The following is a 72089-nucleotide window of genomic DNA, read 5'->3' on the forward strand; positions in this document are numbered from 1 at the left end:
AGGATGACAAGGTACTGAAAGCAGAAACAACATCTAGACCATTTATAATAATTCAAGATCATCTCTTAACCTTTGTTCCTTTGGCTAACCACCAGTAAAAAGATTATTTGGCCATAGGAGACAATCTGTACAACTCTTTGTCTCAAAATTCAAAAATTCTCAAACCTACAGTCTGCCACACACTCTAAGATCACTAGGGTGAATATGGAAGTCTCTTGTTGACAAACATCTTATTGTTAGGATAAAAGCGAGGGCTTAGCAGACCCTAAGTGAAAGTTTTTTGGAGTGTAGCCATGATTTCAAAACACATTGAAAACATATTTGATTTTGGAAACCTACTTGTTTTCATAAAAACAAAGAGATGTGGCATAATCTCTGACCTGTGCTGCCAAACCTCAGTTTCCGTGACGTGTGCAGTACTCGGTATGGGGTATTTAGAAGGTCAGCAGTCACCTGACTGTCTTAATCTTCAACTAATCACATACTTAAAGAACTGTTGCACTTACGCTGACATTGTGATAGAAGAGTATTGACATCCAAAGCAGAAACAATACAATAAATGACAGGTCTCAGGCAAAACCATAAAAAAGGGATTAATGATAACGGAAAGATTTAATTGGCTAAACAGATCTGGCAGTCCTGATTTTTCTACCTTTTCACACCTTAACAATCTTAGAATGTTTGACAGACTACAGATCACAATCATTACATGGTACTTACCAAGTGACATCATTGTTACAATTCCTACAAATAAATTTTGGCGCCGTCAGAGTCAAATTTAATTATATTCTTTCTCTGCTGTAGCATAGGACTATCAAACTGACCCTAGTTCCCTCTCACAGCTAAGTAAAGTTAGGAGACTTTGTGAGAACATAGCAAGAAGCTAAAATACAGAAGTCCTTCTACAACAAAAAAGTACAATACAGTATTACAAATGTTTCCTCATTACATTTTTAACAATAACATTCAACTGAACCTTGATTTGAACATAGTTACTGAAATTCAATGGGAACTGTATGAGATATTTTAACACTCAGAAAATAGTATGATTTATACCTTAACCTACAAGAAACCTAACAATTTTCTACACATGTCAAGACACTGTAGCATCAGAAATTCCAAAATTTGTACAAAACCTATAAATTCAAGTTAATAAAAGGTGAATTTATAAAATTATTTACATTTACAAAGCCAAAAACATTCAAAAATTTTAAAAATATGACTACTGTATTAAGACTGATGAAACAACTTTGTTCTTAGGCTGAAAAAGAATGTCAAAATCTCACTTTTGGTGACATAAAAAGTGAATTTATCAAATCATTTACACTAACGAAGCCAAAAACATTTGGAAATTTTAAAAACATAACTATGAACACTGACTGGGAAAATTTTGTTGCTAAGCTGAAAAAATACTCTCCCATCAAAATCTCACTTTTGGTATTATTCTAGATGTGCCTTGAGATGACTAATACTTTACACGGCTATTTATATGCTTTATACAGAGTCCTTTGTAGGGTGAATGACCTATTCAAAATCTTCCCTTCACTTTAAATCAATTCCCTATATTTCTTCCCACTTTTTTGTTTTTCTCCAACCTAACCTTACTCTGATTCACACGAAAATCATTCCCCTTAACAAACGAGATACATGTGACTTGCTTGTTTTGAAACATTAAAAATAGTACTTTACTAAATAGTTACTACTCATAATTGCTCAGATGTCTAATAAGAATTGAATTTTCATTTTAAAACTAAAGTCCAGAAAATATTTATTTGATATCCCAGTGAAAAACTTAATAGTTTTCATGATTTGAATCTTTCAAGAAAGTTTACCGTAAATGTAATAATGAGCTGACTATACATTTTTCATAACTGAGAATTTTTTAAATTTATATACCAAAAATATTTAAGAGCACTTTTGTGTTTACATATTCATATACTGAAGATACCATTTTTAAACAATACTTTACTCCCTATAAAACAACGTTTTGAATTTGAGTTTACTTCGACTCCTTCACCTAGGAAATAACTAAGAAAAATAAAATTATCCTAAAGGTGACAAATTCAATGTGAGTACCAGACTGCCCTTAAAGAAGTGCTATGACCTTGAGTTTACTCATTAAATCTTGCTCCTGCATAAAAAAAATTGCCCTTATAAACACTTTCAATTTGAATTTGTTTATGAAATCATTTATCCACAATAAATCTGATATGCATACCAAATTCCCCTTATAAAAACTTTCAATTTGGACCCTTCACATGCAAGCAGTGTCTTGAAATATGCAGGAATATCATGACAATAATGATCTTGATGTGATACAGTAATTACAGTATTGACTTTCAATTAATTTGTTTCATGTTAAGCAAGATGCATTATCCTCATGTCAAAATTTGCATTAAATAAGAGGGTACTGTTTAATCACTTGACAGTTAAGGCCCAATCTCTTGTTAACAAAGTAAAACTAAAAAACTAAAAACTGAATTCTGGAATGCCTCCTATCCTAGAATGTAAACACGTTAAGTACCTCAGGCTGTGATATCTCTTTGTATTAAACAAAGGCTGTATGTAACCACAATCTCAAAGAGTGCCAATGCTTACATAACATTATGGTAACACAGGACTTATAAGCTATTAAAAACTCAGTTCTAAATAGCTGATAATTAATACTATTACAAAGATAAACCCCTATTCATATGGAACAAGCTTACGGGGGCCACTGGCTTGAAATTCAAGCTTTCAGAGAATAATGGTGTTCATTGGAAAGAAGTTACAGATGATAACTGGACACAAAGACAGAAGAGATCAGTTATTAGAAAAGGAAAGAATGATAAATTAATAAATGAATAGTTTAATAGATAAAAATTAAAAAAATTATTACCTATTCTATCAAGGTTAATACCTCACAGGTTTTACTCCACAAAACTATTCCTAACTGACAGCCCCAAAGATATTCCTTTTCTTTGAACTAATGAACCAATTTTAATCATATCTGAGCTCATGGAAATTACCGGAAATAATAAGAATAACCTACTGTAAGTCCTACAAGAACTGAACAGTGACCTACTGGATACTGCCCATCAAGATTAAGAGCTCTAGGTGAATGCATATTCTCAAAAACAATTACCTGACAGGTGATATTAAACTAAGTTATAAAACATTATCCTTACAAACACAGACTTGATACAAAATTGTTAGTGTGTCTGCAACTACCTAATGACTGATATTACAATGATGAAAATTTTTTTAATATTATGGAACCTGCAACATACTGAGCAAAACTATGTACCCTGAAATGTACTACAATGCTTGACAGGTAGCTGATATGAACACTACAGTACTAAGAAATTGAACTAAAAACTATGTATCCTTATTGCTGTATTTAATTAATAAAATATTTAACAAGGTACATATTCTGATTTTTGATAACCAATAAAATATTATAAATCTTATGTAGCAAAGGAACATGTATCCTAAAGTATGCCAAACAGCTATTACTAAATTAATAAGATATTTAATGTGTATCCTGATACACTGAGCTACCTGTAACTGATACCAAACTCTACATTCAAGTACAAGCAAAACTATGCATATGAAACGTTCTGAAATAGTTAACAGTAGATCTTAGACTGTAATGAAAATTTTTATTTCAAAAACCTATGTATCCTGCAACATTTTAAATTAGATAACAGATCTTAAACAGCTGCGATATTTGAAGCAAAGATGCAATGCATTACTACCCTAATGTCATTCTCCTTGCATCCTAATACATTTTTATCTATTTATTAATTTATTTTTCTTTTTAATGTGTGAGATCTTTCTGTATTTCCCTTTACCTTCTCTTACTTCCTAATGAGCACTACATTCTTTGGAAGCTTGAATTTCAAGTCAGTGGCCACTTTGGTGGGCTTGTTCCATATGAACAGATTTCATATTCTTCAAAAAAAACCATCTATCCTGAAACATTCTGAATCAGTTAATGGTAGATTTTAAACTGTTAAGAAATCTATATTTCAAAAACCTATGTATCCTGAAAAATATTGAGCAACCTACTGTATGTACTGAAGTACTTGACATTACACGTGGGTCTTACATAAAAAACTACATAACCTGCAATATACTAAGGCAACCACAGAGCTATTGTTAAACGGACAGAAAATTAAATTAACCAATATTTACTCTGAAACACTGAGCTACTTTATAGCTGAAGATAAATTTGAAAGACTTGGGTGGAAAATATAATATGCTACCTGAAGTACACTGAACTAACAGAGAGTAATTAAGAAAATGACAAGCTACTTATATGTAAGCTGATACTGAACTTACAAAGAAGTCTCAAGTAAACACTGAAGTAATTTTAAAGCTACAGGAGTTTTAAGTAAAAACAAAGCTATGTATCATAAATGATACTGAGTTACTGGATGACTAACATTAAATTCAGGAGAAATGAATGTGAGAAATACACATAACCTGAAATACTGAACCAGAAGCAGGCTTAAGGAACAAACTACATATCTTGAACACCACTGAATCACTTCATATGATAAATTACAAAAACCAGACTGAACTCCCACTTGACATTGGATCAGAAGGCACTGTTATGAATTTGATAACTTAATGCTTCCATAACCCTGTAAACTTTAACCCCGTCCTACGCTTCCATAACCCTGTAAACTTTAACCCCGTCCTACTTTAATAGAGAAAGGAGATAAGATTATTAACGTCCCTATACCAAAATACGACACTTTCAGACTTCTATGTTCATAGGACCATTTTTTTACTTCATCTCTATCATTAGCAATAAATAACACTTAACCGTTACATTCTGGGACATTATATAAAGTAGCTAAATAAAATCTTTAAAAATTCAATGTGATGACATTCTCTTAGAGCATACACTTCTCAACATTCTTCTTGTAGCATATACTTCTGAATGATGTTCTTCTGTAGCGTACACTTTTGAACATTCTTCTTCTGTTAGCATACATTTTTAAAAATGATCTTGTTAGTGTAAACTTTTCAACATTCTTCTGTTAATGTACACTTCTGAACATTCTCCTTCTGTTAGCGTACACTTGAATGTTGTTCTTCTGTTAGCGTAAACTTCTCAACATTCTTCTTCTGTTAGTGTACACTTCTGAATATTCTTCTTCTGTTAGTGTACACTTCTGAATATTCTTCTTCTGTTAGTGTACACTTCTGAATATTCTTCTTCTGTTAGTGTACACTTCTGAATATTCTTCTTCTGTTAGTGTACACTTCTGAACATTCTTTTGGTGTAGTCTTGGTCACCTTGTTGCATTTATGCTAGGGAACTGTGGATGTACACAATTTCCTGAAAAGACAAGGATGATATTAATGATATGTCAAATTGGGATCTTGTGGCTTTACAAGGTATCAGAATAAAGACTATTAGTTATAACCAGGTCCTAAGCATCCTATACCTAGGCCCATTTTACTAAGATGGGTACAGATGGAACAGGGTTTTCATGAGACTCATGTTGAATGTCCTTGCACTTTTTTCCGAGATAACTCTATGAAATTTTATTTAGCCACAGCTACAGTAAATATTACAGCAATTAAAATTGGATTAAAGTGCAAATTCCACTTAAAAAACAAAAGAGGTTTCCTAGGGTAAGTTTCAATCAGCATATTACAATAAATAGCTGTATATAAATTGAATTTTACTATTATTATTATTATTATTACTTGGGCCTTGCTATAACATTACAACATTTCAAGACTCTCATAATCTAGTCAAATTAGGTATTCCCCTCGTTAGACCAATCATTTTCAGAAAATAGCCATTTACAGCTCTCAGTAACTTACAATTTCCCTGTCCGTGTCAAAAACCAAACCATTTTATATGATACACTAAAACTGACCAACAAATTACTGGGGAACTGACAGAGATATTGAAAACTAGTTGTAAAGGTCTTGACAATTTCACAATACCAAGATTTTATACATAAAAATTATGATTACAGTACAACAACACTGTATATCCTTATACCATCTTCCTATTACAAAGACTATTCCTTTACCAAACCCGCTTTCTTTTCAAGAATATAATATTCCTATTGCAATGACTATTCCTTTAACAAATCAGCTTTCTTTTCAAGAATATTATATTCCTACCAAAATGACTATTCCTTTACCAAATCAGTTTTGTTTCCAAGAATATTCTGTTCCTATTGCAATGTCTATTCCTTTACCAAATTAACTTTCTTTTCAAGAATATTCTGTTCCTAATGCAATATGTATGTCTTATGAATTCAGTATATCATACTTGGGTAAAATTTTCCCTCAAAGAAACACTGATTAATGTTTCCAATTCGTATCAGTCAAGCGATCTTCTTAGCTAAATTTCTAAACCTGGATACTAACTCAATCTCTCTCAGCCATCCCCAAGTACCTAGGTCCTAATATTGCAGTTTGCATACCCCGTGCAGACTGAATTGCAAGAAAACCTGTAATTTTCATAAACTGACAAAAGGTTCAACTCTGAGCAATGCAATAAATCAAATCTCTTCAGCAGTTTAAAGAAACTAAAGAGAAACTTTTGATTTACGAGTCCAAACCATCAAGGTTCCTAAAAATATTAATCATACTTAAGATGTGAAGACTTACATCATCATCCTGCAATACAATGTGTTCCAAAACAAATTATCAGGGGACAGTTTTCCAAACCATATACCATGAATCAATCTTGTACACCTCAATATCAATTCCTTCAACTCCAGGCATACAAAAATTAAAAAAAAAATTAATTATAGACTTTTCAACTTAAACTCTTGCTGTAAGGTATAATGGTCACAGTTACTGGCCATCAACCTGCCTTCTTGGAAGAGTTCAAAATTGATAATAATTAAGTCTACCTACTAATCCTTCCATAAGCCTGACACTTAACTCTCCACCCATCTAGACTGGGCATTGGGTAATCCTATGTGCCTATTCTGCCCATGATTATGAATCTAAATCAAAGAACGTTCTCAATCTGTTGTGAACTAAGCTCATGATTTAAAGAGCCAAAATCCAAGTATATTAATTTCCTGTAGGCCTACTGTGAAAGGTTCTATTCAAAGCTTGTTACTAAACTTTAAGAATAAAAAATTGATTAATTACTTATATACTATGGGAGATAATTCATGTATATTTCAGATGTACTGTAGAATAGAATATAATGCAGAATTTAGCCCAAAGGCCAAGCACTGGGACCTATGAAATCATTCAGTGCTGAAATGGAAATTGACAGTAAGGAGGTTTGAAAGGTGTAACAGGAGGAAAACCTCAAAGCAGTTGCACTATGAAACAATTGTTAGGAAGGATGGAAAGTCAGATGGAAGATAATGAATATGAACGGAGATACAGTAAAAGGAATGAAAGTGGTTGCAGGTAAGGGCTGAAGGGATGCTGCAAAGACCCTAAGTATAATGACGGGTGCACTGATGACACTAACCCCCTATGGAGCAGATGTACAGTGACTTACAACATAACTAAAATGTATAACACAGTACTTCTTAAGGCTGCAATGTTAGTAATATGCTACAGAATTTTTCATTTATACAACACAAACCCCTGAATTCAAAATCCCAGAACTCAAAATCATGGTTATTTCTTTGAAACTGTGGACAGGATTCTTCTCTGAGTTTGGAAAAGGAACCATGATCTGTTACCTGTTCTAAATCTGCTACTGAAACCAATCGAGCTTACCTCAGGAGCTAATTGAATTCACTATCTATACTGGGTTTGTCACAATTATATTTGATGCTACACTGGGTACATGAACTGCAGATCATCAGGATAAGACAATATGAGGGAAATGGGGTTTGAAAATGTGAAAAAGTAAGGTAAACAAGCCAATGCAAGTCTGTGATATCCAATTACTTAAGCTGGAACACTTGAAATACATTATAATACCAGCTCGAACCTTAAACTTTTGAAAACTAAGAAATTAAATATTTATAGTTAACCTTAAAGGCAATTTCTAGAAGATTAAAATTAACAAATTAATTTACAATCTTACAAATTGCAATATAACACAAACCTACGAAACAGTCACCAATATTTTCACTGAAAAACCTTTCGGAAATGGAATATGAAATTTAGGCCAAAGGCCGAGTGCTGCGACCTACAAGGTCATTCAGCACTGAAAGGGAATTTGAGAGTACCAGGAGGAAAACCTCACAGTTGCACTATGAAGAAATTGTTAGGAGAGGGAGGAAGGTAAGACGGAGGTAAAGTAAAAGGAAGGAAAGGGGTTGCAGCTAGGGGCCGAAGGGATGCCGCAAAAAACCTCAAGTAGAGTCATACCTCGTGCATTCGTATTTCTGGATTCACAAAATTTTCATTGGAACCTAATTAACTTGCATCCACGATTTTTTCACGTATCTGTGTACAGTACGTACGTTTTCTTTATTTTATTGAATTGTACCTTCATTATTTGACTTCAGTGACATGACAATGACAAAGAAAACGTCAGTCATTAAGTTCACAGTCCCATTCGTTACTTGGTTTTACCTTACTGTGAGTGCAAAAGAAAACGACAGCCAATGAATTAGTATAGGGGTAACATTAGTATACCGTACTGTAAATGCGTCAACCACTTATTTCTTTTTTATGGGTAATTTATTAAGCTAACTTTTAAATAAAATTAAAGTGCTCTGAGAGCATGATTTGGGTCATATTTAGGGTTTAAACTCTAGAAATAAGCATTTATTACTATTTTTAGTGACTCATCCAAACATTTGCAATTCCCCCTGATCCGCGATGGGTTCTGAAACCTAAAATTGCAAATGTTCAAGGTATTACTGTACTGTAATGCCTACAGTGCACCACATGAGGTGCACTAACAGTACTAGCACCCCTACGGGGAAAAACCCTTTGTATATCACAGCAAAAATTACAATTTCTAATAAGACTTACCTTAAGTTTTAGCCCAACAAATTTCACATCAAAGGGGATTTTGAAGACCTTACAACTGCCAATCAGTTTTTAATCTGAAATAAAATGTGGTTCTTCAGTAATGATTACACATGGTTGAAGGTTATCTCCATTATTTTGTCCCCATATTCTTATGATTCAGATGTTATGTTAGCCATAAACTTTTTCATTTTAACTCTCCTAACACATAACTAATAATCTTCATCAATAGTCTTATACCCATACACCTTTGGTTAATCAAATCTTTCATCCAGCTATATCAATCAGTAATGGAGGGAAAAATATTTTATCATTCATAACTGTAATCTATTATGTCGAGTGAAAGGCACCCACAGTTACAATGCCTCACAACACACTTTGAGAAATGTGTATTGAAATAAATCCTCTACATTTCAGAAGCATAATATTTCAAATATATTTGCCCAAACTCTACTTTACTCTCACACTACATTATTGAAACAAAAGTACCCTGAACATCGACAGTAGTTCTGTAATAGTGTATCCAAGACTTAAGCTCTACACATCAATAGTACTCCAGAAATAGTGTAGGCCTGTCTCTTAATTCAGTACAAATACCCTGCACTTCTCATGGAGACTACAAATAGTGTAGTCTTGTCTCTCAAATCTGTAAAATTTCCTTGCACATCGAAGGGAGTCTTATGTTTATGTTAGGTTTGACTCTCTAATTTAGTCAAAATGCCCAGCACATTGTGTCAACGGCAGTCCAGAAATTCACTAGTACCTACATTTGACAAAAACTTTGGCATCTGGCTTTCAGATTAAGTAACAGAGAGCATATATTATAACCAGCACTTGAAAATTTTCTTGATATTTTACAGTTAACAGTAATTCCACCAGTTCCTAATAACCTATACTAACCTGTACATTACACTAACATTTCAATTTAGGATATTTATCCAAAATTATATCACATCTAAAATGGTAGCATAGCAAAAAGTAATCACTATAACACAGCTGATAAGTATAGAAGTCTATTACTTTGAGGTCCATTAACTTGACTTCTGATTCCATATGATAAAGTTTAATATATACTTACCCAGTAATTACATCACTGTAGTTTTCACTGCACAACAGCTTGAATTTTGGTCCGCTGCTGTAACACCACTTCTCGCTAGAGTAGAATAGGTGACTAGACCCTGCCCACATTCTGTGGAAGAGGGACAACTTAGCAAATGGCTTCAATTTGTTTGTGCTGAAATGTCCATGCAAGGGGAGGCAGGAGGGCTCAACTCGTAATTACTGGGTAAGTATATATAAAAATTTATTTTATCATAAAAATGTCAATTTTACATATGTAACTTACCCAGTAATTACATCACTGAATCCCACATTGATAGGAGCTGGGAATTCATGGACATATTCTATTCCAATACATAGTTAGATTAATGCATTGAAAAAAAGAATTATGCTACCATTGATACAATGCTTGTTGTTGCTTACCTGGTGAGAGAGCTACTGCAGGTAGATACTGCCTCTGGTTGGTGCTCATCTCAACCTGTAGTGGCACAGGGGCAAGTAGTTGAGGAGTCCCTCTACTGTTGCAGGACTTTCCAGCGAAGGAGTACTCCGATGGCTGAGAAAGCATGAGAAGGAGCTTTGTGGCGAAGGATATTTCCGATGGCCGACAAAGTCTGAGTATTTGTCCCTGCCCAGGGTGCAGTGCCATAATTAAAAGAATAACCAATACACCTCATCACCTACACCATTAAAACAAGAGACAATCACACAATCGCTAAAAATTGGTGGGGACTCAAGTACACAGTAGACCCCTACTTCCCTGGAACTCAACACCAAAGTCCAAGACAAAGGTAAAGGGGGATGGAAGGGAAGCTCTACATTTCCTCCCCCAATATCGTTCCAGCAATGGATAAAGGTTGCAGGGTACTGCAATTATCATAAGTCGCTTCAACATCAAGCAAACAGTAGATTGCTTGAAGTATAGAGGACAGGGACAAGGTGTGCTTATAAGCTAACAAGGTGGCAACTGCCCTAATCTTTTGCTTTTACATTCAGGGAAGGTAAAGAGTCTTCTCCAACCTGGGAGTGAGCTTCCAGGATGATGTCCCTTAAAAAGAACGAGATGATGTTCTTTGAAAATGGTCTAGTTGGATTCTGGACAGAACACCACAGGTTCCTTGCTGGTCTTCTAATTTTTTCGGTTCTATGGAGATAATATCTGAGAGTCTGAGAGCCCTCATGCGGGGCAAAGAGCTCTCCCATCTTCTTCTGGACCTAGAATATCCATTAAATTCTTTACTTGACAAGGAACAAGGCCAGTTTAGAAGGAGTTTCGTTCTTTGCCATAAATCCCAGGGTTAGAGAGCAAATTATGTCAACCCTTTTTGCAGCTGCTATGGCCATGAAAAATATTGTCTTCCTGGTCAGGTCTCTCAGAGAAGATGAGCAAAGGGGTTCAAACCATGTGCCTGCGATCCACTTGAGGACTACATCCAGACTCCATGCAACTGTCTGTTCTCTTTTAGGTCTGGAAGAATCAAAAGACTTAATGAGGTCTGAAAATGTCTTAATTTGAGGCAATGTCTAAGCCACTATGGCAGAAGATGGAATTAAGCATAGACCTATAACTTCTTATAGTTGAAGAGGATAGGCCCAGGAGGGTTTCAGATAAAGCAGGAAGTCTGCTATCTGGTTTAAAGATGTCTTAGAAGATGAGATATTATTTCTTCTGCACCAAAGCCTAAAACTGGTCCACTTTGCCTGGTATACCTTGCTTGAGGACTGACATCTGCAATTGGTAATTGCTTCTGCCACAGGTCTTGAAAAACCCCTCGCTCGCAGGAGTTTGCTGACAGTCAAAACCCTGTCCAGGCCAGAGTGGATAAGTTTTGATAAAACTTCCTGATGGACTGTCTGAGAAGTGCTGGTATTGTAGGAAGGAGTCTTGGGAAGTCCACAAGAAAGAGTCAGAAGGTCTGCAAACCACTCTTTCTGTGGCCAAAAGGGTGCTATCAAGGTCATTTTGACATTCGAGTGAGCTTGAAGCTTGTCCAGTACCTCCCTCATCATACTGAAAGGAGGGTGTAATATATTATCCCAGGTCCAAATAAACGTTGGGGTATATTTTAAGCGTAGTTTATTCCCAGACAAGGATCCATGGTGATACTAACAATTCAGTTACAGAAACTAGACTCGCTGTTATACAGAAGGCATCAGAAAACGTTAATAGTACAAAACCATAAATATAATAAAAACCTTAACAGCAGTTCTCCATAATAACAATAAACAACCATTAACATTGAGGACATACATAATTATACAACAAACGACTCAAGTATACAACAACTTTTTTTTTTCTTTTTTTTTTAACATTAAACGAAAGTCATCGTACATATACAAAAATAATGATTTACAATACAAAGCGTCATCAGTGTTCTTCCTCAGTCTGTTACTTCTTCTTGGGCCTTCACTTTCGAAGTTCGCTACAGATGTATATGTTTCTCATTAATATCGCCGCCATGATATTTTCGAAGGTATCTACGATTACGCCAACAAAGTTTTCCACTTGATGAAAGCCTGATGAAATAGCATTCGTTTCTCGGTCCGACCTTTACGATTTCACCGATCCTATCCCATTCTTTCGTTGCAGCGTCTTGTATTCGGACTTTATCTCCTACGATAAACACTTTAAGATCTGTTGCCGATGCATTGTAACGTAGTATTAATCCTCTCTTTCTCTCCTCCTCATCTCTGCTGCTTCGATATCCTGACGACTATCAGACATGAGAGCGCTTATGGTGAGATGGAACCAAAGATCTGAGATTATGTCCAAACACCACTTGATTTGGGCTACGTCCATCTGCATTAGGGGTGTTCCTTAATTCCAACAAAGCCTCATGAAATCGCTCATCCATCGCTGCATTTTTCAAGTTTGGTCAACAGATTCTTCATTTTTTACAATAACTTCGGGGCGTGTCCATTGCTACTGGGAAAATGAGGTGAACTTGGACCCATTTTGATTCCTCTTCCTTCAAGAATCTCTGAAATTCCGCAGCGCTGAACTGAGGTCCCCATCTGTACGTATCCGTTGAGGGTAGCCTGTAAGGGACATCATTTTGATCATTGCATTACAAACTTGTTTTGCTGATGGGCTGTCCTTCCATTGTTGGACCATAGGATATCCACTTAGACGATCGGCGAAGTCAAAAATGTTGGCCCTTGAGGTAGAACAAATCTGCAGACACACTTTCAAAGGGACGTTGGCAAAGGGTCTGTTTTCAGAGTTTCTTTCCCCAGGCTTGGCAAATGGCGTTGACAAACTTCACATTTCTCAATCATTTGTGTTATGTCATTGGTGATACTCGGCCAATATACGCACAATCGCTCGCTGCTTTGTTCTGGTTATTCTTGATGGGCTGCATGTAATGTTCCAAAACCTCTTTTCCTCTTTTGTTTCGAATAACTAACCTTTTCCCAAACAGGACAAGATCACCATCTATAGATAATTCATGCCTTATACTTTTATACTGCTTGACACATGGTGGTGAATCCTCATGTTCAACGGTGTCCTCCATTATAGCATGAACCAGCTTTACATAATCTAGATCATTTTCGTGTTGTTTCTGAAGTTCGTCGATAATAAGGTCAACAACTCTTCCGTCATCGTAAAATTCTCTGTCATCACAAACCGATGCAATATAAACAGCCATGACAGTGCGCCATCACATTCCTCTTCAGTTTGATCTGATCATCAACAGGTGCTCGGGTTGAGACAATCAGTTATAGCATGATCATTTCCTTCCTCCACTCCAATGAACTGAAACTGACTCTGCAAATCAGCCTTTTAAATTTGCAGTTTTACGTTTTCAACCTGGTTCAAAGAGTATTTATTAAAAAGTGGTAGAAGTGGGCGGTGATCAGTGATGACTGTAAAATGAGGGAGACCATGCAAGTATAATTTACATTTCAGTATGGCGTATTTGATAGCTAAAGCTTCAAGTTCTATCATGAATATCTTGTTTCCACGTCCGACAAAACCTACTTCCACAGGTGATGAGTTTCCATCCTTCTTCGTGTTTCTGAAGTAAGCTGAATCCAAATCCTTTTCAGTCTACTTGCATCCGTCTCCAAACGTGTCATCCTACTGGGATCGAATCTGCGCTAAGAATCGGGTGTTTCAGTTAACAACCCTTAACTTTCTCAAACGCACAATGTGCTGGTAACCACTGAAACTGATTTTTACTCTAAGAAGATCTTCAGCGGTGCAAGTAGCACCAATGTGCGAGCAAAATGAGCCCAGTTGATTAACCATCCCATAAAACTGCAGTTCAGTGATGTTTGTGTAGGAGCAAACCTGTAATGGCTCACTTTATCTGGGTCTGCTTTCCCCTTCTGCGGACAAAAGAAATCCAGCAAAAACGAACGGATGATCGAGCAAATTTGAATTTAGCTTAGGTTCAAAGTTATACCATGCTCTACGCAACGATCAAGAAAAAGCACTTAACATCCAGTATGTGTTCCTCAAGTGTGCGACTAGCAATAAGAATGTCATCCACAACTTTTATGTGTTCGCTTCCAAACCGTCTATAGCAAGATCCCCTTGAAGTTGTAGCTATCACCAGTGCTGATAAAACCCATTGGTGCTCTCTTTGTATCTAAACCTACCCCATGGCCAGAAATGTTGTCAGATTCTAGGAATCTTCATGCAGTTCCAACTGCCAGTATCCTTTAACAGCATCCAAAACTGTAAAGTACTTTTGCATCCAATACAACTTCATTTATGACATCATGTGGATTTTAGCATTATGTACAATTCTGTGGACTTGGGAGTTTAGCTTCAGTAAGGTCAACTGTCATTCTAATTCCACCTGCAGGCTTTGGAACAACAACAATAGATGACACCATTCAGTTGGCCGATCTCCAACTCGTTCAATCAATACCCTGTTTCATCATGTCTTCCAGTTCTTCACTGCTTCACGTAGTGGGTAACTCACTGGCCTTGCAGCATATATTGCAAAAGGTTTGCATCTTCCTTGAGTTGGATTTTCATTGGTGGTGTGCTTTTAGTTTGCAATTGCCCTTTGGTATTGAAAACTTCTTTGTAAGTGTGCACATCTGCTTTTCCATAACTTCAATGTCTCGGTCAGTGGACTTTATACAATGACCTAGAGCAGTAACAGATTTATCAATAGCTTCAACCAACTTTTGCAGGTAAAGGGAAGTCTTCATGAACAATACCAAGGTTCCTGCATGCACGAAGGGATAGATACATATCATCAAACTTCACATCTCTGCAAAATATTATATTTTCCATGCAATGCATATCACCAATCTTTCAGCAACAAGTCAATTCCGCCTAATAATTCTCAGTCTCTTCCCATTAACACTACAAGGTGTTCCTCGTAATTCTGCAGATCCTTCCTCCGTAGTCTAAGAGAATGCAACATCCCCATGCCAGCAACAGTCATCTGGGCACCTGTATCAGCAATCACATTCATCTTAGCAAGATAACCTGTCTTCGGTGATGAAATTAATGGGGAGTACTGGCTGCCTGACCACGAAACGAAATTTCTGCCATGTGTTTTACCTTTCCAAATTTTGGTGACAGTGCAGCTTCTTTTCCTTCTTTTTGTTTTTCGTGAAACTTTACTAAAATGTCCAGAGAATCCACAATAGTGGCAGGTTTTCCCTACTGCAGGACACAATCTGCCAGTCTGGTGAGGTGGAAAACCGCACTCCGACATTTCAGTCGCCCTCTTTAGGTGATCCACGGTGAATCGGTTAGTACTCCTGCTTCTACCACGCTGCTTGAATCTGGCTGCATTAATGGCACTTTCTGTACTGGAGACGCTTGTCTTCTCTCTCTGCCAACTCTCGTTACGGCAAAGAGAAATAGTGTCAGCAAGGCTAAGAGTGGGGTTTTACTTAAAAGCTCTTGTCTCGGCGTCTCGTACACCAGATACAATGAGGGTAGTGATCCACTCATCAGAAGTCATATCTGCAAGGTTGGCGTCCTCTGCTCGCTCACGAAGATCAACTAAAAAGTCATCAAAAGACTCACCAGCATCTTGCTTTCTTCTGACTAATTTGTATCTGTCCACTGTAACATTCCGCTGGTCCTTGAGATGCTTTTAATTTGCTCAATACCTCATTCAGCGAACAAGCCGTGTCTAAAGGAATCTCAACCGCATAGCGAACCCGTTGTAGGAAGTGAGCTTGCAAAGCGACCAAAAGGTGGCTATTTGATCCTCCCCTAGGTTTCTCCTCAGCTTGCAGCAGGCATAGTTCTTCCAACTGGCTTCCACCTTTTAAATGATTTTAGGTAACACCATCCTCAAGCAACTCTGGAGGCCGTGTAGAAATTTCGCGCAGGAATAATGTTTCGGCGGGGTCTAGTCACTCTTCCTGTCGGGAGATGGGTCTGCCGGTGCCGTCAGATCTCAATCGGCGTTCCTGTTCCGCGATCCAGCGTTCTGTTCCACGATCGTTCCTGCTTTCGCGCCGTCGATCCTCCTGAAGTTTCATCTGCTGTTGCAGCATTTGCACCATGATCATGTTCCATCACTTGAACCTGTATTTGCGTCTGCGTGTTTCATGCTTCCTCATCCGTTTCAGTCCTTTTAGCATTTCTAATAGCACCTTGGAGGAGGCTGTTCAGTCTCACTGTACTGTCCTTGGGGCTGAAAGGCACATTCAAAACACGGAGATAATTCACAATCTCGTCACGAGTAAGCTGCTGAATGTCCTCTTTCGTTAAAAGGAGTGCCTCTTCACCGAGTTCCAATGCAGTAGCCATTGCAAGTCTTCACTTTTCCAACGGTGTATTTATGCGTAGACCTCAGGGCTCTGCGCCCATGTAATATATTATCCCAGGTCAAATAAACGTTGGGGTATATTTTAAGCGTAGTTTATTCCCAGACAAAGGATCCCATGGTGATACTAACAATTCAGTTACAGAAACTAGACTACAGCTGTTATACAGAAGAGCATCGAGAAAAGCGATTAACAGTACAAACCATAAATATATAATAAAACCCAACTTGCTTGATTCTCCATAATAACAATAAACAACCATTAACATTGAGGACATACATAATTATACAACAAACGACTCAAGTATACAACAGAGGGAAGACGTATAGATCTAGATTGAACCAATCCTGCAGAAGGGCGTCTGTTACCCATGCATGAGGGTCCGAAAATGGAGAGCAATAAAGAGGAAGACAGTGGTTCCTGGAAGTCGCAAAGAGATCCAGGAATGGTTTCCACCCAAAGTTTCCACAGGTCGTTGCAGACCCGATGGTCCAAGGTCCATTCCGTTGGGGAAATTTGGCTCAACTTGTCCGTCAAGACATTCATGTTGCCTTGGAGAAACAAGTGATCCAGCTTCATCCTGTTTTGGTCTGCCCAAATCAGGAGTGACCTCGCTGTCTCGAAAAGGGAGGTGTGAGTTCCCCCATCGATTGATGTATGCTAGGGCCATGGCGCTGTCTGAGTGTACTGTCACAACTCTGACGCAGACTTCTTCCTCGAAGTGTAAAAGTCCCAAATGAATTGCTCTCAGTTCCTTGTTGTTGATGTGAACAAGTCTCTCACTCTAGAGATCAGGGCTAGAAATTTCTTTGTCTCATGATGGGCTCCCCAACCCATGTCCGACAGGTCAGGAAAAGAAATCTAGGTCTGGGCTCAATGTGAGAAGAGACTTCCCTTCTGCATACCTGTCTGTGGACGACTGCCACCACCACAGATCTTTTTTGATCTCTTCCGGTACTGGAAAGACATACGTGTCTGGGTAAATTTTTTGGTCCAAGTTGATCTTGAGAAAAATTGTAGGGCTCTCATGTGTAATCTCCATAACCTGATGAACTGTTCTATCGACGAGAGTGCCCAGCAGACTCATCCACTCTTTGGTTGAACAGGTCTGGATTGAAAGGAAGTGGCTGACTGTTTTCAAGCAGGATTCTATTCTCCTGCTGGATGGATAATCCCAAAAACTCTGAGAGTCTATCTGAATCCCCAAATACAGAATCCTCTGAGAAGGAATCAGCTGGGATTTCTGGTAGGTTTATCAGTAAGCCTAGTTCTTGAGTTAAAAGAAGGGTCCTCCAAAGGCCCTCCGTGCATTGTTCTTTTGTAGGTGAATGAATTAGCCAATCGTCCCGATAAAGAAGAATGTTTACTTCTATTAGATGAAGCCAGTTGGGCAGCGTGGCGATAACTCGGGTGAAGACTTGTGGGGCTGTTGAAAGACCGAATGAACCTCAGATACTTTCTCGATGAAGGGTGAATGGGGATGTGAAAGTATGCATCTTGCATGTCTAGGGAGATCATCCAATCTCCCTGACAAATGGATGAAAGAACAGAGCGATCCATTTCCATTTTGAACCTTGTCTTTTCGACGAAGAGATTCAGCACACTTACGTTGAGGACCCGTCTCCATCCCCTGTTGACTTGGGGACTACAAACAACTGATTGTAGAAGCCCATTGACCTGACATCCTCAACTGTTTCTATCGCCCCTTTTTTGAGAAGCGATGAAACTTCCTCTGAGAGGGCCGAAAACTTCTCTGAACCGACAGAGTAAGCTGTCAATGCGACCGGTGTGTTAACTAATGGTGGCCTCTCTTTGAAGGGGATGAGTATCCCTCCTTCAAGACTTCTACAATCCAGGGTTCTGCCCCTCGTGCACTCCATCTCTCCCAAAAGAGAAGGAGTCTGGCCCACGGGTGCATGGAGGACTGTCCCCTCACTTCCGAGCTGCAGGTTTTGAAGAGGACTTCTTAACTGCTCAGGAGGCAAGGCGAACAGTGGCCTGAGGTCTAGAAACTGACTGCTGTCTACCTCCTCGAAAGGGCTGTCTCTGGGGAGGTGAGGCTAATCTGGCACTGGAGGAAGACCAATCCCTGGGGGGTCTCATGGATTGTGCCAAAAAGGTCCTGTGTTGATTTCTTCTGTAACTCTGAAGTAATCTTGTTGAACACAGATTTCAGGAAAAGATGGTCACCATCGAGAGGTGAGAAGAGAAGCGCCGACCTATGCGACGCTGTAACACTGTTGGAGGTGAACATGCACCAGAGCTCCCTCTTCTTCAGTATCCCCATGATGAAAAGCAAAGGCCTAATTCATGGGAATGTCTCTTATAGCCTTGTCAAGTACAGAAGATAACTCTCAGCCAATCCGATGTGCAGTCTTCAGATAAGAGGGAGAAATCCTGATTCTTCTTTGCTAAGGCTCCCACAGACCAATCAAGGAAGCTTAGCACCTCAAAAATCTTAAAAAGGTTTTAAGAATGTGGTCCAATTCAGTACAGGAAAACATAATTTTTGCTGAGGTGAAGGCTGACTTGCATGCTGAGTCTATAAGAAGTCCCCCTGGGAGGAGGGAGCCACCCCCCAGGGATGGAACTTTTTCAATGGTGTTAGACTGGTATCTCATTCGAGAGAGGCAAAAAGGCGGAATACAAAAGGTGGCCTACCCTTGATACCATCTTTTCCAAAAGCCAAAGCTTTTCTCAAGGATGAAGACAGGACCAACTTCGGGAGATTGGAGGAATCAAAGGGTTTGCTCATCAAAAACGTTGATTGCGGAGCCGCAGGAGTCGCTGGAAAAAGAATTGGGAAGGCAGCAGTAAATATCTCAAATGATCAGCACAGGCTGAGGGAGTCAACTGCTGGCCTAAATCCTCCTCTTCTGAGGACATCTGTGATGCTGAAGGGTCCGGGGCAGTCTTCACTGATGACAGAGGCTTCTTGAGGAGATCCAAAATACTATTCAACTGACGCTGAATGGGAGCTAGAGAAGGATCTAGCTCTTCCTCAATGAGAGGATCAGTCTTAGGCGTGCAAGAAGATCAGAGGGCTGGAATTGGCGCTAGGTGCCTGGAGGAGGTCTGGAATTGGCGCTGGGTGCCTGGAGGAGGTCTGGAATTGGCGCTGAGTGCCTGGAGGAGGTCTGGAATTGGCGCTGGGTGCCTGGAGGAGGTCTGGAATTGGGCTGGGTGCCTGAGGTGGTCTGGAAATGGCGCTGGGTGCCTGGAGTAATGAGCCTAACAGTCAGGGTCTGGCACTGAGCAGGCACCTGGGTGCTTGGAAGAAGGGCGCCACTAAGTGTCTAGGGGTAACTGGAAGTTCGGGTGCTGCTGGGCGCTCTGCAGAAGAATACTGCCGCATCCTAGAAGGCGGATGCTTAGAAGATGATGAAGAGTGCCTGTGAGAAGCAGGAGAATGCTTGGGAGCCAATGTCTGAAAAGCACTCCAGGCTGTCCCAAAAACTGCAAGATGGCCTGGGCCTCGGGAAGGTTCTCTAGGCCTCTTGATGGGGAACGAAGACATCTGATCCAATATGGCGAGCTCCTCTTCAACAGACGAGACTCCTTAGAGAAAAGCCACTGGCACCTCTTGTCTGGACTGGGCATTCCGGGACTAGAGGATAGGCGATGAACATCCGAGACGCCTTTCCAACGGCTCTCCATCGTCGCCTGGGATGCCACAGGCAAGACCGAGGGAGCGACTACCCATGAGCAGACCCCACCAACCTCCCTTGGGCTTCCAGTATACCTCCTCCCAGGATTAGGGGAGTTTGGCAGTGACCTTTGCCTACGAGAGTCAGCAGGACAGGTAGCCATCTCCTGCACTATCACTTCACTGATACTTTTTTATTCATCTTTTCCAACAGAAAATGCAATGATTATCCTAACTGGGACAGTGCGTTCACCATACGACTAAACTTTTGGTCAATCCTGGTCTTGAGCTTGGCGATGCGATTGGGTTCAGAAGCGCGGGAGCCAGGAGAGGGTGGTACATGAGGACTGGACACAAGTGATACATTGGATACAGGTGATGAAATAACAGGTAAATCAACACTTACCGACTTAGGAGTCGTATCCTGACTAACCAAGGATTTACTCTTGGCTCTACAAGCTGCTTTACACTTCCTATATTGTTCTAGTTTTTTCATCCCAACCTACGCATTCATCATAAGTGAGATTAATTTTGCGTACCTGTCCTCTACACGAAGAGCAAATAGAGTGAGAGTCATACGAAGCTTTTGCTAACCTAGTATTGCAGCCTCTGGTGCAATACTGAAAACAGACAAGCTAGAGTCAGACATTGTCAAAAATCAGTGAAGTTACAAATGCTCAGAGAAAATACAAGTCTAAGAAAAACAACAGTCGGTAATTCTCGTTAGAGAACAACCAAATAACACAAACATCTAATGATTGGCAATTCCTGTTGGAGAAAAAAGCCGGTCCACTCAAAGTCTCACTCTTTCACTTTAAGTCTAGAAAAAGTCAAATCTAAGCTCTGAATCGTAAGGTAAATGAATAATCCTAAATAATAAACTTGCCAAAGGCAACCATAAGCAAAATACTTCAAAAAGGGAAGGACGGCAGAAACAAATTGAAGCCATTTGCTAAGTTGTTCCTCTTCTTCCCCGGAAAGTGGTCAGGGTCTAGTCACCTATTCTACTCTAGTGAGAAGAAGCATTACAGTGAAATTTGAGATTCAAGCTGCTGTGTGAGTAGAAATTACAGAATGTAATTACTGGGTAAGTTACATATACAGTATAAAAAATCTATTTCATGTAAATGATATTTCAGTGATCATGGAGGCTTCTCTTGTACTTCTGAAAATGCCTTTTAAATTAGGATCAACTCAGAAATAATGTAGTACAGACTCTTGATCTGAAAAATGCAGCACTCATCAAAAAACATTCAGGTTCCCCTTACTTCTAAGAGGCCTAACTGACTTTATAATGTTTGGCCTATTGTTCAACACAGTTAAAGCAATCACTAGCTGGAGTTTGTAGACAAAAAAGGTGTTTGAAGCTGTACCAGGTCAACTATACAAATATTCAAAGGCAATCTCTGAGTTCATACATTTAACATTTCTAAATTTGTCCAAGCCTTACCTTTAAATGTTGTAAATTCAGGTGATGACCAGGTCTTGGCTCACTCAATTATAAGACATACAGGACTCTCCCTCTTCAAGTCCTCATCATGACTGTCCTCTCCCAGGTGCTCAGCCTAAAAGGAACACATTTAATCAGAAAGTGTTCACGTTATTTCAGGTCACTGCCTTCTCAAAGGTACAAAAATCCCTTAATACTTTACAATTTATATCTACAGCTCTTGAACAAAGGCTTTCAAATTGAGTTCCAATTAAAGTTTATAGAAATCTGAATTTTAAATTCTGCTTTCTAGTTTATTGCATACGAGTGCTGTTAGCAAATAAATTACTTATATTATTTTGTATTATTAATTTTTACATTATGTTTTATATATATACATGAATCTTATCATTGATTATGTCTGGATATGTGATACACACACTTCCTTACCTTTCAGAAGTAATGGATCCCATTATGTTAACTGTTGCTGAAGCCCTGCTACTCCAAGCTATTTTGCACCGGAACTGACATCTCTTATCATTTTATAATGACCACAGACCTAAAAACCAACTGATTCTTAGTACAATCATAGCTGAATCTAACCCTATTCCCAACACAGTGAATAATATATGAAACCTACTGAGTACTTTGATCAGCTATGTGTGTAATTGTAATAACCACAATGCCCTCTGAACTTCTTGATTTCTTCCCACTTTTTTGGATATGCTCGTCACTGCAAAGCCTTCAATCCAAATGGAAGAATATGAAGAAATTCTGATGTCCGTAGCAGGATTTAAACCCACATCTGGAGTATCATGTCACCCACCTGGATGTAGGTTCGAATCCTGCTACTGACATCAGAATTTTGTTATATTCTTCCATTCATCATGAAAAGCGCATTCAAAGTGTAAAGAAATAAAGATGTTAAGAGGGCATTGTGGTTATCACAATTACAGTCATTAATGTTAGACTTAGAATACTTAAAACTAATCCTAGCTCACAGATGATTATACCCATAACAATATTTGGAGCCTAATAATCTTGACAAATAGTACTTCAAGTTTATGGAAATCTGAAAAACAAGGCTCTTTTATTTCGGTACCATCTAGAGCACCTATACCCTTAATACTGGATCTGGCTAAAACTAGCTCTGAACCTATTCACATCTCAGTCGTTTTAGGTCTAAGGCACTCAAAGCAGGCTTTACCTGCTACCTAAAGTGGATGCAGCAAATGTATTGGAGGTAGAGTGAGTGTGTAAGACAAAGATAAGCACAGAATTCAGTAGCAGAGAAGGATAAACTCAGGCAGAGTCACCGAAATGTGTAACGAGAGAACTGCTGATGTGCTTAAAGAGTGAAAGGCTGTGGGTTGTAGCATGTTAAGAGACCCCCTGAACCTCACGGTGCCTTACAACAATCAAGAATCTCCTAAAAACTTTAGCAAAAACAGCCAAAATCTGTTGCCATAAACATACATTTATTGAGTGCTTAAGTATTTCAGTTGCTAGGGACAAACCTTACCAGATGACTCTGGGCGAAATCAGTTCAATGTTTTCCAGGTCTGGCAAGTTTATATCAGGTATATTAAACTCTGGATGTTTCCAAAATGAGTAATGATAAGATAACCAGAGATTTCTGTCTTCAGCCAGGACACCTCAGGATGGACGAGACTTCGAGAGGCCTATTGTCCTCGAAGTCTTGTCCATCCTGAGGTCCCCTGGCTGAAGACAGAAATCTTTGGTTATCTTAACATTACAGTACTCATTTTGGAAACATCCAAAGTTTAATATACCTGATACTGTATACATATGCCAGACCTGTGAAACACTGAATATATATAAACAAATATGTAGGAATAACAAATGACAATTTCTGAGTTTAAAAGTTAGCATTCTATCTTGATATACAGGAGACCTCCATCGCTGTTACCAGCTGAAGAGATACACCACACAGGTCAGTGAACAATCATATATTGTATTTTTCAAATATATGTACATTTGTGGACGTGTGCTTTTATATGAACCAATACATTTTCATTGTATGGGAACTCGTGTCATTTTAAATTTTACTTTAAGTTTTTTGTTTGATTTTCACAAATGTTAACTCCTCACTGAAAGTCTGATTAAAATAGCAGATGTCCTTATAAAACCAAATAAATTAAACATGACAAATGAACTTGGCTACCTTCAATGGACTCAACCATTATATAATAGTACTATTCACAAATATAAATGTCAGCACCTGTTTTCTTCACGTACCTCATCAGGATGTGGCTACAAGAGACTGCAGGGGAGGCCTTAGGAACATCTCTTATTTTGATGTGCTCCATACTTTGTAAACGATGGTTCAAGGTCCCCTGGCAACAGCAGTTTCTGGTGGCAGGTTCTGCCATCACTACACCGTTCACTGGCTGCAACACAAGAGGTGATCATGACTTCAATGAAACTTCCACGGTTACATATATATAAAAAACATTGAATTTCCCAAATGGCTAATCACTCACAATGCTAGGGTAGTATGCAGAGTAAGGGGATAGGATATTCAATGTTGCTTAGGGAGGTCCTAGGGGTGAAGCCCCCAGGCCAGGCCAGGGCACAGCACCCTAAGTTAGGTTAGGAAAGTAGGGTTTGGTTAGGTCAGGACACGGCATTGTAAGAAAGGTTAGGATTTCTCACGCCTACCCTTGTCTCCCTACTCTACTCCCAATGCTATAAATCAATCAATCTAAACCCTAAACCAAATCAATTCTCTGACAGCCTCATAGGTCCGACCTTTCTCATCAGTTCATTCTCACAAACATTTCTATGTCTGTCACACCTGACAAAGTCAGGACCAAACCTTATCCCAATCCTGCATCTGACGAGGCATTACCTCAACAATCTCAGCATTTGACTATACAAACATGCTGTTATTATCATGCCACACTGGTTCTTCCATTGCTCAAGAGACCAATCAACACACTCTGAACATGGGTTACTTACGCTACAGTCATTAGATCTACACCTGCTACAAGTAGAATGGGGATCTAGACCCAAGACAGGCAGATAATGAGGGCAAGGATTGTTACCAACCCCAAGGCATTTTCTCTGAAGCTTGGGAAGCTTAGAAGATTTGTGGGTTTGCATACTCAAGGTAAAAAAACACACAAATAACACAGTATCACACAGAACACAAGACAAACAAAAAAGAAAGATAAAACCAGAGCGCTAAGGAGTAATAAGGGCAGGAAGGGACAAAAACAACTGGCTTCTTGGCAGAGAGGGCAACAGAACCGACCTGCTATGAAGGCGGTCAAAGAGAAACCGATGCATTGTAGTCGGGCTAGGTTAAGGCAGGTCAGCTGTGGCCCCCTCCTTTCTGCCATCTTGGCTAACTCCCGTTCCCACCGAAATCCTCATACAGTACTTTTTTTTTTAACTGGACTCCAGCAGGCGCTAGAGAATTTTCCCTTATGTTGAGACCAAAGGTTTGTTCTGTATATGAACAAATAAACTTTAGGCCAAAGGAAACAGCAACAGGTTTTAAAGGTGAAACAGGAGGACAACCTCGCAGCTACACTATGAAACAACTGTTGGGAGAAGGTGGAAAGTAAGACTGAAGAAAGAGAATGTGAACGGAGGTACAGTAAAAGAATGAAAGGGGTTGCAGCTGGGAGCCGAAGGGAAGCTGCAAGAACCTTAAACAATGCCTACAGTGCACCATATGAGGTGCACTGATAGCACTAACCCCCTATGGGGTCTAGGAAAATGAGGTACCATACTTGGTCTCCACCCATTGCATATTGTCGCTAAAACAGAAGCACCAATATGCAGTAAATGTGCTTTGCAGTTGAACTACCTCTAAGTTCCAGAGGTCCTTTATTCCTCACACCATCGGACTGTGGAACAGTCTCCCTCAGGGTGTTGTGCAACTGGAATTTGGAAGTTCAAGCAAAGATGCAATGCATTACAATTTTCCTTGCATTTTAATCATCTACTTACATTTTTATCTATATATTTATTAATTTAATTTATTCTCTAATAAGTGATCTCTTCTTTCCGTATTTCCCTGTACCTTCTGTTACGTCTTTCCAATGAACGCCATATTCTTTGGAAGCTTGAATTTCAAGTCAATAGCCCCTGTGAGCTTGTTCCATATGAACAGTATTCATCACTTGAATAATAATAATAATAATAATAATAATTTGGAAAAACAAATCATGGTGATGAGATCTGACAAACATGCAACATGGCTCCAGGAAGTCAGAGGCAGAAGATATGAGGAGAATAAAACAAACACAATCAGACGCCAACTGAAGGTAATTACCAACTGGAAAGCCCCAGGTCAGACACCAACTGAAGAAAATGCCCAAAAGGCCCCAGGTCCCAATGAAGTCCATGGATACTGGACTTAGCAGAACAACTCCAGCATTGTATCACAAACCACCATGCGCCCAAATGGATGACCACTGGGAGAACATCCATAGTACAGAAAGACAAGAACAAGGGAAATATGACAATTTCATGATAAAATAAAGTTTTATATATACCTCCCAAGCAATTACATAGTTACTAGCTTTCTACATGGCAGTCTAACAAAATTCAAATTTTTGCAGTGGCACTACCATTGCTTGTGTAGGTGACAGGGTCCTGCCCACTTTTGGGGCTGATAGGTACAACTCAGCAGAGAGCTTCAGATTCATTTGATGCCCAATGTCCATTGAGGGGAGGAGGGCGGGCTCCAATTATGTAATTGCTTGGCAAGTATATGTAAAACTTTATCATGAAAATGTCATTTTTATATAAGTGATTTACCAAGCAATTACATAGCTGATTCCACACTGAGGTGGGAATTTGGGAATTAACATTAATAAAGATAATGACTGAACTAGGAAGGTTGCAATGCTTTTGTACCTTACCTTTAAGAGAGCTGCTTCAGGCGGGTACTGCCTCTGGTTGGCACTCAGCTTAACCTGTAGAGGACGTGGCAGTATGGCCAAGAGTTGCCTCTACTTCAGTGGGGACTTTGCAGCCATTGGAAGTTCAGCGATGGCTGACAAAGATTAAAAAAGATTGCCCTTGCCCTGGGCAATGAACAGAATAAAAAACAACGCTGTCACCTACTATAGAATAAAAACCGCACCCCAACCATTAAAAAACTGGAGGGTACTCCGGGTACAATGTACCCCCAGGCTTCCCTTGAACTCAATGCCCAACATCAACGCGAGAGGAAAGCAGAGGGACAGAAAGTCCCCTATACTTCCTTTCCCAAAACTTGCCAGCCACGGATAAAGGACCCAAAGTACAGTTATCAAACACAATTTCCATGTCTTTAAGATAGTGTGGAACCAAAACCAACCTACACTTCCAAAATGTTGATCGTAGAATGTTATCGAGACATATGTTATGTTGAAAAGCCAGAGACGCTGCGACAGCCCAAACCTCATGAGCTTTGACCTTATGGGAAGGTAAAACATCTTCTTGACCTTGAGAATGCACTTCTGTAATCAAACTTCTATGGAAGAAAGAAAAAGCATTCTTTGACAGAGAACGTGAAGGGTTCTTCACTGAGCACCAAAGCTTGTCGGAGGGTCCTCTGGTCTTTTCTGTTCTCTGAGGACAGTACTTCAAGGATCTCACCAGACAAAGAAGTCTCTCTTCTTCCTCTGGGCCAAGGATGTCCATTAAACTCTTAATAATGAACGAGCAAGGATACGCCACGAGAAAGAGGGTCTTCTTAGTGAGATTCTTAAAAGAGGTCGAGCTGAGAGGTTCAAAAGTTGAGCTAGTGACCCACTTCAGAACAATGTCCAAATTCCAGGAGACTAATCTAGGCTTTTCTAATTTGGAGGTTTCAAAGGATCTGATGAGGTCGCTGATGTCTTGGTTGGATGACAGATCCAGGCCCCTATACTTAAACACTGAAGAAAGCATAGATCTATACCCCTTGATAGCAGAAGGAGACAACTTCCTGTCGGTCCTCAGGGAAAGAAAAAATCAGTTAACTGGCTTATAGAGGTTTCAGAGGATAAGATGTTATTATGGCAGGACCATCCTCTGAAAACTGACCACTTGGATTGGTAGAGTCTGCTAGAAGATCTTCTGCACCTAGCAATAGCTTCTGCAGCATGCCTCGAAAAGCCTTTCGCTCTGAAAAGGCTCCTGACAGTCTGAAGCCTGTCAGGGCCAGAGCGGACAATCCTTGATGGAACCTGAGGAAGTGGGGCTGTTTGAGCAGCGACTATTTTTGTGGCAGGAGTCTTGGGAAGTCCAGGCCTGTCCAGTCCAACAGCATGGCATCTGTTGCCCATGAGAGAGGGTCCGGGACTGGGGAGCAAAAGAGAGGCAGACTATGATTTCTTGATGTTGCAAATAGGTCCACAGCTGGTTTGCCCCAAAAGTTTCCACAGATCGTCACATATGAGGGAGTCCAGGGTCCACTCCGTCGGCAAAACCCAATTGCAACGACGCAATTTGTCTGCGAGGACATTCAATCTTCCCTGAACGAAGCGAATGATCTTCACCTGGTAATGCTCCACCCAGAGGAGGTGGTCTTTTGCCGTCTCGTAGAGGGCGAAGGAGTGGGTGCCCCCTTGTTTGCGGACATAAGACAGTGTCGTGGTGTTGTCCACGTAAATCGCTACTACTCTGCCGGAAACTGGAGAAGAGAAGGCTTGGAAACCTAGGTGAATGGCCTTTAGTTCCTTCACAATGATGTGGAGAGCTCTCTGATCTACTGACTACATCCCTGAGATCTTCCGACTCCCTAGAAGGGCTCCCCAGCCTAGATCTGAAGCATCGGGATAAAATTCTAGATCGGGGTGCAAAGGTAGAAGAGACTACCCTTCTCAAAGTCTTTCTCCGGACAACCACCATCGAAGGTCCACCTTGATCTCTGAGGAGATGGGGAAAATGGAGTTCGGTTGGATTTTCCTGCTCCAGCATGCTTACAGATAAAACTGAAGAGGCCTCATGTGAAGCCTGCCCCACCTCACAAACAGTTCTACTGAGGCTAACGTCCCCAGTAGACTAATCCATTGAACCGCTGAGCAAGTCCTGAAGTCTAGGAACTCCTGGACAGTCTGGGGATAGGAGGAGTCAATCTGCCTGGGGGATAGAAAATCCAAAAGTCTGAGAGTCTAGAATCATCCCTAAATAGGGAATCTTCTGGGTCAGAACTAATTGTGGCTTCTGCAAGCTGACCAAAATGCTCAACTCCTGCTTCAGGCGAAGAGTCTTGTTTTTAAGTCCTCCAAGCACTTCTTCGAACGAGAGTGGAGCAGCCAATCGTCGAGACAGAGACAAATGTTGACATCGAGAAGATGAAGCCATTTCCCAAGAGGACCAATGATGCAAGTGAACACTTGTGAGGTTGTGGACAGGCCAAAGCACAAGGCTCGACCCTGAACTTTCCCCTGAAAGAAAACTCAAGAACTTTCTTGAATCTGGATGCATTGGGACATGGAAACAGGCGTCCTGCAAGTCAAGAGTGACCATCCAGTTGCCCTGATGGAGAGAGGACATGACAGAGTGGTTGATCTCCATAAGAAATTTGGTTGTCAGCATGAAACAGTTCAGGGCACAGACATCCAGAACTGGTCTCCAAGCCCACAATGACTTGGGGACCATGAAGAGACAGTTTGAAGGATTCCTCCGAGTCGAGATCCAAAACCTTCTCTACTGCCCTTTTGCGAAGGAGAGACTCGACTTCTTGAGAAAGGATGGCAAACTTCTTGGAATGAGTTGAGTATGCAGTCAAGTTGATCGGCAACTTGGATAAGGGAGGCCTTCTCTTGGAAAGGGATGGAATATCCTTCCCTCAACACTTGGACTACCCAGTTCTCATTTCTTAGCAGCTGGTTTAAATGATGGCTTCTAGATCGATCTAGACTTGGGGGGTGCAGATTGGTCTGAGGTCTAGTCTGAGGCCTAGACCTTCCTCCTCAAAAGGGCTGAGGCTGTAGAGGAGAGGACGACTTGGTTGCTGTTGCAGGAGCTTCCTTGGGTCGCTTGAAAGACTGAGCCAGAAGATCATTTGCACTTTTCTTCTGAAGATCAGACAGGATCTCCTTAACAGTACCTTGGGGGAAGAGATGGGATATATGTCTAATGGCGAGAACAAGAGGGCTGACTTCTGTGTTGTAGTGACTCCTTCACTGGTGAAGGAGCAACACAGCTCTCGCTTTTTCAAGATCCCCATTGAAAACAAAGAGGCGAGTTTGGAAGAATCATCCCTGACTGCCTTGTCTGCGCAAGACAATACCCCCAGCCAGTCAGAAGAGAAATCTTTGGCCAGGACTGGACAATCCTCGATTTTTCTTGCTAAAGCCCCAACCGTCTAATTGAGGAAGCTAAAAATTTCTAATACCCTGAACAGGTTCTTGACAAGATGATTCTGTTCGGGTGAAGAGAAAGAAATCTTGGCTGGGGAGAACGCAGAACAACATGTAGCGTTAACCAAGCCAGAGAAGTTCCCCTGGGAGAAGGCAGAGACTCCCAAGGAGGGAGCTTCCCCAGTGGCGTAGAAGCAATACTACTTCTTGAGAAGTTTGGAAGGGGGGAAGGTGAAGGTGGCTTTACCTTGGTCTCTCTTCATAGCTGGCCACTCCTCTACTTCTCAAAGAACTTTCTTCGAGGAGCAGGAAAGCACTAGCATGGGGAGGCAAGCGACGTTAGCAGTTCATTTCCTTGTATCTTGTTCAGGTTCTTCCTCGTCAGAAGAGACAGGTGATAAGGTGGTGTCCTTGCGCTTGGAAACGACAGTCCTCTTCTTTCAAAAGCCCATGAGTTCTTCAAGCTGACAATCGAGGCTAAAGCAGAATCTACCTGAGCTGATGAAGAAGGAAGAGGCGCCGAATGTCCCCTGGTTGGCGCCGAGCGGTCAGGTGGAAGACTGAAACAGTGAAGCAGGTGCCAAGCGAGTCTAAGGAGAGGGGCGCTCCTAGCCGAGAGCGATTAGCAGACTGTGACGGGTGCTTACTCGAAGAATCATGTCACTCTGAGACCAAAATAGGGCATTCGCGACCTCTTGACAGGAGGAGGGGAACTGTCTGCTACATCGGAGTGCCTCTTCAAAGGCCGAGAGAGGGAAGATCAAAGCCGCTGATGCCTTGCGTCCGGCAAAGAATCTTCTGAATCTGACGACAGACGAGAAGCACTGAACGAGACGCCTTTCCAGTGGTGCTCTGTCGCAGCCTGGGACCATACAACATGCTCGACGGAGGGGGAGACTGTCCATGGGCAAACCTCACTATCCTCCCTGGGATCTCCAGTATATCTTCTCCCTGGTGCGGGGGAGCGGGACAGTGACTTTCGTCTAGGAATACCAGTGGGGCTGGCAGCCACCTCCTCAACACTCACAACACTGTCACTAGGTGCAACACTGACACTCAGAACACTGGAGGCCATTTTCAACACAAAATCCCTAAAAGAGGAACCTAACTCCATACCAGGTTCCGGAGTGGACGCGTCATCGTCGTGGGACCTCTCCAGACGGCGGTGGAACGACGGCCGCCTGGATCAAACGTCCACAATACAACCCCACTGCGAAGACAAGGGGAGGAGAAGAGGAGGAGTGGCTCCCCAATGCTCCGCAGGGTACCGTGCCGGGTGGCGCAGCGCAACTGGATCTCAGTTTCTCTCTGAAGGGATATGGTAACCCGGCTACTATATCCCTACAATTAATCCCTAGCCGGTGACATAGAATTAAACCCAGGCCCCTACACGTCCCATCTGCAGCACACGAGTCACAGCTTCGCGCCGGGGTGGATCAGTCCACTGCAACTTGTGTGGTGGGTGGGTACACCTTCGGTGCACCACACTGAGTACACTAAAAGACTACAATGTACATTGAAGTGCATCATATGCCGTAACACACACACACAAACAAACAATAACAATACACAACAAGCACTTCCTATCCAACAAAACACCAACCAACCAACACCACACAGATCACTATCTCCCACATCTACCACACTTTCCTCCAATCCCAGAACACCATCACCCATTCCTACAAATCAAACATCCCCACAAACCCCAACACCCCATAGCACACACTCACCTAACGCCCACAGAAATGCACCACTAAATACACGCACTCACACACTTAGACATAATCGCAAGCAACATAAACATCTTACAATTAAACAATGACGGCATTCGCAACAAACACATTGAACTAAAACATTTCATGCACAAACAAAAGATCCACATAGCCATCATTCAAGAAACAAAACTGAAACACACACATAAAACACCCAACATACCAAATTACACACCCATCAGACAAGACAGACAACATGGTGATGGCGGAGGCCTCATCACATACATACACCATAACATATCCTACATTGAAAAAACGCAGTACATCAGAACACTAACACAAGTAGACAGACACACAGAACTACAAGCATTTAATATCAAAATAGGGCACAATAAACAAATCACAATCATCAACACATACATCCCTCCAGAATATTCACGGGTTTACCAGCAAACTTCACAATTAGACTGCAGGCGTTGAATACCCTCCCAGATATACTTCTGGGAGGAGATTTCAATGACAAACACACAGACTGGTACGCCCATCATGACATCACACAAAGAGGCACAGACATCTCAACACAATTAGATCAGCTATACATACTAAACAACACAGATATGCACACACACATACCACACCAAGCCAACTTTAGTCTCACTTCCCCAGACATAACATTTTGCTCACCCAACATAGCACCATCAATCACATGGAAAACACAAACAGACCTATCATCAGACCACCTTCCTATTCTAATAACTCTCGAACCACATGACACTTTCTCACATACAAGACACACCATCCCTAACTACAAAGCGCTCTGCCTGGGATGAGTACTTGGAAACCACTGAGGCTCATTTCCAGGAGTTAAACCACACACACATAACATCATCACAGACACTAAACAACACAACAATACAATTCAACGACATAATAAACAATGCAGACAAAAGAAACGTTCCTAAAGGCAACAGAAAACACTACAACCCAAACTTCACGCCTGACATAAACAGACTCATGACAGAACGAAACAATTTAAGAAATACACCAACCCCCACACACAAATCACAACAAATCGCATACATGATTTAAACACAGAAATAAACACCAAATTAACTCAAAAACAGACGGAGAACTGGCAAACTTTTCAAGGTACACTAGACTACAGAACCAACCCATCCAAACTACACAAAACTATCAACAGTCTCATCAATTCAAACAGTGGGAACACTCAAAGTCACGCCTCAATCACCACATCTGACAAGATCCTTCACGCAAACAACAAGCCAACATCTTAATAAACCACTACGCAAAAAATCAGCCACCTACGCAAATACAAAGAAGACAGACACATCTACAGACGCAAACAACAGTTCCCATTAGATTACACAGTAATACTAGCCACAACAGAAGACACTGCTAGAATCATTAAACAACTTAAAAACTCTGCAGCCATGGGCATCGATAACATTTCAAACATTCATTTAAAACATCTAGGTCCCCATGGCGCACAAACACTGACAAACATAGCCAATTATTCATACGCACACTGCATTATACCACACATTTGGAAACTGGGGAAAATAATAGCACTTCTAAAACCAAACAAAACACCTACACAAGCAGCTTCATACAGACCTATAACTTTACTCTGCACACCATCAAAAGTAGTAGAACGCCTCATCTTACGCAAAAACCACACCACACATACCACTGTCACCCACTCAACATGGCTACAGACCATATCACTCCACAACAACACTACTCACCAACCTTACACAAAAAATACAAGATGGCATTAACTCCAGACGCCCACCACAAAGAACACTGCTAATCACAATAGACATAAGTAAAGCCTTTGACGCCATCTCTAGACCACTTCTCATCAACAAAGTTTACAACACCACACTACTCAACAACACCAAACGCTGGCTCGCCAATTACTTAACAGACAGACAAGCATTTGTACACTACAATGGCGAGTCATCCAAAATCAGAAACTTCCCGAACGGCGTCCCACAAGGCTCCGTCCTAAGCCCAACACTTTTTAACCTATTCATGCATGACATACCAACACCACCTAACAACATATACATCTCCTCATATGCAGACGATCTAACAATCATATCAATACATGCAGACAAAAACGTATGCTCCACACAAGTACAGACTTACATAACACAACTTGAAAACTGGCTCACACAAAACAGATTACAGGTAGCACCAACAAAATCCACAAGTACACTACTCACAAGTCACAACAAAGAACATCAGTACAGACCCACAGCAACGCTGAACAACACCACAATTCTACACACACACGAAACAAAAATCCTAGGAGTCACACACAACTCTTCAATGTCATTTGCTCCACATGTCAGTAACATCATCAAGAAATGCAGACCTAGACTAAATGCACTAAGATCACTAACAGGCACAACATTTGGACAACAAAAGAAACGCTCATCACAGTATACAAACAATACATCCGCTCCATAATAAACTACGCCAGCCCAGCCTGGCACCCTGCCATATCCAACACACAACTAAACAAACTACAAATAATACAAAACACAGCTCTGAGAATCATCCTTGGCAGTACACAATCCACACCAATAGAACACTTACACGCCGAAACCAAGATTCTCACCATCAGGCAACACTTAGACATGAGAGGCACACAATTCTTGGCATCGGTCATAAACAACACAAACAGCCCATGCTATTACCTTCACGACCACCCTCCAACACACAGGCAAATAGCGAATACACCACACAGACACTATACAGATATCTTGAATTCTATACCACCACCCACAAACAGCACACAAAACAAAAACACATCCATACTCACCTCACCAGACAAGCACTTAATAACCTTCCCAACAACAAAATACTCGGCACCCCCACCCAACATAAGCAGTACAGAAACACAGCTCTCAAGATTGAGAGAGTACACCTGACTCGACCGCTGTGGTCATCACCAATCACTAAACACCTACAAACACCGCATAGACAACACCCAAACAGACATATGTCCACTCTGCCAAGTTAGTCCCCACACAATTACACATCTCTTAGTAGATTTCCCTAACTTGGCAGCCCTTAGACAACAACACAACATCCACACTACCACACAGTTATGGTCAGATCCAGTAAGCGTGGTGTCCTTCTTCTTGTGGTGCAGGCTTCCTGGCATAACAGAGTCTGGGGAACCACAACAACAACAACAACAACTGTATTGGCCAAAAATTTAAATTTCTTATCAAAGTTTGCTTCGAGACTGGCAACAGTGTTGGGATCAGAAGCACGGGAACCTGGTAAAGGAGTCAGGGTAAAGGTGTAGGAAGGCTAAGAATGGGAGACATAGCATGAATCAAAGTAGAAGATACAGAGCTATCTTCTACTACATTAGGTAAAGAAGGAATCTCCTGACAAGCTCTACTTTTGGCTCTAAGGGCTGCGTTCCTTTTTCTATCTCGGCCTAATTTGTCTAGATGAGACTTCAAAGTCTTCCATTTACTTTTAGGCCGTCCAGATGAGACTTCAAAGCCTTCCATTTACTTTTAGGCCGTCCAGATGAGACTTCAAAGTCTTCCATTTACTATCTTCCCAATCCTGACACTCCGGGCATGTAAGCTCTCTACTACATTCCTGCCCTCTACACTTGACACACTTAGTGTGCAAATCATAAGTCACCTTAGTTAGTCTAGTTTTACACCCCTCAATGCAATAACAAATGACTGACGAGTTGAGTCTGACATACTGACTATCTTTCGGAATAAAGTTAACTAATGCTAACGATACTAATAAGCTTGGAAAAACCACCAAAAAACGTGAGAGAGAACACTTTACCAAAAATCAGGACAAAATCCAAAAAACACGAAGCAGCGATTGCACAAGACTACCAATGTTGACTGGAAGCCGGCAGAAAACGAACTGAAGCTCTCTGCTGAGTTGTACCTATCAGTCCCGAAAGTGGGCAGGACCCTGTCACCTACACAAGCGATGGTAGCACCACCACAAAAACTTGAATTTTGTTAGACTACTGTTTAGAAAGCTAGTAGCTATGTAATTGCTTGGTAAGTCACTTATATAAAAATAGCGAGTAACTACATGTCTATCACCTGCTGACTACCAATAATGTGGAAGAGACTAACAGGTATCATCAATGAAAGGCTACACAACTACCTACAGGATACAAACACCATCCCCCACCAACAGCAAGGCTGCAGAAGGAAATGTAAGGGCACAAAAGACCAGCTCCTGATGAAACAAAATGGTACTGAAGAATAGTAAGAGAAGGAGAACCAACCTAAGCATAGCATGGATTGACTACCAGAAAGCCTTCGACATGATACCGCACATGGCTAAAAGAATGCCTGAAAATACATGGGGCAGAGGAAAACACCATCAGCTTCCTAAAAAATACAAGTCACAACTGGAATACAGCATTTACAAGCTCTAGGACAAGACTAGCAAAGGTTAACATCAGGAAAGGAATCTTTCAAGGCGACTCACTGTCCCCACTGCTCTTTGTATGCCACGATGATTCCATGACAAAAGTACTGAAGAAGATGGATGCTAGTTACCAACTCAAGAAAAGAGGCAACAGAATTAACCATCTGATGTTCACGGATGACATCAAGCTGTAAGGTACGAGCATCAAGGAAACAGATACCCTAATCCAGACTGTAAGGGTTGTATCTGGGAACACCATGATGGAGTTTGGAATGGAAAAATGCATCTTGGTCAACATACAAAAGGGCAAAGTGACAAGGACTGAAGGGATAAAGTTACCAGATGGGAATGGCATCAAACACACAGATGAGACACGACACAAATACCTGGGAATAATAGGAGGAGAGGATATAAAACACCAAGAGATGAAGGATACACTCAAGAAAGAATATATGCAGAGACTTAAGGCGATACTCAAGTCGAAACTCAATGCCGGAAACATGATGAAAGCCATCAACACATGGGCAGTACCAGTAGTCAGATACAGCGTGGGAGTAGTGGAGTGGATGAAGGCTGAACTCCGCAGCATAGACCAGAAAACTAGGAAACACATGACAATACACAAAGCACTACACCCAAGAGCAAATATAGACAGACTATACACAACACAAAAGGCAGGAGGGAGAGGTCTACTAAGCATAGAGGACTGTGTCAACGTCGAGAGCAGAGCACTGGGGCAATACCTGAAAACCAGTGAAGATGAGTGGCTAAGGAATGCATAGGAAGAAGGACTGATAAAAGTAGATGAAGACCCAGAAATATACAGACACAGGAGAATGAAAAACAGAACAGAGGAATGGCACAGCAAACCAATGCACGGACAGTACGAGAAACTAAAGAACTGGCCAGCAACGAAACATGGCAATGGCTACAGAGGGGAGGACTCAAGAAGGAAACAGAAGGAATGCTAACAGCGGCACAAGATCAGACCCTAAGAACCAGATATGCCCAAAGAACAATGGATGGAAATAACATCACACCCACATGCAGAAAATGCAATATGAAAGACGAGACCATAAGCCACAGAGCAAGCAAATGTCCGGCACTTGCACAGACCCAGTACAAAAAGAGGCATGATTCAGTTGCAAAAGCCCCCACTGGAACCTGTGCAAGATACATAAGCTAGTTTGCAGTAATACTTGGTATGAACACCAACCTGAGGGAGTGATAGGAAACTATCAGGCAAAGATCCTCGGGGACTATGGTATCAGAACAGATAGGGTGATACATTCCAACTGACCAGACTTGAGAAAAAGAAAAAGAAAAAATTTATAAGTATCAAGACCTGAAAATAGAAATAAGAAGGATATGGGATATGCCTGTGGAAATTGTACCTATAATCATTGTAATACTACTAAGCATGATCCCAATATCACTGAAAAGGAACCTGGAAAAACTAGGTGCCGAAGTAGCTCCAGGACTCATGCAGAACAGTGTGCCATTAGAAGCAGTGCATAGTGAGAAAAGTGATGGACTCCTAAGGAGGCAGGATGCAACCCAAAACCCCCTCACTATAAATACCACCCAGTCGAATAGGGTGACTGAGACAGAAAAAAAAATAATAATAATGACAGTGTTCAAAAACTAACCATACCTTGCCCATGACTCATCTGTCACAAACAGTGTAACAGTTACCTAACCAGTTGCACAAGATATAAACATTTAACACCACCAAGGCAGTCAATAATTTCAATAAAAAAATATTTTTAAGTTCATATGCTAATACAAAAACCATGATTTAATGACATCATCATGTGCAAGATAAGTGACATTTATAAACCCATCAACATTCAGGTCAAGAGTACAGCACCAGTATTTCAACATTTTAAACAATGGAAAATTTGACTCGCTGCTATTTCCAATTGGTTACCTAGCAACGGGACTTACAGCTTATTGTGGAATCCGAACCACATTATACCGAGAAATGAATTTCTACCACAAGAAAAAATTCCTCTAATTCTTCACTGGCCGGCCGGAGACTCGAACTTGGGCCTAGCAGAGTGCTAGCCGAGAACCCTACCGACTCGTCCAATGAAGAACTACTACTAGCTAACCCAACCAGTCAGCTCAGTAAATACGCATAAGCCATGCAACTGTCACGGTTTTGTGTTCAATATAAAACTAGAGGTAGTTTTAAACAAGCAAATGTAACCTCACATGCAATATAATTAGGCTAGGGTGGAACACACTTAAAATATTTTGTAAAATTAAAAAAATGATTTTTTAAACAGTCCATTAACTAAATAATTTTTTCTATGGGTACAGCATGAGCAAGTATTATTACTATTCACAAGATGAACCCTATTCATATGGAACATGCCCACAGGGGTTACTGACTTAAAATTCAAGCTTCCAAAGAATATGGTGCTCATTAGGAAGTAAGAGGAGGTAAAGGGAAATACAGAAGAGATCTCACTCATTAAAAAGATAAAACAAATTAAAAAATCAATAAACAGATAAAAATATACATATTGAAATGCAAGAATAGCATTAGGCTAGTAATGCATTGCATCTTCACTCGAACTTTTGAGATTCCAAGATGTAAAAGCATTTTTGCATCCATGCAGTTCAATATTATGAACCCCTTCAGAATTCTATGCTGCATCTTTCACCATCATAAGCCCAGCAAAGGTTGACAACTCTACTAGGCATGAGATATAGTGAAAGTTTCGGTTAAGGATCCACAAAAATTGGTTATTTTGTTGTGTTTATGAACAACTCAAAAGCGGACCAAAGACATTTCGACACGGATACATCCTAATCTAACTTTAACATGGGATCCTTGCCCTGGAAACTCCCAACTCTCGCCTGACATTGTATAACGGCACAAAACATTTGGCCTACTTGGACAGGGCTACATAAAATAGCTGTATTACCAAAAATTTTTGGCAATACAAAATAGGCAGCATAATGGATTATACTGTATGTTGGTTAAACCATTATTCAATATTGGAGCTTTTATGCAATGACCTTAAATCTCTAATGTGATTAGTACAAAACTCAAACTCAAATCTATCAACTCTATAGTTATAAAGATATTTACTGTCTTATGCTTAGACTATGGTTTAACACTCATTCCCATGGGGCTGGTACTCAACACAGAACCCATGGGAGTGGCGCTGGTATTAAAAGTAAAAATTTACCATAAAGTGTATAAAAATATTCACAGCAATTCCAATCTTTAATGACTGTGAGGATTTGGGATGGAGGGAAGGGGTGTGCTGAGCTTCCTAGGCTGTAGTACTGATTAGCCCAGAGGACATGATGCCTAAGATGGCTTAAGACCTATAGTTTAGGGTGGCTAAACCAGTGGTACTTGTAAACGGCTAATGTGCATCTCGGGTCATTCCAAAATTACTTTGGTTCTCCACAAAGCAATTCTGTGTCAAATGGGGTAATGTACTGTCGTACACCTTCGGCTCCCTAAACGGGCTCTGGCAAGGGGGCATTCTCTCTCCATACCTGTTCAACATGTACACAGGTGCCCTGAATGTCAAACTGAACTCACTCCCAATCGGATGCACTATCAACGAAACAACAATAAACCTCTGTTATGCTGATGATATGGTTCTGATCTCCCCATCAGTGCAAGGTCTCCAGCGACTCATCGACACCTGCCGCCAATATGCAGAAGAATTTGATATCTATACAACGAAACCAAGAGCCAGTGTATGTCACTGCTACTGAGATCGCTTAAGTATATTGCAGAACCACTAATTTTCCTCAGGAACCATTGTCTGGAATTCGTGCCTGAATTTCCGTATTTGGGACACATTATCACGGACGACCTAAAAGATCCAGCAGACATAGAACAGAGGCGTCGTAAACTATGTGCAACTGGCAGCATGATTGCAAGGAAGTTTGCCTTCTGTCACCAAGAAACGAAACTGCCGCTCTTCCGCTCGTACTGCTAAAGTATATATGGGTGCCTTAAATGCCTTATTCTCTGTATTTGCAATTATGAAGTGTCATCTCCAGAATCTGTCATTATTATTATTATTATTATTATTGTTATTATTATATTTCTATGTTCCTTGCTGTTTTTGGTATTCCTACTTCCTGTTATTACTGCGTTTAATGTCATTGTAGAGTTTTGCAATTTTCAACATTCGTATTTAGCCCGCTGGGCCTGACCTCTGTAACCCCCTAAGGACCCCAGATGGAAATAAATCGCCCACAATCTGTATTTTTTATTGTTATAATTTTTTTTTTTTTTCTATTATTCCCATATAATTACTGTCATTACCATTACTATGAATTCTATTTTTTCTACTTCTTCAGCAACTGTGCGGATACTACCGATAAGTATTTCTGTCTTGTTACCTTGTGTATTTAGATTATGTGTATTTGTATATTCCATGTATACGGCCCTGAGCCGCAATAAAATTTATTACTACTACTTTTGTCCATAAAGACTGATATCAGCCAAAGACCTCAGGTAAGCTTAAGGGGTAAAACTGAAGGCTACTATCGCACCCTTCTAAGCTTGGTAAGCACCAGCTTACATGCAAAATGAGCGCAACGTTTAGTAGCAGCCCCTTGTGGGGGCTGATTGTCAGAGCATAAATAAAAAACAATAAATATCATAAACATACAGGACATAACATAAGAAAAAAACAAATAAAAGGCAATAAATACCCCAGTCGGCAACTGGCAGGAACCAGGCCACGGTAGCAGCTTTCAGTTTTACCAAATTAGGATACCAACACCCTAACAAGGCAATCAATGATAATTAGACAAATTTAGCTTTGAAACAACAAAAATACATTATCAGAAGAGGCCTGCGTTTCCATTAACCAAACCCTGACCCTGAAACTGCTCTGAAACCTTCGATACCCTGACTAAGGGTACTTGGGTTTGGTAGGCAACTAGCTTAGTTGCCTATAACTAAACAACAACCATTCACCGGATTACCTAACAACAACTAGACCTAATTTACGACTACAAATTAACCAAAGCTGGCCTGCGACCATTAATAAAACGAAACAACGACGAAACAACTTCATGATGACGTCATCAGCAATTCCCCGATCTCAGACCGTAAGTCAGAGGCTCCTCTCCAGCCAGTCCGTCATTATGACTTGTTCACTGGGCTAACAGGGTCCATAATTGTGTAATTATCTTAATTATGGGTAATTAGGATGATATTAAATAATTAAATAGGGTGAAATCACCTCTAAATGAACTACGTTTTCCGACACCGGTTACACGCCGGTAAGCAGCCTTACATTATTTACCTACTATAGGCTAAATTAAGCCTTAGAAACGCTTTTACCGTTGTAAAATTACTATATATTTGTGTTAATTACCTTATCTTACCGCCAATTTGCAGTTTAATTACGATAATTCAAGAAAATTCACAGTCATAAGACATTCTACTGACTACTTGACCTATCAGCTGTTCGTTTGTTTACAAGGTAGAGTTGCCAGATTCCATTTCTCGACTCTTATTTTATTCCAATCGCAGGCGCATATGAGCATTAGAGCGCGCACGTGAGCCCGCAATGAATGAAACATAAGCTAATTTATTAATCTGATGTATTTTAATTGTTTTTAAGTGATTTATTTATATACATAAAGGATTTTAAGTTTATTAAATCCCTCCTGGCAACTCCAAAGTAGCCATGGGCGAAGTCCCGTTCAAATAATGGGGTTTTGTAATGTTAAAAGGTAAGTGAATAAATGACAAATAGTAAAAACAAATTAATAAATACCTTAATTTGGCTAGGTTTATTTTCCAAACATGACCTTGAAGATAACTGCATCTTCGAAAGGCACACAAGTGCGGCCACTATGTTAGTTGTGCCATAGGCTAACGTCTGTTTCATCTTTTGCGACCCTCTGCTCCCCTTCCTTATTCTCTCGTTTTCATTTTCTTTCTTCTCACCTTTCCCCAGTGCCGCTAAAGACCCACGGTTAAATATGATCACACTCCTATAAAACGGCATACTTCAGTCTTAGCAGGGAAAGGTATTTTTATGAGTACAACTTCGTAGGGGCCAGCTTTCCATGCTGAAGTTAAACCTTCCTCGTCTTATTTGACGCTACTTCTACATGACTCGGCTTACATTTGCCTACAGAACGCTGCCATAATACTTTCCCACCTTCCACCTCCATGGCAGGAGGACTGCCATCGACGTTCTTCGTGCAATGGAACACTTTCTTCATCCCTGACGTTCTGACAAGTTTTAAACCAGGCGCTCAGAAATCCACACACATACCAGTGGTGATTTCAACGACTGACGCGATTCCATACGTAGAGACTGCCGTCGCGCTGTCGTGGGTTATAACTGCATGCATATTTTGGATTTTTCCTCATTAGTGACCCCAAGGGTATGTATCTACCTTTGCGGCGTGTTTAGTACAAGACCGTTGGGGATGACCGTAAAAACACAAATAGAAGTGTCAATATCGTAAAGCTAATGACCCCCAAGAAATATTAGCCCCAGATAACGAACCCTAAGCTTTGCTGGGGGTCGCTATCTAGGAAAGATACCACATTTTCACGGGATTTTTCCATTGCCTTTTTGACCTATTCAATCTTGTGGTCGTCGATCTCCCTCGCAATTGCATAATATGATTTCTCCCATAATGGCTGCATGTTGAAAGCAGCACAAAATTCCTGTAATTCCAACGGATCCACTATTTGATTGTAACGTTGCTTCCACTAATTTATTGTTGCTCACGTTGCGCTAACTACACTTTGCAACGTAAGACTTAGCCATGCCTTCAAATCTACCTTCCCTCACTATCATTTTATTATTGTACTTGCAACGTGCGATAGAACGAACCCATTTCAGTAAGTTGTCTTTATCAACAAGCCCACACTTTCTCTCACTTTCGGTGTCTTCAATGGCGATGTGAAGGTCCACAATTTCACCAAAATCTAATTTCACTTTAGAATTCCTACTCTCGGGCGGTGCCGGTCGGACTGGCGGTTGAAACACTTGGGTTTCGGTTTCTTTGGCATGGCTCTCTCTTCGCCTTTTGCTGTCATTTCTCCTCATTTCCCACATTTTCTGAAGGTTTTGCTTTCTCGTAAGCCCCACGGTGATAAATTATTACTGTAAAATTGAGAGACAATAGCGTATAAAAAGTAATAATCACGAATGTTAAGAAAAACCGGATGATCATAAACAACCCGGAGACGGTGTAAAGGCAATTCTACTTCGCACTTACAGACAAGAGTAGACACTGACTGTCTGACAGTTGTTTGTTTTGGTTTGTTAGAGGGGGACCGTGGGAGGCTACGTGCAGTTGCCACAAGTCTCTAGACAATTCCCACGAGTCAAACTCCAGCAGACATTCAAATATCGCCGAGAAAAAGCAAAAATAAGCCTTGTTCATAAGGTTAAAAGGGGCTAGACTCGCTTGCGACCCTTTAAATGGGTTACGTACGTAGTCCTTCAATTTTTTTTTATATTTACTAATTGTATTCTTATGAATAAAGTTTTTAACTTTGAATTTGAATTGTAAATCATTTACCCACTACCGTACTTTTGTCAACAGTTGCAAACTACTTTGCAGACTTATTGCTAAATTCAGTATGAATGTTGTCTTTTTTATATAAATATTTCGAAGGGAATTCCGCCTAAAGATGCCTCATTCAGGAAAGGAGTATGTGGACATTAGCCATACCCAAGGAACAAACCGTGGTTTCAGACTTCAATTCTCAACTTTGTTCATTTAAGATTATCATCAATACGATTTCCCATAAACGATATCAGTTTCCTCACCAATGCTATTTCATTTTAGTGCACCTAAAAAAACGCCTTAAATTTCAAAGAAAACGTCCAATGCGTTCTTTTTCTAATTATGAAAAAAAACCACTGTGACAGTTATGAAACAAATCATTGAAATGCTATACAGTTAATTTACTATCCGGAAGAAATTATCACTAACTATAAATATGACAGACCACGGTACTATATTGTAGACTGTAATTCTTATAACGAAAGCTGAACTTCTATTCGCTGGATCTGTGTACGGTTGTTCATCGATTAGAAACGAACGAGGTGATAATGTTAGTTTTCACTACTTCCCACAGAATGAGCAATTAAAACATTTCCTACTGTCTACCATATTTGACTTATGAGTTTTAGCCATTTCTTCATATGTGCTTCCGATAGCGGATCCAGAAAATTTCAAGGGGGGGGCCCTACCAATTTTCATGTTATACACATACACACACACTAACACACACACACACACACACACACACACACACACACACACATATATATATATATATATATATATATATATATATATATATATATATATATATATATATATATATATTTACAATGTTTTTTAATTTTTTCCCATTTTTATATTTCTTATTTATGTTATTATTATATAAATCTTCATTATTATTATTTTTCATGGGGGGGGGCCACGTGCCCAGATGCTCCCCCCAACCTGGAACCGCTAGTGTGTTCTATCCTATCTGACCTTATGAGTTCTATCTAACATTTCTCCCCATTATCTATCAATGTTTGAAAGGCGGTTTTGTAGTACCAGGATATTGCCTTACTTATTAGTCGTAGCAGTGTGAAAACGATCTTATTCTAAATTCATCACGAAAGCAAGAATTTAACCAAGACAGACCATCCCATACAGAACCTTAAAATATATATACAAAAACCCAAGACCAGTGATTCTTAAACTGGGGGGCACCAGAAGCTTCCAAGGGGGGCCGCAAGCAGAGTTGCCAGATGGTGCCTATTATTTTTTTAAATGTGACGTTAATTACAAAATTGCCAAAAACGTTATCACTGCTTCCATATATTTCCTAATCATTATCTCAAAACATGCCAAAAATTCAAAATACAAGTAAGTTTTAATTTCAAATCTTGTTTATGAATTGTCTTTTATCGTTATGATAAGTATAATAGCATACAAATAGACAACATATTGTTTATAGATTATGGTTGGCAAAAATTTCAGGGGTAGGGGGGCGTGGGGTCTATACATAATGCAGAGGGGGGCTGCAAGGCAAAAAAGTTTAAGAACCACTGCCCTAGACAGACAGACAGAGAGAGAGAGAGAGAGAGAGAGAGGAAAAATTTTTAGACACCAAACGACCCTATTAACAACGATGATGGTTTAGCAGCTTAAGGACTGCCAAGCCAGAGCACTGGAGTACTTTGGGTTCAATCAAATCATAATGAAATAAGAATGGAATTGAATGGTATAGAATTTAGGCCAAAGGCCGAGCACTGGGACCTACGAGGTCGTTCGGCGCTGAAACGGAAATCGACGGTACAGTAAAAGTTTTGAAAGGTGTAACAGAAGGAAAACCTCAAAGCAGTTGCACTATGAATCAATTGTTAGGAGAGAGTGGAAAAGTAAGATGGAAGAAAGTATATGAAAGGAGGTACAGTAGAAGGAATAAAAGGGGTTGCAGCTAGGGACCGAAGGCACGCTGCAAAGAACCTTAAGTAATGCACAGTGCACTGCGTGAGGTGCACTGACAGAGCTAACCTCCCTACGGGATGGAGTACTTTGGGAGCAAGGCTTTATTTCAGAACTTGCTCTGGCAAGATTTGTAAGCCACTCCATATCCCTAATTGATTACTAGTTTGACTTATTTCATTTTCGAGTCCCTTACGAAGAGCTAAACTTGCAAACACAAAACTTATAAGTATTGAATAGCATAATTGATGAGAGTCAGTGGAAAGGAAAGGATTTTACCAGTTTCAGAAAGGCTTGGTCGTCTCTTTCGAGTCTTTGCCTAAATTGCTTGACATGGTAAAGAGCAAAATTTAATATTTCATATATATTAACTTACAGACTGAATCAGGTCGGTCTACAACATCACCTGGGTCAGTTAAGCATTGTGTAAGATCATGTCTTCTAAGGGAAAAGCAGTTCCCTTATGTATCAACTGATTGTTATTCTTCCATTCCTGTTGATTCTCCAACAGGAATTAGGCCTATAAGCAATGATATTTTGCTGACCAAATAACTGGGATTCTGTTGGGGAAGAAATTGACATTACATGCACCAAGGATCTAACGTCCAGTGATTGGGGAGAAACTATGAAAGAAGAAGGTCTAGAATACTCTGTAGGCTTCATTGTTCATAAATTTTCTGAATGTGGGTTCCTTGGCACATATTCGCCAACGGGAGGAAACACAATGATAAGTTAAGTACATCTTAAGTGACATAAGCAGGAAAGAGGGAAAGTTAAAAAAAAAATAGTAAAAAATGCGCCGAAGTTTCTTAGGCGCGATCGAGTTTTCTGTCCAGCGTATAATCAAGGCCACCGAAAACAGGTCTATCTTTCGGTGGTCTCGGTATAATGCTGTATGAGCCGCGCCCCACGAAATTTTAACCGCTGGCCGGTGGTGGCCTGGCCTGTATCGTTACCAGATGCACGACTATGGCTAACTTTAACCTTAAATAAAATAAACACTACTGAGGAGGCTAGAGGGCTGTAATTTGGTATGTTTGATGATTGGAGGGTGGATGATCAACGTACCAATTTGCAGCCCTCTAGCTTCAGAGGTTTTGAAGATCTGAGGGCGGTCAGATTAGAGTGTGGATGGACAGACAAAACCAGCAAAACAGTTTTCTTTTACAGAAAACTAAAACCAACAAAAACATTTTCGGAACAATTAAAAACCATGGATAATTTCGTTCAAATGTTAGCATAGTGAAAAAGGACTAAAACCTGATAGAGGTGCTATCAATCAAGAGGCTGTCTAAATGAAGAATTAGAGGAATTTATTTCTGGTGATAGAAATTCATTTCTCGTTACAACGTGGTTCGGATTCCACAATAAGCTGTAGGTCCCGTTGCTAGGTAACCGATTGGTTCTTAGCCACTTAAAATAAGTCTAATCCTTCGGGCCAGCCCTAGGAGAGCTGTTAATCAGCTCCTCAGTGGTCAGGTCAAACTAAGGTATACTTAACTTAAGAGGCTGTCTACTTATATTGGGCATTTTATTCCTTCGCTGAATGATAAAACAACTTATTTTGTTCATTGCCATACTGTTTTCAGGCTACACACTTTGAACAGTCCCCGTAGGAGGGTAGTGCCATTAGTGCACCTCATGCGGTGCACTGTAGGCATTACTTAAGGTTCTGTAACTCCTTTCATATTTTCATTCTTCCATCTTACTTTCCACCCTCTCTTAACAATAGATTGATAGTGCAACTGCTTTGAGGTTTTCCTCCTGTTACACCTTTCAAAACTTTTACTGTCAAAATCCGTTTCAGTACAGAATGACCTCATAGGTTCAAGTGCTTGGCCTTTGGCCTAAATTCTGTATTCAACTCAATTCCATAAACTGTTTCACATAAGCGCAATGTCTGCGCACTTAAAGCAGATAAATTAACGATTCATTATTTCATATCTGATATTTCCATAGAGAGCTGTTCCTACAGGTATATGAAAAAATATGTAGTTACTGAAGGAATAAAAATAAGGATTAAAGCAGACATGAACTTGATAAAAATTGAAAGGAACCTGAAAAGAAGATTGCAAAATCGTTTACGGATAAATTCCTTTCTCAGTTCCCAGCAAGCATACCTTAGTTTAACCAGACCACTGAGCTGATTAACAGGTCTCCTAGAGGATTAGACTTATTTTACGTGGCTAAGAAACAATTGGTTACCTAGCAACGGGACCTACAGCTTATTGTGAAATCCGAACCACATTATAACGAGAAATTAATTTCTATCACCAGAAGTAAAGTTCTCTAAGTCTTCATTGGCCGGTCGGAGAATCGAAAGTGGGCCCAGTGGAGTGCTGAGAACGATACCAACTCCTCCATTGAGGAACTAGAATCCTTTGTTTGACGTCTGAGAGTGGTGTGTGGTCACCAAAAACCACTGTGTGACCACTAAAGGATCATTCTGGTAAATTGGGGTGAGCCACGCCAAGGGGGTGGGAAGGAGGGGATCATTTGTGACGTCAGAACAGACCGGTTCTCAGCGGTTAGACTTCCCTGAAGCGCGAACTTTCGTTTTTCAGACCAATTGCAGGCGCAGTTAGGAGGCATGCGCAGAAATAGCGCCGCCACCGTGGCTGCTAGGGAGTGAGTTTTGTATTTGAGAGAAAACTTTCCGTGAAATGTAACCTGGAGGACAGGGAAGCTGGCAAAAAAAGGGTGGCTGTAATTTATGTAATCTATTGATTAATAGAAAAATTCATACATATCATATGATATGCCATAGAAATATATCGTTTGTTATATAAATACCAAATGAGAGATTAAAATTCCATCAGTAGCTTACACAAGTTAACCACAAACGAAATAAGTAGTGTATATATATATATATATATATATATATATATATATATATATATATATATATATATATATATATATATTATTATTACGTTTGTGGTAAACTTGTGTTAGCTACTGATGGGAATTTTAATGTCTCATTTGGGTATTTGTATATAACAAACGATACATTTCTATGGCATCTCGTATGATATGTATGAATTTTCCTATTAATCAATAGATTACATTAATTATACATCCGCCCTATCTTTGCCAGCTTCCCTGTCCTCCAGGTTACATTTCACGGAAAGTTTTACTCTCTCAAATACAAAACTCACTCCTGGCAGCCATGGCGGCGGCGGCGCTATTTCTGCGCATGCTACTAATTGCGCCTGCAACTGGTTTGAAAAATCAAAGTTCGCGCCTCTGGGAAGTCTAACCGCTGAGAACCAGTCTGTTCTGACGTCACAAATGATCCCCTTCCCCACCCCCCTAGCCTGGCTCACCCCCAATTCACCAGAATTATCCCATAGTGGTCACGCAGTGATTTTTGGTGCTCTCACAATGCACCCTCAGATGTCAAACGAAGGCTTCTGGAAAGCGAAGTAAGATTTTATCTGCAAAGTTTTTGCTTTCTTTTTCTCAGAATCCGTTCTTTTGATCGAGTTCCTGTGTGCTTTAATCCTTATCACTTTTATTCCTTCAGTAACTCCATATTTTTTTTTCATATACAGAGGAACAGCTTGTTCCCTCTATGGAAAAATAAGATATGAAATAATGAACCGCTAATTTATCTGCTTTAAGTGCGCAGACATTGCGCTTATGTGAAACAGTTTATGGAATTAAACTGAATATAGAATTTCAGGTTAAAGACCAAGCACTGTGACCTATGAGGTCATTCAGCGCTGAAAGGGAAATTGGCAGTAAAAGGTTTGAAAGGTGTAGCAAGAGGAAAACCTCAGAGCACTTGCACTAGGAGAGTGTTGAGGAAAGTAAAATGGGAGAAAGAGAATATGAAAGGAGGTACAGTAAAAAGAACGAAACGGGTTGCAGCTAGGGGCCTAAGGAAGGCACGCTGCAAAGAACCTTAAGTAATGCCTACAGCGCCCCGCATGAGGTGCACTGACGGGGGTGAAACAGTTTATGGAAATTATTGTAAAAGAGTACTTGGTCAAATGCTTTTCGACGTCGTGCTCGCACCCATATCGGGGGTGCGAGATGCCTATGAATAATTAAGGCGTATATTTTATATACGCATGTTATTTTTTCTGCAAAAAATAAAAATATAAAATAAATAATAATAATAACAATTATTATTATTATTGCTACAGCAGTGCTCTGAGCTATAATAAACCCACACCTAATTCCCTAATGAAGTGGCAACGTTGCAACATTCTCGAGGGAAGGGTAAAGGGTACGTTCGCATCAACTTTGTATTTGAGCATTTTTTTTTATTTCCAGCGATTCAGGTGGTGCGAGAACTAAGATCTGATTTGAAAGGGGTGCACACATTGAAAAGGTTAAGAACCACATCGCTAGAACAAATCGGTTTAAATAAACAAAACTTCCTAGTTTTTTTTTTTTTTGTAGTATTTCACGGCATGATGCAATGATCCGCATTTTTTGGTTTAAGTGGCTAAAACATATTTTTTCTTTTGCTTCTATGTATGCAACAGGTCAGCTGGCGTATTATTACCAGCACAGTGTACATAAAGGAGAGAGAGCCATGCACGCGATGAAATAATAATAATAATGATGAAAATGCCAAACTGACACCTCAAAGTAGTAGTAAGTCTAGGAGGAGAATCATCCATCCAGAATTTCCTTGGAAGAGAACTCCCGAGATCTTCTCTCGACAACAGCATTCGACCTGTGGTCATCCTCGGCAAAGGAACCGACCTTCACATATCCTTTGTTCGAATGTTGCCTGTATTCTCGCGGTACATTAATCCTTCACAAAGGTAGGTCCATTCATGAAGGGCTTTTGTAGTATTTCGTGAAGGCTTTCGGTTATCAAGTGTTCCTCGAGTGAAGGTTTTTCCTTCCAGCTTATCTCTGTACACAGTCAGTGGACGCGAGAATTACATAATGTATTTTTGTGTGTTGTTTACAATTAAACGATTATGATGTATGAATTCCATTAGGAAATTGTTTAGAATAACGCTAAGTGGTCATCTCAAATGACATTTTCTCTGAAAGATGAGTAATTCATTGAAAACGGTGAAAACGTGGGAAAATGCCTTGGAGACAGTGTTGCCAACGCCAAGTTTACAGTAACCATTTTCATGAATGTTCTATCATACGTTCAAGGTGCATTTAGTAACGACATATAAGATTTTATTCGATACGCTGATGAACACACAAAGCTGTTAATTATTTTGATACTGCTCGTCGTAAACGGCTCGGCACAATCACTGGTGATCTGGATATAAGTTTTGATATTTAAAAAAAGGAAGTATTTAGGCGGTTTCATGCTCTGAGGTTACAGTGAGTGGTCGACTAATATACGTATGTTGTGATTTCATGCTTAGTCGATAGATAATTCCCGGCTTTACTCTCTCATGCTTGAAATTTTTATATTTTGAAAAAAATATACATATATATATATATATATATATATATATATATATATATATATATATATATATATATATATATATATATATATATATATATATATAACATTTCCACTCTCTGCTAACTTTTCGCCTGAATGTTGCTGACAGGGTCACAGTGATTGGTTTCAAAAACATTTATTGAATTGAACTGAATATAGAATTTAGGCCCAAGGCCAAGCACTGGGACCTATGAGGTCATTCAGCGCTGAAGCGGAAATTGACAGTAAAAGGTTTGAAAGGTGTAACAGGAGGAATCAGCTATTAGGAGAAGGTTTAAAGTAAGGTGGAAGAAAGAGAACATGAAAGGAGGTACATTAAAATGAACGAAAGGGGGTTGCAGCTAGGGGCCGAAGGCACGCTGCAAAGACCCTAAGTAGTGCCTACAGTGCACCGCATGAGGTGCACTGACGGCACTGCCCTCCTACAGGGCAAAAGGTTTTATTAGCTCTCAAGTTCCAGACATCCTCATAGTTATATTTGCTTCGTGTCTGTCGCTCAAAGAAAACACGAAGACATGAAAATTCGATTAAAATTTGTCCACTTAAACTAGTACCATAAGTCCTGTAGGGGGATAGGGCTGTCAGTGCACCTCACGGGGTGCACTGTAAGCATTACTAAAGGCTCTTTGCAGCGTCCCTTCGGCCCGTATCTGCAACCCCTTTCGTTCCTTTTACTGTACCTCCTCTCATATTCTTTCATCCATCTCGCTATCCACCTTCTCTTAACAAATTATTCCATATAGCAACTGCGAGGTTTTCCTCCCGTTACACCTTTCAGACCTACCTCCCCTCAATTTCCTTTCCAGCACTGAATGACCTCATAGGACCCAGTGCTTGGCCTTGGGTCTAAACTCTATATTCAATTCAACTAGTACCGTAGGTCGAAAGGACTGGAATTATCATTGTGGATCTGTGGGTAGAATTCAGGTCTGGAGATAGAGAGATGATGTCTACCAAATGATTCGTCAACAGATTGGGCTGAGAGGAAGGAGCCTTAGGCGCGAACATATGTTTGTATAATTAACTGGCTTTGGGACATTCTGTCACGACGTAACCAAGGTCTAGATCACTCTAGAGATTATGCATTCTTTAGTCTTTGTCTCCGCTAGTCAAATAGAGCCTTTTAATTGTCCTCTCTCTCACAACACAAGGTAATTTTGAACACAACTGGAAAACGCCCACATTGTTGGGGCATGTGTTGGCTGAGGAGTTGTCAAAGAATTTGTTTGGCTGGAAAAATAGAGAGAGAGAGAGAGAGAGAGAGAGAGAGAGAGAGAGAGAGAGAGAGATGGGTGTGGGTTGGGGGAGATAAATACAATGTATTACCTCTTAGGCCTATGCTTTTAAGAACCTGGTTTCATTTAAGCCACCCAACTAACCGAAGACTGACAGGGGAGAGAGAGAGAGAGAGAGAGAGAGAGAGAGAGAGAGAGAGAGAGAGAGAGAGAGAGAGAGAGAGAGTCATAGTAACATGAAATTAAAGCAAAATGCAATAAATCTGTGAAAAAATTACGAAAAATCACCCCAAAAAAGTTAGCTGTAGAAGAGGGGTTCTCTTTTGTGTTACAGCTTGTGAGGTCTACGGTGGCCATTGTTCAAATGGCAGAGCAAAATAAAGATATCGAATTTAGTTTTGATAATATCAGTTATAGCTTTTCCTAAACAAATTACAAATAATATTAGAACTGTAGTACTACAGTATGTCAGATCTTTGTTCCTTCACAGATTGCCCCTTGTACCGTAAGGTTGGTGTTGAAATTGTGCTCAAAACAAAATTTGGAATATGTATTCGCTATATTCAGAGATATTAAGTTAAAACTTAATTTATTTAGTATATGTTGATGTTTCTAAAGTTTTTCCTTGGATATTTTGTTTTTAAATAAATGATTTTTTTAGATAATGAATTGCTTATCGTTTTGATATTTCATGATGAAATTGAAATACTCAAAAAGTGAATTATAATATCTCCCATATTGTCAGTGTCATGAAGTTGATAATTACCTCATATGACATATTTTGATATTCTGAATATTTTTTTTATTCCACGCACTTTTTTTGAATAAATGACCATTTGTGAGTTACATTAAAGAACGCTACATTTTTCCTTGTTTTTTTGCGATGAAATTGGGATACAACAATTTTTAATTGCAATATCTCCTATATAATTTGAGGTATGAAGTTGTTTTGAATGACTGCTTTCCAGATAGAGAAATAAATATTAAATCTGACATCATTCAAATTTCGAACGGCCATGGCAGTCTAACTGTTAGACATTTTGAGACGGGGACTGAAGCATTGGACGTGTTTTTATGATTCCAATTTCTGTTCTTCTGTGCCTTACTTTCGTAGGAACAACGGTTTCCAAGTCTTTTTCTTTTAACTAATTTTATGGTAAAAACTGCTTTTATTTTGGCTCTGAATGTGTGGTGATAAAGGAGGCCGAAAAAATATGTTGCCCACCCCTGAGAGACTAATTTTTTTTTGGGGGGGGGTGATGCTAGACATATATCGCTCCACATTCCCGCAAAAATCAGATTCTTTGCCATTTTTTCACAGACGAAACCTAATTTCATGTTACTATTAACACAGACCTACCATGACGCAAAACTATCTGGCTCAATCTAAAGAGAGAGAGAGAGAGAGAGAGAGAGAGAGAGAGAGAGAGAGAGAGAGAGAGAGAGAGAGAGAGAGAAAGAGAGAGAGAGAAACCGAGGTGGATGGCAAAGGAGAGAGAGAAAAAAGAGTAATAATTCATAACTGACAACGCCATGGAAGACTTGAACAAAGAAGAAGAAAAAGAAGAAATATCGACTGACGACGGGAAAGTGAAGAACACAGTGGAAAACCAGTATCATCACATTGACTCGTCCGCCAAGTATGCAAGTTGCACCTGACAATCGAAGAGGAAGAATGTTCCTAGTCTGAGGGAGAGAGCCAAAGAAAAAAAATCCCCGTGAGAGCGTCCTCCTACCCACCCACACACCGCAGTGACATCCCCTCCCATTCCCAAACCCCCTTCGGTATTAGAATGCTTAGAGCAAAGTGAATATCATCTTCGCCTTTCCTATACCTACCGGGGAAAGTCCCCACCCCAGGCAAGGTGACGTCATGCAAACGGTGTACGTCGTAATCGCCAATATGTTGGTAACTGTACGAACAGAGACAGTTACCCTCTTGCTCTCCAGCTGAGCAGATCTATGTGTCTGCATTAGCATTGAATCATCCTGTCACTAATTGTTACTATTTACCACGTCCTACTTTTTTTTTCGACTTGAAAGCTAATTCATCCGTCCCAGGATGCCAAAACGCAAATGTAAACTTCGTGATGAATATTCTAGCAAATGGACATTTATCAAACGAAGCGGGAACTGTGGTTTATGTAACTGCACTCTTGGTATTGAAGATGGCGGGAGGAGTATAAATAGACACAGATTCAGCAAAGCACAAACGATACAGTATTTCCTCTACTTAAAAAAAAAGACGAATAAGTAACAAACTTCTTGATCCAGAAAAACACAGACGAAAAAAATAAAATAATAGCCGCAGAAGTAGCTATGGCCTTTCATACTGTTCATCATAATCAGTCATGCAGTTCAAATGACTGTACGAATATATTACTACCAACAGTATTCCCTGATTCTAAAATTGCAAGCAAATTTTCAAGTGCTAGGACAAAATGTGCTGCCGAGATTGTTGAAGATATAAATAACTTTTTTTATGGCATATCTACAGACGCAAGTAATCACAATGCTGAGAAAATATTTCCGTTGATTGTGCAATATTTTTCACGGAAAAATGGCTTGCTGACAAATCAATAGCAAGCTTCTGCAGAGAGAGAGCCTCGTCGAGTTAGGACTAGACGTGACGAAATGTATTATAGCTTTTGGTGGAGATAACACTAGTACTAATCCTGGTGGACGTTTGCGCAAAGGCACAAACAATGTCTTTTCAAAATTCAAGGAAAGCGTGAATGATTCGATGGAGGGAAGGTTTTGGATGTCCAGCCCACATACTTTCGGTTGATGTTGAAGTGATCGTTGTTCAGTTGTTTCCTGACTTCAGTATTCATACTGTTCGAACTTCTTGAGAAGCTTAAAGATTTCTGCGAGTTTGCTGGTGTTCAGAATGCCGCCTCATTCTCTCACATTCTAAAAATCGTTGGCTTTCTCTGAAGACAGGATCCCGTAGCTGGGTAGCGCCGTCAGTGCACCACTTGCGGAGCAATGTGGGCATTATTTAAGGGTTTTCCTCCTGTTACACCTTTCAAACTTTCACTGTCAATTTCCGTTTCAGCGCTGATTGGCCTTAGTCGCCCCAGTGCTTGGTATATATGCCTAAATCCATAAATCGATGAACGAAGCAAGTTGGATGTGGCTTCTGTAGAAGCTATCTTACAATGCACAAGGAACCTTAATTTTCAGCGTCAAGAATTTTATAGGCGGGTGCTAGAAAATCAGGACCTATTGAAAAAAGCAGAGTCAGAGAAATGTAATTAAAGATTTAAGTTCAAATTTATTATAATTTATTTTAATTTGTACTCTTATGCTCCAAATGAAAGTAAGCTAGTTTAGTTTCTGAATTGTTTGCATTGCTTATTCATTTTCCAAATAATTTTGCTTTCTTCATACACCATTAAAATTCTTGCTTTATGTTTTTCACGTACGTGATAATTGTCTCTACGTTTTTTATTGGTCTGAGTGTGTGTAAAGGTATAGATTTTTCGTATATGGTGAGAAATTTCAAGTGTCCATGATTTCTAAATCTTGTAATCTGGCAACACTGTCCTAGTCTGCGGGAGAGAAAGAAACACAAACCTTGGGAGAGCCGGTCCCCCACCCCCCCACACCCCGTGAAGACAACCCCTCCCATTCCCACCGACCCTTAGGTATTAGAACACTTGACGTGGGGCGATGTAAATAACCGCTTTGCGTTTCATATTCACCGGGGAAAAGTCCCCGCGCCAAGCATCGTGACGTCATTCAAACGGTGTGATTATATTGTACGTTCCAGATCTCCAACAGATTGATTGTATTTTGCTCTGACGGAGCGTTTTACTGTTCCAAAATGGACATGGTCAGTGTGGAAAACAACACTGGAAGTACAACAACTTGCTAAGCGAGAGAAAAACAAAGCCTAGTTACTTCAGATACTGCAAACATTAGGCATTCTTCGAAAAGTTGTAAAATAAGACTATTTTTTTTTCTGCTCACCTTATTTAAGCTACTCGAGATCTTATAGTTATATGATTACCAGTAAGGATTTGGGTTCCTGGAGTTGTGAAGTGCGCAATTGATATCTCCTTTAAAAGATATATTAAGTTATATAATATTATTACGAAGATCTTGGATCAAATTGTCCGTGTATCTTTGTGTTTTCTTTTGCTCATGCGCAGCCTCAATACACAAGCAGAGTTGAAATCTCCAGGTGTATGGATAATTACTTACTGTACTGCTCCGTTGAAGTCTCCAGTATTATTTTTCAGTGCAGAGGGGATGAGGCTGCAGGACCCACACCCTTCTTTCCTCCACACTTAAAAACAGTACCTGGTTGTCAGCTGGTGGTTGTTGGTCACAATCAAAGCAAAGAAGGGTGTGGGTCCTGCAACCTCATCCCCTGTGCACTGAAGAATAGTACTGGAGACTTCAACACAACAGTAATCATTTGGACTGTTAATTAGTGTGACGTCATTCCTCTTTCAAGAGCTAGCCAATCACTGGCGTGCAGTGGGCGGGGGCTTAGCTACAAAGAGGCCTGGCTTTTGCTATAGCATTTTCTGTTCTCTTAGATTAAGTTGGCCTTATGCCGGCAGAAACGGAATTCACCTTACAGAGGCGAGTGGGTGGAGGGTCACAGATCAAGATGGGGTTAAAGAGATTGAGTCCTAATAGACCACTGAGGGACACCACTATTAAAACTTTCACCAATCCCCCTTTTTCATCACATTTCCTAACCATAGGAGTCTTTGAGATCTCATAAACTTCATGTAATATAATTTTCTTTTGTGTTTATGCCCAGAGTACCAGTAGACGACCAACAAAGCCGGGCTGAAAATGGAGAGCAACGGGCGACAAGGAGGGCCTCTTGAAATGAACTTTTCTGGCACCAGAACTGTAATCATGCCTGGAGTTCAAACTGATCAAGATGGCATCGCCAGGCACAACCTGCCACCTGCCTTGGAGCCAAGCAACAACAGAGTGCAGGACAACGACGACTCTCTTAGTCCCACCAGGGAAAGCACTCCAACCAGTGGTTCTCAGCTCAATGGACATACAGAGGCAGGGGTAGACCCCAGCCAAGGTCTTCCAGCAACAAAGAGTTCCGTTAAAGCCTGGCCATTGAGCAATATTCAACAGCAAGCTAAGAGAATGTATCAGGTAAATAAGATGTTCATGTTTCACTTTTTATTTATAATGAAGACTTCCTTTATTCTTGAATTCAGACTTGATAATGCTCTGGAGACTTCCAGAAATTTTACTGTGGCTTCTGTGAAGAATATAAGCTAATAGCATAATACACTATTATTAATGTCCAGATTTCATAATTTAATAGAATGTTTAAGGGATTCTGCATGGCAATCTACAGTGATTACAAGACAGTTCTCCAAAGCATTAGCAGTTTTTTGTCACTGGAGTGAAATTGTATTGCCATCAATATTTCTTTTAAGCAAATTCTCATGTCCATTCCACACACGACATATCTGAAGCACGTGGATTATTATAAAAAAAAATGATCTGGCAATATTCTGAAAGATTTTTTAATTCCTTAGAATGAATTAGTTAAAACTAATCACTCACCTTTTCTTAGAAGAATTTCGAGATTATATGCCTTAGAACTGAGAAAGTGAGACAGAAAGCAGAGCTGGTAGGTGAAGAGCAGTGTGTAGGATCAGAACCTAAGTTCAAGCCATTCAGTTGAGCAATAGGATAACACGCTTGATCTGTTTATTCCAGGGTTTAAGGAAATGGGTGGTGAGACTGTTCCTGTACTTGGCAGGACCCGTCCCGACGAGACAGAAATGGAACAGCACATCAGACAGCATTATGGGACTATTGGCTGCAGTGGTGGGTCTGGGCAACATGTGGCGATTCCCATACTACTGCTACAAACATAAGGGAGGTAAGTCCATCTCTCTCTCTCTCTCTTGTCAGTCTTCGGTTATATTCTATTATAGCTATGGAAGGTTGAGACTTTCCTATAATTAGCGGCGTGACATGTTTCCCATCTTTAATTAAACTTTGTATTAAGCATTATGAAAAATGCACAGCAAGGTCCAAGTACAATGTTTTGATATCTGTGTTTTGCCTTTGTACCAATGAATGGAGGGAGGTGACAAACAATCCCCTTTTTACTGTGACCGGTGTCCCTTCACTTCCGCATCCATACACCAGGAAGTGGCAGAGCCACTCAAACCGAATGCCAAATCTACCAAACCCTCCCCCTTTTTCCTGGAAAGTTTGAACGGGGTTAAGAAAATATGGCAGCAGCGCTAATCGCCTTCAAGTCTCAACCTTATGTAGCCAGACCGTAGCAGTGTTGCCACCGTGACCACACTCAGTGTGGGTAAACGACTAAACGTCAGTGTTAACGTTGCAGCTGCATCTGCATAAAGGCCGTTTCACATCAGATGCAATGCTAAGTGCGCTACGCTATGCTACAGAGCCATAAAAAGTTAAGTATACCTAAGTTTAACTAGACCACTGAGCTGATTAACAGCTCTCCTAGGGCTGGCCCGAAGGATTAGATTTATTTTACGTGGCTAGGAACCAATTGGTTACCTAGCAATGGGACCTACAGCTTATTGCAGAATTCGAACCACATAACGAGAAATTAATTTCTATCACCAGAAATAAATTCCTGTAATTCTTCATTGACCGGTCGGAGAATCGAACGCAGGACCAGCAGAGTGCTAGCCGAGAATGATACCCACCCGTCCAATGAGGAACCATACTAGCTATACTCTCCACATGGGTATTCACACCAAAAGCTATGAATGTCTGTGGACACACAGTTCCTTTGCTGCAGTGATGGGAGACAGTACGCTGTGGTCCCTTGAGATGATGGAGGAGGAGGAGGAGGAGGAGGAGGAGGAGGAGGAGGAGGAGCTATTACTGTTAAGTTTAGCAATGAATAAGAGAAAAAAGAAGTGGGTGCATGACACAAATATGACAAGACCAGAATCTGGTGAATATCATCACCTTGTTCTAGAGCTGGAAATGGACGAGGAGAAAATTAATTTAGACAATATTTCAGACTGTCTCCAGCTCAATTCTGTGAAGTTCTATCATTCATAGAACAACTTATGAAGAAGAAGGACACCAACTAAGTCAAAGGCGGGGGCGGGAACATCTGCTGTGAGACCCAAGTGCGCATGCGCGAGACGAGCTACGTCCACAAAGATTGGGTGCCCGGCAATCTTGGAAGCTATGAACACTATGTCGCAGACATCGGTAGCATAGCTTCACACCTGGCGTGAATGGCCTCACTTGAAATAATGCCAGTGATTAAAACCCACATGCCGCAGCATGACTGCCACAGCATGGCGTGAACAGCATCGCATCCGGTGTGAAATAGCCTTAATTTTCCTCCATATTGTCAAAGTTGACCATCAGTAGGAGATGAATATTCGATTTGACTTTACAAATTTTAATACAACTTAAAGCTTTTGTTATTTAAGGATTAAATAAAACATATTCTGTATATATTTTATTTATGGTAGTTTTTTAGTCGTTATCAAAGCTTAATTACCAAAATTTAAAGCAATGTTATAAAGTGTGGGGGTTTATTTTACAAAGAAGCAGTCATAGTCGGTGTGGTCACAGAGAGATGCCAGATATCGCTATCTGACCACGTTATCAGACAAAAAACCACAAAACGGCAACACTGGACTGTATTAATGCAAGTAATATATGTATTTCTTCTTCTTTATTTTACAGTGTACTTCCTCATCGCCTACGGCGTCACCCTGGTGGTGCTCGGCTTCCCTCTGACGGTGGTCGACATATCCATTGGACAGTACCTGAGTCTCGGACCCACGAACGCCTATGCTTCAATGGCGCCTTTATTCTCTGGTAACTAAGATATAAGAATATAATGCACATTTTTCATAGCGGTAATTATTTGCACGATAAGCATTTTTTGCACAATAAATATGTTTTTGCGCAATAAAAATTTCTGTGCAATAAAGTGTTTCTCTCTCACTAGGTGTAGGCTGGGCGATGGTGCTGTCATCTGCTCTTATAAGCATTTACTACGCTGTTGTTTTGGGCTGGACCATCACCTACATTCAGCACTCCGCCAGGAAAGACTTCACTTTCGCCCCTAATCGCACAGGTGAGTTGCTAAAGCCACCGTCGAATTTTTCAGAAGTTATTATTTAGATAGAGTGGTTCGTGGTGGTAGGTTTCTGGGTCCCAGTAGTAGCAGTTATGACTTGGACCTTCGACGGAGGGTCTCTTGTTTGTCACTTTTTCATAAGTTGCATTTCAACAGATCTTTCGCATTCACTATTGATCCCTGATCCCTTTCTCCTGCCGAGAGCAGCCAGATTCACTGAACAGCAGCATCAATAAGCAGTAAATGTGCCTCACTGTCAAACTTCTCGGTTCCAGAGGTCCTTTCCTACTCACATCGTTGGACTGTGGAACAGCCTCCCTCTGGGCATTGTGCAATTAGATCTTCAGAAATTCAAGCGAAGATGCAGTGCATTACTACCCTAGAAATTCTCCTTGTATTTTATCTATTTATTTATTTGCTGATACATATGTTTTTCTAATAACTGATCTTCCCTTTCTATATTTCCCTTTACCTTCTGTTACTTCTTTTGAATGAACGCCGTATTCTTTGGGAGATTGAATTTCATGTCAATGACCCCTGTGGGCTTGTTCCATATGAATAGGGTTCATCATCTGAATAATAATAGTAATAATAATATCATGAAATACAAAACCATTTCGACATGGATTGCAAGACTTTCAAGAAGCTTGTAGATCTTCAATAGTGATTCTTGGAGATTATTTTCAGAATAATTTGTATGTATTGTTATACAAAAGAGCGTTGATGGTTTAACTCTTAACCCTGTGAGACCCTGAGAGAGAGAGAGAGAGAGAGAGAGAGAGAGAGAGAGAGAGAGAGAGAGAGACAGAGAGAGAGAGAGAATGTTATTGCTAAAATAGAGTATATTTTTACAATTATTAATATTGACAATTATTTTTTTCCAAGCTTCCGGACTTGGCTTACCAGACGATAACTACCAAAAGTCAGTGGAGTTTTTCAGGTGAGTCAGTTGAATCAGCTATCAAAGCAAATGGTAATAATATATTCTAGTTAGCTAGGGGCAGAAGGTTTGGAGCAAGGGAGCATAGGTCCACCTGCTGAGATATAGGCCTAAGGGGCTATTGCCTTGCTCCTCCTATAACTCAGTGGAGTGGAGGGGTGTCTTGTGTCACTAGACCTATGGAGAGAGAACTTGAATTTTCAAACACTGTATTTTCCATAAATTTTTTTTTTTTTTTGAGTGGTTTATCTTGGATTACCCACTTGCTTACCCATCTTAATTAACCTAGCCTATTCAGAGGCTGTGTGCACTACTTTAACCTGCCCTAGGGCATCTTTATCCCAAATGGGGCGGTGAAACTCTCCATACCCAACAGTATTTGCCCTGAATCTTGATACATGCGTCTATTTTCTTCTTTTTTGTCTTCAGCTTTGCCCATTTCTATATGGGGTCGCTGTTTCCTGTCAGCCTTCTCCACCTTCCTTTGTCCAATGCATCCTGATTTCTTGAGCATGCATCTAGTTTAACCATATTCATTTGCCATTTCACTTTATGACTACTTGAACTTAAAAAAAATTCAATGTATGACCATGATATTTCAAACTTTATTGCTAAATAGATGATATTGCTGAGGTTAAAGTCCAGTTATTTTTCATTCCCTGTATTGTCACAGAAATGAAGTGGTCCACTTGAACGACGACAAGGACTTCGAGATCCAGCCTCAGTTAGTTCTGGGTCTTGGTCTAACCTGGCTGTTTGTCACGCTGACCCTTGTCCGTGGCATCAGGAGTTCAAGCAAGGTCATGTACTTCACCAATACGTTCCCGTATGCTGTGATGTTACTACTTTTGGCCTATAGTAAGTAAAATAACCAGCTATGTTAGTTGTTTGCTAGTGCTTGGGGTGCTCTCCGCTGACATGTCAAATACACCCACTCGCTCAGCCAATCTTCATTATACTCTACTCCAAATTATTCATCGACTATTTTTTTCGCTTCACTACTAGGCTTTGCAATGTCTTCATTGCTTCGATTTTCACTAACTTAAGTTTCTACATCTCATGGTACTACTTTCTTCTTTTTAAGCCTAAATCAAACTGGGCCTAGTTATGGTAACATGGCCTCCAGATCCTGGTGTAATGGCTTTGTTCTCTTGAATACCCCTGTCATATCTTCTTCACCAGTCCTCTTCACTCTGATGTATAAACAACTGTCAGGATAGTCATCACCTTATCCTTCATGCATCTCTCATTGCAGTGACCCTTTTGTTTTCTTTCTTAGGGTAAAGTGTTTCTGTCAATGTAAACATAAGCATAAGTATTTCAAGATTCGTATAGTGTGAAGTTCTCCATTTTCATGGCTATATCGTACTTTTGTGAGTTGTTGCTGTCCATGTCCCATGTGCCAAGATCCTCAGTAAAGGGAACTACAATTGCTTAATATACTAAATGGTCTAATATCTCTGGGACTGATTCTTGCAGCTCAGATCCTTCCAGCTTTTTGTAGTTTCGTGATCTGGAAAAGAACCCTACACGATTTCCAGGCTGGCATGGATACCAGTTAACCCTGCTGGTTAACAGTTCAAATGTGTTTTTCCTATTGGACTTAAGTAAATTTACTACCTGTGCTCAGTATCAAAAGGGTATTAGCTTCAGGAGAGCTTGAGCAAAACATCTGTGGGTGAGCGGCCAAACTTCATTTGCTCTGACTTGAATAAGACTGGCTACTGTACTGTTTGTTCAATCTGGCACTGGGGCACTGATGTCAAACTTTATAGAAAGGCTGCATATGTAGCACCAAAAACAAAGCATTGAATCTGATAACATTATTATTTTTGCTTGAGGACCATAGTCCACAAAGCACAGTAGGATTGTTAAAGAAAGTAAATATAATCATTTGGCACTTATTCTTCCTTGAATCTCTTACAGGTTACCTGAAGTATGACCTGGATGTATGGAATAATAGCTTCGATTTATATTTCTCCCCAAAACAGGTAACTGTAGCCATACATATATTGTAGTCATTTGATTTACACTTATCAGAACGGTAATACAGAACCTGAAACAAGCAATTCATTTACATCTGCAATTGATCTATTACTGGACATATCTTTTTTTTTATTATTTTGTCAACATTCTGTAGGTGGACGCCACCAAACTGCTGACGTGGGAAATATGGACTGATGCTGCTTCACAAGTTTTGTTCACCTTGGGTCACCTTTTCGGAGGCGCCATAACCCTAGCTTCTTACAATGACCTGCGACAAAATACCCTCTGGTAAGGAACAGTTCCGTAGCATCACATTCATTGTTGGGACCGTAACTTTTGGTATCAGTGAGAAAAATTTACATGTAAAATATGACAAGAGCTTCACACACTTCGTGAATGATTGTCAGGCTTCTGTTATGTTGAAATGCCCCCAGTCATAGTCTATGGGTTGAAATCTAAGTTTTACAGGCGCTGGGGAATTATTCATGTATTTTCTTCAGACATCATCAAATGAAACAGTGCAGTTACGGCCTGGCAAAACTTATGGCTACCTAGAAACACTCCTTCCTCTCAGACAAGACTCCCCATGAGGGTGGGGTCAGTGCCATTAGTGCACCTCACTTGGTACACTGAAGGTATTACTAAGGAGTGTTTGCAGCATCCTTTCAGCCCCTAGTTGCACTCATTTCTTATTCCCGATTCCCTTCTTAAATCTCGCCTCCAACTTCCCTAGCTGTTAGTGCAACAGAGGGATTTTCTCTCAATTCTACCTTTAGATCCTTGTACTTCACCTCCTTCGCTCTCTGGATCTCTTTATCTTGCTGTCCAGCCACCCAAACTCCCTCTTTTCACTGTCTCAAGTGCTGAATGGCGGAAAGTGCCCCAGCGGTTGTCTTGACAGCCTGAATTTCATTGAATCAGGTCAAATCAAGCTAGACTCGATGTGGCTCATTTTCTTCCTTTCCTTTGCAGGACTGCGCTGTTCATCATCTTGTGGGACACTGCAGCGTCATTCCTCTGTGGGTGTCTGGTCTTTGTCTCCCTGAGTAAGCTGACCTCTGACTTGAATGTGGAAATTGAAGCTCTGTTCAACGCCAATCACACAGTCGGCAGAATGGGGGTGGAAGTCGTCTTCATAGCGTACCCAGCTTTCTTGGCCAATGTGAATGCCCCTATTTGGTTTGTGCTCTTCTTCATGATGATCCTGACACTGGGCATCGATAGTCTGGTGAGATGCAGTGAGACTTGGTCCTAATTCGATTTAGCACCAGATACAGAATTCTTGTCTGTAATTCAGGCATAGGAAACATATTGTAAATACCCTACCAGCTACTGTTATGAATAGATTTTACATCATGAACGAGGTTACAAGTAGTAATTAATCATTTCACTAAACAAAAGCAGCAAGATATTTGTCCGTGAAACACAATGCCTCCGGCAGTGATACATTCCTGTTTGATGACCTGTCCCCATAATTCCCTATGATTACTTTATTTACTGCCGTCAATTCACCTCACACCGGTCACTATGGGCATTACAGAAGGTTCTTCGCAGCATCCCTTTGGCCCCTAGCTGCAGCCCCTTTCATTCCTTTCACTGTACCTCTGTTCATATTCTCTTTCTTCCATCTTACTTTCACCCTCTCATAACAATTGTTTCATAGTGCAGCTGTTATTCCTTTAGAACCTTCTTACTCTCAATTTCCCTCATAGGTCCCAACGCTTGACTTTGGCCAAAATTTTATATTCTGTTCCATATTCTTTCCATTCCTATACAGGCAGTCCCTGGTTTACGACAGGGGTTCCATTTTTACGCTGCGTCATAAACCAAAAATCGTTGTAAACCGAAAAATCGTCGAAAATCGTAAAAAATCCTGAGAAAACCTTACTTTTAATGCTTTGGGTGTATTGAAAACGATGTAAACTGCATTTTTATTGAGTTTTTCATTAAAAAAACTCCAAATTTTGATTATTCTGCCATGCTGGAGCCATATTTCTTCTGTTGGATCGCCGTACGACGTGTCGTAACCCTGGAACATGTCGTAAACCGGGAAATAATTTCTGATGAATTTATTTGAAAAGCATCGTAACCTCAGAACGTCGTAAGCCGGACCCATCGTAAACCAGGGACTGCCTTTAATTGCTTTTCTGCAGAAGCCATTGCATATTGTCAAAGTCCACCGCTTTTCGGAATTAAATCCCATTTTACTTGAATGAAACCGTACTTGCCACCTTCCACTGAAGAGCATCCACCCTCACTTCCAGATGGGACTCGTGGAAACCATCACAACGGCCCTCTTTGACAACTTCACCCGTCTAAGGAGTCGCTACTTCCCAAATGTGTGCGCAGTCATTTTCGTGATGTTTCTCCTTGGTCTCCCAACGTGTACGGGCACCGGGTTCTACATCGTAGAGTGCATGCACTCGTACACGTGCAGTCTGAGCCTTCCTCTCCTTAGGATCCCACACATCATCCTCGTCTGTTATGTATTTGGTGAGTGACTATCTGCCATCTTTTGAGAACGTGTCTCTATACATCTTGAGTGTCCTGTTGGTTTTTTATTCTGGTCAAAAGGATTACTGGCCAAAACAGTGACTGAATGAATGTTAATTCATTGCATTAGTTCCTCATATCATGTAGTAACTGTTTTACCAGAGTAATTATTGCACAGTGAAGGTAGACCTTCTTGGAAGAAGGGAGAGTTTGCCAAAGAGTATTGACTTTGTCTCATATAATAGATTTTTTAAGTTGTTAGATAATAATAAATCATAAATAACTGATATTTCTGGAATATTCAGAGATGGTTTCAGATCTTCTGATGATCGAGTTTGGAAAGCTCTTTAAACTGTAAATATGATTAAAAAGTATTGGCCCGAATGGTCTGGTTTCGGCAGGGCCAGTCTCACCACATGTAAGAACCATCTTTGGTAGGAGTTAGTCTAAATTTACTCACCTACCTACCCTCTGGCCACGAGCCACGATACTTTAAGTGCTATCACTTTACATCGCTTCCCTTTTGAGTCTTCCCACCAACAATGCTGTCTACTCCTCGCTCAAGTTTTCAATCACCATTTAAGAACCGAAATCCTATGAGAGAGTGTGGGGAGTCCTATGAGAGTTTAGGGATGACTCAATTACCAATCATTCCCTTCCAGGATTTGATAATCTGATGGCAATCATAAGGCAGGAGTTGAAAATCACAGTTCCTAAATTTATTGAATGGTACCTGAGGTTGGCACTGAAGTATATCTCTCCTGTGGCCTTTTTTGTAAGTATAAATTTACTCTTGTGAATAGCTTACACTTAAGAAGGGTGATTAGGGCTCAGTCTAAATATGCCTTATTCTCTCTCTCTCTTTCTCACGTTCTGATACTCCAGATGAGAGTTCAAATCCTGCTATGGACATCAGCGTTTATTTGTACTCTTTCATTTGAAGATGGCATTGCAGTTATCACAAAACTTACTTATTTGGTAAAGAGTGACCAGTAGATATATATATATATATATATATATATATATATATATATATATATATATATATATATATATATATATATATATATATATATATATATATATATGTATATGTATATGTAATACACATACCCTTCTCTTTCCCGTAGGGTCTCATCATATGGGCAGCCAGAAACACTGAACTCCCCGGCCTGGGGGACCACACACTCCCTGGCGTATACACCCCCCTAGGGTGGATCCTGTCCATTTCCCCATTTCTCCTGGTGCCAGCCTTCGCCGTTTACAAGTACATCCAGTTAAAAGATAAGGTAAGGTAGGCCTGAAGTTAGGCCTATTGCTGTCGGCTGTGTGGTGATTCAGTTGTCGCCCATCTCAAAACAAACGAGGGGTGACCACTTCACAAAAAAGTATATTTAGAATCTCACAATGTCTTCATTTTTTCTCCGTTTGGATCTAGGCTTATCAGAGAGAAATTGAGAAGTTAAGAGGGCACTGTGGTTATTAAAAATCTGTGGAAAGTTTTTTTTTAAGATTTTTATTTTAGAAATTTTTGTGGTAATGCTGTATTGTATGGTTTCTGCGTTAATTATGGGACAGTTTTAGTTAGGGTCAATGTTTAATATTGTAGGGGTCTAGTGACCGATTAGTGGGATAATGAGACTTGAATGGAAGGTTGTGTAGATCACAGACAAACAACCAAAACACTTCATAATGTATTTCCATTATTTGTGTATCTAGAACTCATAACAGACTTAAGCTCAGACTTAATATGAATCACAGATCAGTAAGCAATACTTTGGCAACAGCACTAACCCATCATCCGTTCTCTTTAGGACTGGCGTTTGCTTCTGAGACCAACTCAAGATTTCCTTCCAGCCTACCTGAGGGAGCATTCCAAAAGGCCAGACTTTATACTGGCATACGACTGAAAGCACCAAGGATCTGACATGCAAGCAGGGACGTTCTACTGCCAATATATAATCAACATAGGCCTAGAAGTACAATTCTCATCTCGTTATCACTACACTCAGAGCAGACATTTTCTTCAGATTTTGGGCCAAGACCCACCAGTCACTTCCGGCCCAACCTGTCATATACAGCCCAGTGGTGACGAGAATTGGTTGATGAGCTCAACCAACAGGCGTCACATCACCAAAAGGCTCAAAGTGTTAACTCTGAGCACTTTGGACCAGACAGTATTTCATGGAAACTAAAGACACTTCTTCAACACAAAGAACCTATCGGACAAAATTGTTTTCGCCTTGAACGAACGAGTCGCTTCATATTTTTGTTTACCAAAAACAGTTACCTTCGCAAGATGACACGACAAACCCCCTGGGGAGTCTTTGCGACTCGTCTGGTGAATTTCAGTAGCCCACCTTTCATAACCACTGGTATACCCACAGGTATACTTGGCAGGTCGACCTGAACAAGGACACCTGAATAGGAATACCGTCACCTACCTGTTCAGTTATACATTTGAGTCGTATACCTGTCTAGGTGTGCCTTCAATGAGGGAGTGTAATAAAACACGTTAAGTACAAAGTAAGGGCATAATTAGATTAGCCATAGATTTTTATTTTACTGTAAAAGAAAACTGTTGTGCCGGCTTTGTCTGTCCGTCCGCACTTTTTCTGTCCGTCCTCAGATCTTAAAAACTACTGAGGCTAGAGGGCTGCAAATTGGCACGTTGATCATCCACCCTCCAGTCATCAAACCGACAAAATTGCAGCCCTCTAGCCTCAGTAGTTTTTATTTGATTTAAGGTTTAAAGTTAGCCATAATTGTGCTCCTGGCAACGATAGAGGATAGGTCACCACGGGGCCGTGGTTAAAGTTTCAAGGGCCGCGGCTCACACAGCATTATACCGAGACCACCGAAAGATAGATTTATTTTCGGTGGCCTTGATTATACGCTGTACAGAAAACTCGATTTTTTACTTGTTTATTTAGATTCTAGGCATCAGGAATCCAAAGATGATGATTGCAGTCACAGGAAATCAGTATTCTGACAAAAATTAAATGCAATTTGGCCAAGCACATTGCAATATTTTTGTAATATTTCATATAATTTTTAATCCTCCAAATGTAAATGGGATCTCTCGTTTGATTTCATAGAAAGTCTAATATTTAAAACGAGCCCCTTTCCAACTAAGAGAACTTTTAAAAAAGTTATGATAACTGTTTCTAGAGTCAAAAGTTCAGTCATATTATGAAAATTCTTCAACAAGAGAACTAGGAGGGTAACGTAGGCTGGCCTCCATTTCTCAAATCAATGTAAATAGAATTTTTTCCAAGCCCAAATATTTTTTTTATTGGTAACCCAACAATAGAAAGTGTGTAAAAAGAAAGGAACTTGGACCCACCAGAAAGCACAGTATTGCAAATGGAACTTTGAACAAATACCGCGATCAAACTAAAATGGCCGACGTACCGGGACCCAAACACCTTTTATAAGCCGCCCAGGAACAACTTCGGCTATTTCCGGCGCCTCAACGCCGTCTCAGCCCTCCTGAGGAAGCCTGAGGAAAATACCTCGACGAGGTATTCCCTCATCCGGCCAGACCCCAACTTCGGAAACTCGAGTTCCAAGACCAAAGATAATGTGGACTTTACAGTTGGCATTTTCGAGAGGACGTGATTCGGGTCGGGGATAGGCCTAGGTCAGACTAAGCATAGGCGTCTCGGCTCGATAATGTATTTGATTTAAAATGGGAATGAAATGGACTATAGAATTTTGGCCAAACGCCAAGCACTGGGACCCATGAGATCATTCAGCGCTGAAACTGAAATTGAGAGTTAAAAAGTTTGATAGGTGTAACAGTTGGCAAAACTCACAGTGGCACTATAAATCTGTTGGGAGACGGTGCAAAGTAAGATAAAAAAAGAGAACACGAACGGAGGTACAGTAAAAGGAACGAAAGGTACTGCAGCTAGGGGCCGAAGGGAAGCTGCAAAGAACCTTAAGTAATGCCTACAGTGCACCGCATGAGGTGCAACGAAGGCACTACCCTCCTACGGGGGATTTAAACGGGAGAAGTAGATCGTTTTGATGCCTGAATGTTTAGTATAGAATGTCATTCAGATCATTGGCTAGTTTCCAGCACCCAGGTCTAGGGGCGTCGTGATAGGCCTAGGTCAGACTAAACATGGGCGACTCTACAGACAAAAAACATGGGCCCCTTGGCTCGGTAATTTATGAAATAAATTGACCAATAAAAATAATTTTAATGGATCCGATTCTGGGAGAGTTTAGTGATGTAAATTCGATAAAATCTTAATTTTGACATCTTGAAAGTATTCCGTGCATATTTCACAGTATGCTAATTAGATTGTAATGGAAATATATTAATTACTTCTTAGCAGAAAATGAACTATTTATATGGAACGAGACCACCAAAGGCGCCACTGATTTCAAAATCAAGCTTCCAGAGAATATGGTGTTCATTTGAAGGAACTAACATAAGGTAATGGAAAAACAGTATATATATATATATATATATATATATATATATATATATATATATATATATATATATATATATATATATATAATAATAAGGTAATAGAATATACTGGTCACTTTTACCAGACACATTATATATATATATATATATATATATATATATATATATATATATATATATATATATATATATATATATATATATATATATATATATATATATATATATATATATATAATGTTCATGAAACATAGAATTGCCTGAATATATTCCAGTTTTTAATTTTCGAAACTCGGAAAATACCCATGATGAAAAAAACAATTTTCCAGAGTGCTTGAATTTCAAAATACTCTACACTGCTACACTTCTATCAAATCTTATCTTGTCTCTGTTGAGTAGAAGGATCTCAAGGTGGAACTGGAATTGAAATTAGAATATAAGATTTAGGCCAAGCATTGGGACCTATGAGGCCATTCAGTGCTGAAAGGGAAATTCAGGAGTAAAAAGGTTTGAAAGGTGTCACAGGAGGAAACCCTTGCAGATGCACTGTGAATCAACTGTTAGGAGAGGGTTAAGGAAAGTCAGATGGAAGAAAGAAAATATGAAGGGAGGTGCAGTAAAAAGAATGAAAAGGGTTGCAGCTAGGGACCGAAGGTACGCTGCAAAGAACCTTAAGTAATGCCTACAGTGCATCGAGGTCTCATAGAATATGTTTGATCTCTTTACTGAACAATGCGGAGGTATTTATCAGCACGGTAGCTTCCAGAAGGTCCCATCCTGTTATTGCATAATACAAATGTATACAAAGTGGTCTGCAAATAAGATAAATGGTATATGTACTATTCACTGATCAAAATAGGCCTAAAAACTCCCTAGTACAGCAAAATATGCTTTCATTCATAAGTCTTCTTGAAGGATTTTCACTACTGGAAGTGAGGAATCCAAATGAAGTACTTTACTATGAAAAATAAAGTGAATTCCATTCGAGAGATGAAAGAACTGGAATGGCCATTTTTTGAGAGGATGACGAATTCTCGATTAATAAAAGCCTCCCTCTCTCTCTCTCTCTCTCTCTTTGCCAGTCAATACTAAAGAGAAATTATACTAGCTTAAGTCCTGGCTAGGGAAGGCGTGAAGATTTTATGTGGAATGGAATAAAAGTAGTGAATATTGTTACAAACAGTACAGGTATAAACCACAAAAAATGAGGACTCTTGACCCATTTTGTGGCAAAACAGAGTATGTTTCGGACACTGTGGTTGTCACGAACAGAACAGACATAATACCCAATGACAGGTCATATATCAATGGAAAGGCCAGGAAATTTATGGACATTTCATGAGATTCGAGACAGATTAATGAATACAATGCAGTAGCATAATGTCTTTCGAGCTGACGTTTCAAAACCATTTCAGCCTCAGGGGAACAATTCGACAATGTTAATTAGCATCAACAATGGTTAACAATTGCATCTGTTTCGTTCCTTGGAGCGATGGCCCAATATTAACCTTTCAATGTTTGTTGATCTGCTCATTTTATGAAACCAAATGGTTTTGTGGTCATTTGGAATTATATTATAATCAACACTTAACAGTAAAATCTTCAGCCTCAGGAGAACAACTGCTATGTTAATCATTAAACACATTGGTTTAGGGTTTCAACCTTTGATTATTTGTTGAACTTCTCAT

General features: G+C 40.2%; 1 protein-coding gene and 1 long non-coding RNA gene across 3 annotated transcripts; one reads left to right on the forward strand and one right to left on the reverse strand.

Moving 5' to 3' along the window:
- Nucleotides 1-3786: 3786 nt before the first annotated feature.
- LOC136830559 (uncharacterized) lies at nucleotides 3787-43603 on the reverse strand. Its single transcript, XR_010850661.1, has 6 exons — nucleotides 42063-43603; nucleotides 24066-24217; nucleotides 22257-22365; nucleotides 21828-21942; nucleotides 8923-8996; nucleotides 3787-5332 (listed from the first exon to the last, which is right to left on the reverse strand). It is a non-coding gene; the product is annotated as an uncharacterized lncRNA (long non-coding RNA).
- A 6798-nt stretch (nucleotides 43604-50401) lies between these two features.
- Nucleotides 50402-68577, forward strand: LOC136830560 (sodium- and chloride-dependent GABA transporter 1-like). 2 transcript variants are annotated; one of them, XM_067090071.1, is made up of 14 exons: nucleotides 50402-50546; nucleotides 57218-57576; nucleotides 58153-58318; nucleotides 60136-60270; nucleotides 60404-60532; nucleotides 61421-61475; nucleotides 62149-62333; nucleotides 63402-63466; nucleotides 63616-63749; nucleotides 64434-64689; nucleotides 65726-65954; nucleotides 66617-66729; nucleotides 67085-67243; nucleotides 67769-68577. In XM_067090071.1, the coding sequence occupies exons 2-14, from the start codon at nucleotides 57253-57255 to the stop codon at nucleotides 67862-67864; spliced, it is 2046 nt and encodes a 681-aa protein (XP_066946172.1). In that variant the 5' UTR covers nucleotides 50402-50546; nucleotides 57218-57252; the 3' UTR covers nucleotides 67865-68577. The 2 variants fall into 2 exon arrangements, 1 of the variants encoding a protein (XP_066946172.1); XR_010850662.1 differs by lacking the exon at nucleotides 66617-66729 and having other exon boundaries at nucleotides 50412-50546; nucleotides 67769-67906.
- The last annotated feature ends 3512 nt before the right edge of the window (nucleotides 68578-72089 follow it).

The sequence above is a fragment of the Macrobrachium rosenbergii genome, chromosome 47 (assembly GCF_040412425.1).
Source record: "Macrobrachium rosenbergii isolate ZJJX-2024 chromosome 47, ASM4041242v1, whole genome shotgun sequence".
Lineage (NCBI taxonomy): Eukaryota > Metazoa > Arthropoda > Malacostraca > Decapoda > Palaemonidae > Macrobrachium > Macrobrachium rosenbergii.

Bases quoted from the DNA above. Each gene is read 5' to 3' on its own strand.
- LOC136830560 (XM_067090071.1), top strand. From the start codon at position 57,253: ATGGAGAGCAACGGGCGACAAGGAGGGCCTCTTGAAATGAACTTTTCT. The intron at 63,467-63,615 runs GTAACTGTAGCC...AACATTCTGTAG, and splicing joins TATATTTCTCCCCAAAACAG to GTGGACGCCACCAAACTGCT. The intron at 63,750-64,433 runs GTAAGGAACAGT...TTTCCTTTGCAG, and splicing joins CTGCGACAAAATACCCTCTG to GACTGCGCTGTTCATCATCT.